At 44.5% G+C, this 72089-nt stretch overlaps 1 protein-coding gene across 1 annotated transcript; it reads right to left on the reverse strand.

Moving 5' to 3' along the window:
* Positions 1-18682: 18682 nt before the first annotated feature.
* On the reverse strand, positions 18683-53446 carry LOC137431856 (uncharacterized). Its single transcript, XM_068123618.2, has 7 exons — positions 51967-53446; positions 40989-41250; positions 36123-36303; positions 29404-30284; positions 27560-27705; positions 22339-22722; positions 18683-19881 (listed from the first exon to the last, which is right to left on the reverse strand). Exons 1-7 carry the CDS (start codon positions 53409-53411, stop codon positions 19200-19202), a joined length of 3981 nt encoding a protein of 1326 aa, XP_067979719.2. The 5' UTR covers positions 53412-53446; the 3' UTR covers positions 18683-19199.
* Positions 53447-72089: the final 18643 nt, after the last annotated feature.

Raw genomic sequence — 72089 nt, forward strand, 5'->3', positions numbered from 1 at the left:
TTAGACTCTAATGATGTCATCAAGACTGAGGAGCTTTTGGCTGAAGAATTACACAAACCTATAATCACCAAGTTTAAAAGAAGGAAGGTTTATTCCAAAGACACTGACCACATATGGTCTGCTGATTTAATCGAACTAAATAATGATAAGGGATACAGGTATGCTTTAACCGTTATTGATTTGAGGAGTAGATTTGCCTGGGTTGTTCCTTTGAAAAACGAGAGGTGATACTTTAATGTTAGCCTTTAAGCTAATATTTGATAGGGATAAAAGGAAACCAAAGAAGTTATGGACTGACGAGGGAACAGAGTTCTATAACAAAATATTTATGAGATTTCTAAAGGGGGAGGGTATTAAATTATACAGCACCTTTAATGAAGGAAAAGCAGTTGTTATTGAGCGTTTTAATCGTACTTTGAAAGAGAGACTATATAAAAAATTCACACAACTCGGTTCTCAAAAATGGGTGTATTTAATTCAGGATATCTATCTATAATTCCAGTAATCTCTGTGTGTCTGTGTGTCTGTGTGTTTGTGTGTTTGTGTGTTTGTCTGTGACCGCTGTTTCTCGACAACCATGGGTCCGATATACTTGAAACTTGCCAGGTATATTGCTGGGGACCCGAGGATGTGCCTTTTCAAGGTTTCATATTAATCGGACAAGTAGTTACCGAGCTATGGCGATTTCTTTCCCAAACTCCGCAAGCCGTTCGCTTTGGACCAAACCATTTCATGTAAATAGAGGGGGGGGATTGTCACCGTACTCGCAAGCCGTTCGCTTTGGACCAAACCATTTCATGTAAATAGAGGGGGGGGATTGTCACCGTACTCGCAAGCCGTTCGCTTTGGACCAAACCATTTCATGTAAATAGAGGGGGGGGATTGTCACCGTACTCGCAAGCCGTTCGCTTTGGCTTTGCGAATGGACCAAACCATTTCATGTAAATAGAGGGGGGGGGATATAATTTTAGATATATATATAGTACGGGCATGCCCTAGTTGTAGATAATTGCAATAATACAGTTCATTCATCAACAAAATCAAAACCATCGGAAACATTTACAAAATTAGAATATGAAAAGGAGATTAATTTGAGAAAGCCCAAGTTTAAAGTTGGTGATATTGTAAGAATATACAAATGGAAAAGTCATTTTGAGAAAGGTTATACACAAAAATGGACTCGTGAATTATTTAAAATCATTGATGTAATGGATACAGTCCCTTGGACCTACAAATTATATGATTTAAATGGAGAAGAAATCTTGGGTTCATTTTACTCGCAAGAATTACAAAAAACACAAGTAAGCAGCTAATACCCTTGAAAATAATAAATAAATAAAATGTAATGGGGATACGTTTTTAAATCTGTGAACCCTAAACACAGAATCCCACAACTTTTTAGTTGGGGCTTAACTTTTGTGTGTGTATAATGGGGATACGTTTTTAAATCTGTGAACCCCAAACACAGAATCCCACAACTTTTCAGTTGGGGCTTAACTTTTGTGTGTGTATAATGGGGATACGTTTTTAAATCTGTGAACCCCAAACACAGAATCCCTCAACTTTCCAGTTGGGGCTTAACTTTTGTGTGTGTGTGTATGTGTGAGTGAGTCATAATAATATACAAACCCTAACCCAACCCCATCCCTAACCCAACCCCATCCCTAACCCAACCCCATCCCTAACCCAACCCCATCCCTAACCCAACCCTAACCCAACCCCATCCCTAACCCAACCCATCCCTAACCCTCACATTCAAAATCCCAACCCTAACCCAATCCCATCCCTAACCCAACCCCAACCCTAACCCTCACATTCAAAATCCCAACCCTAACCCAACCCCATCCCTAACCCAACCCCATCCCTAACCCTCACATTCAAAATCCCACCCAAACCCTAACATAATCTTTCTTTTCTTCTTTTTTTTAAATACGTATTTTTTATTTTTTTTTCCTCTTCTGCCAATTCTGTCTTTCAAGGCTTTCAAGTTTGAAGAAGTAGAAATGGGAAGAAAGAATTTTCCAGCATTTTCTTCCTCGAACTTTCTTGATATTGCTTAAATCAAGCGTCATTAAACAAAGAACATTGTTCATTGCTTTAGAATCCAAAGAGTCTCCAAGATGGACCCCACAGGTAGAGTCTCCAAAATAAAACCAACTTTCCAAGTTCCCAAGGTATAACCACATTCCTGTTGAGCCTCCAAGATAGGTATCACATTCCGAGTCATCAAAACAAAACCCCCATTCCGAGTCTCCAAAAATATAACCATCTTTCCAAGTCCCCAAGGTAGAACCACAATTTTCAGAAATATTGGGGGTTTCCGTGATAAGTCTCACATAGTATAACTGCGGACCATCAGGGAAAACTTCCCTTTCCCAATTTTTTAGGGTTTCTATGATGTGTCTCACATAGTATAACTGCGGACCATCAGGGAGAACTCTCCTTGCCCAATTTTTTAGGGTTTCTATGATGTGTCTCACATAGTATAACTGCGGACCATCAGGGAGAATTCCCGTTTCCCAATTTTTTAGGGTTTCTATGATGTGTCTCACATAGTATAACTGCGGACCATCAGGGAGAACTCTCCTTGCCCAATTTTTTACGGTTTCTATGATGTGTCTCACATAGTATAACTGCGGACCATCAGGGAGAAATTCCCATTTCACAATTTTTTAGGGTTTCTATGATGTGTCTCACATAGTATAACTGCGGACCATCAGGGAGAACTCCCCTTTCCCAATTTTCAGAAATTTGTGGGTCTCCAATGTATGACTTGTATTCTGGCTCATCAAGGTAGAACTTGTTCAGTGGGTTTTGTTTTGATAACTCACAACAAGTATCATCATGGTAAAACTCTTTTTCAGGATTTTGTGGATCTCCAAGGTATAACTCTTTGGCTGGGTCATCAAGGTAGAACTCGTTCTGGGGGTCTTGGTTGTTCAAAATGTCTTCAAACAAAAAAATAACTTCATCCCAAGTTGTGTTAAAAGCAGAATTTTCATTTCGTATCTCAGATACAATTTCCTGTGAAAGAAAATAACAATGTATTAATTTAATACAATATTTTTATTTGTATAAATCAAGCTCTATGAATATTAAAATAAACTTTGTTAACTCTTACACGAGTCTCATCTAAAAAAAAAAAAAATAATAATAATAATAATAAAATAAATAAATAAATAAATAAACAAACTTACCTCCATTGATAAGAGGTTCTAGTCCAGTTCATCAATCTGAAGGTTGAGTTCTACACAGGTAGTAGGACTCCAAGGAATAGCAAAGTTATCCCATTCCATTTCGGCATTGTAGTCCATTCTCAAGTGAAGCAGAAAGCGTGTTTGAAAAAGCCTGTGTGGTCGGTGCCTTTTATAAGAAGGGCTGGGTGTGTGTCATTTCCTGTGGAAATTCCCTGGGCAAACCTGGGCGTGTCTTAACTGGAAATGATGTGATGGAAATTCCCTGAAAATGATGTAATGTATTACCTGGAAATGATACAATGCTGAAGAGTTTATAAAGTGGGTGGGAGTTAGCAAAAGTGGGCGGAGCTTATCAAAAAGTGGGCTGGGCTTAGTAAAAAGTGGGCGTGGTTTACCAAAAAGTGGGCGGGGCTTACCAAAAAGTGGACGGAGCTTAACAAAAGGTGGGCAGAGCCTACCAAAAAGTGTGTGGCACTGCAGGCGCTCATACAAGAACATTGAGGGAGGTTTTTTTTTTTGGTTGTGTCATTTTATCATTTTATCTCAGCTCAGTTAAAATATCTTAATAAAGAACCAAACTCAAACATCTTTTTTGTTAATATATTAGATGGTGAAGAGAGTGGCAAGAGAATTAAATTATTTCCCACGCATAAACAAATTGGAAATGAAATTGGAAGGAAATTGAAAAAAATAAAATTGGCTAAAGATGGTGGAAGAAGAAATGCGGGCAAGGGTTAACAAGGAGAGATGCAGAAAATAGGGCAAAATGGAGAAGATTGTCATGGGGACCGCAAGGCTAACCCCCGCTCTAGCAGGGAACATGGCCTTAAAATGCATGTTGTTGTTGTTGTTGCATAAACAAATATTTGTAGGATCAATGTTTGAGTGGTCTACTCGGGATCATTGATAGTAAGAGTACCATCAGACCAAGGGGGAATCATTGTTTGAGTGTCAAAAGGCTAAAAGGTTCGTAAAGAGGTGAGAAGCAAATTAACATGTAAGTGAATGGGTCGATGTTTGAGTGGGTCAAAGATAATCTGCCAAATGATATGTAAAAGAAGGATTTTCGGTCTATAAGGGAAAACAAATATTTGCAGTGTTTGAGTGGTCTAATGAACAACATTAAGGATAGGTACTATAGACAAAAGGTTCATAAAGATTAGGGTGGGAGAAATAGAGGTGTTAATGGGCAATGAGGTTAAGAGGAAAATTAACATGTAAGTCAATGGGAAAATGAGAGTGTCCCAGAAGCAACATATATACACTACTAACATGTCTTTCAATCCTGACAAATCTCACACTCTTACGATGTCTCTCCGAAAAGACCGACTGGACAACCCTCCCATCTACTTTCTGAATAATCCTCTCCAAGAAGTTCTGTCACTCAAGCTTTTGGGTCTCACTATCTGCCATGATCTTTCCTGGGAAAACCACATTTCAAATCTGGCCTCCAAAGCCAGTCGCCGACTGGGCATCCTCCGTCGTGCGAAGTCCTTCCTTGGCACACCTGAGCTCCTCACCACATACAAGGCTTTCATCCACAGCTCAATGGAATACTGCTCTCCCCTCTGGGCTGGTGCTCCTGCCTCACACCTAGCTCGTCTTCACGCTGTTTAAACCAAAGCATTCAGAATCATTGGAATCTCCCGCGATGAAGCTAACTCCAAGGGCCTCTCACTCACTCACCGCAGGCAGGTTGGTGGTCTTTCCGTCTTCTACCGACTCCTCTCTGGCCTTGCCCCCCCAGCTCTCTCTGGGCTCTGTCCCGCAAATATTCCTACAGGTCGCACAAGATCTGCCTGCAACCCTCTTATGGTCAAACTGCCAAAATCAAGAGTCTCTGCTCACCTTCACTCCTTCATTCCTCTTTTCTCCCGCCTCTGGAACAAACTCCCTCACTCTCTTCAATCCCACTCCACCCTCCAGGTCTTTAAAACAGCTGTTCACCACTATCTCTTATCTTCCCCCATCCAAAACCTTGATCTTTTCTACCCCCGCTAATTTCACCCCAATTCCACTTTTTTGAAATACCAACTTCTGTCCTGGAAGTCCTTGGTGTCCTTGTGTTTTATACTTCTCCCTCCCCCCCCGCCCCCCTTCCCATGCCTCCTCCCCCCAAGCGCTCTCCCTTCCACACATCTCCCTGCTCTCAAATGTTGTGTTTGTGTGCTTCCCCTTCTCTCCCCATCTTGTTTTCCGCTCCCTCTTTTTATATATTTTGTTTGTCTGGTTGATTTGTTTGTGAAGTAAATGTTAGCTCGTTCACGAGTCTCGACTCAGTATACAAAAAAAAAAAAAAAAAAAATACAAACTGATGGTCATGTAACTCACGTTTGTGAAGTAAATAAACAGATGTGACGAAAATTGGCTTGGAAGGGAAATGCCTGTGCACGTAATTAATTTGTCAGGATCCCGGGGGAATCCCCAAGAGATCTTTTCCCTTCTTTCAGAAGTTTTCCTTATTTTAGACGTACACGTTAAAGTTATATGAAATGTACACGTTCACTTTCATGCACTTATCATCATCTGAGTTGATGTCCATTTTAAAAACTAAAACGTGTTGAAAACTGAATTGAAGTCTTTTTAAAAAAAGAAAAGCTGTCCTTTTGTCGGCGTTTTTGAGATTTTTTGAGAATGCTGTTGAGATAACTTGAAATACACCAGAATACTGAGATAGTCGTTTCTTGACGAGGAAGTTCCAAGTAATACAACTTCAATCTCTGACTGTGGTGACAGGATATTGGTTCACGAGTTATCAAGTGACCACTATATTCGTCATGGGTGTGTGTCTGTCTGTGTGTGTGTCTGTCCGCAGCATAACTATCCGATGATATCATTCGATCTTGATGAAACTTGGGTGACAGGTTGATATCATGATCTAGTTGTGTCCTGCCTGGAGTGGGCATATTGCGCCTATTGTGGGCGGAGCCACACCCGAAAAAGATGTCTTTTTAGGGGGTAATCGAGTTCAAGCTACATCTTCTCCGAGGGGGTGGAATCTGACAGGTGTTTAGGTATTTGGTTAGGCCAATATCATGTGTCGAGCCCCACGGAGCTCGATTTTTCGTTTTCGCCCCAAGGTCAAGGTCACAAGGTCACGAAATTTACAAAAGTCGATTTTTGATGGTTTTATTACATTGTTCGCTTCCTGATAGGGTGAAATGTCGTACATGATCGTATATTATCACATACATCATGAATACAAGTTTTCCAACAAATTTCAGAATCTTCGACCTTTGACCTTTGAAGGTCACAAAGGTCAAATTTTCAAAGTTGTCGGAATCGAACCGAATTTTCGGTATTGTGTAGCTAACTAACCTCATAACTGATTATGGTCCCGATTTGATGCATCAATCGTCGATGATCGTGACGATCGACTTGATAGTCCGTCCTTTGTCATTAAATACCGCTCGCTCGTGAACCATCGTCGTCTCCTGACTTGTCATATATCCATCGTTACAGGGAGACCTGAGTTGCAGGGAGATCACGAATCACTTGTATGGTAAAATGTAAAGCAGTGGTCTGGCCTGGACTGACCTATGGGGAATGTTTGAGACTAGCGGCCAGATTAATGGATTGGAAATCAATCGCAGCCAATCACGGATGGACCTAGCAGCCAACACCTAACATGACCTGAGCATACAGGTTAATTAATTGTGATGAGGTTGGCTTTCAAGAGTTCGATATAAACAAATTAAATATTGGCATGTACGAGGGCATGCTGAAAAGTAATGCCTCCCATCATGTTTCTCCAAAACAGGTAAAGATAGTCGAATGAAACAAAGACAGATACTAACACCAATCTTTATTCGACGATGCTGCATATTTATTTCTCAACATAACATCCACTGTGATCCACACATTTCTGCCAATGTTGAAGTGGTTTCCTGATTTTGTCACGATAGAACTGTGCTTCCTCCTGACTCAACCAGCGGCCTTAACATCATCGTCGTAAGAAAAAGGTTCTTCACGAAGGTGTTCCTTAGGTTTGGGGAAGAGATGAAAATCTGACCGAGCCAAGATGGAGCTGGTGATCCTTTGTGCTGGTACTCCTTTGACTGTCTCACCCTCAGGATCGTAATGTACACCCAACTCTCATCTTCAGTCATCCCAACTCTCATCTCCAGTCATCTCATCTCCAGTCAGTCATCCCAACTCTCATCTGCAGTCAGTCATCCCAACTCTCATCTCCAGTCATCTCATCTCCAGTCATCTCATCCCAACTCTCCTCTGCAGTCAGTCATCCCAACTCTCATCTGCAGTCAGTCATCCCAACTCTCATCTCCAGTCATCTCATCTCCAGTCAGTCATCGCAACTCTCATCTGCAGTCAGTCATCCCAACTCTCATCTCCAGTCATCTCATCTCCAGTCAGTCATCGCAACTCTCATCTGCAGTCAGTCATCCCAACTCTCATCTCCAGTCATCTCATCTCCAGTCATCTCATCTCCTGTCAGTCATCCCAACTCTTATCTCATCTCCAGTCAGGCATTACAACTCTCACCTCATCTCCAGACATCTCATCTCCAGTCAGTCATTACAACTGTCACCTCATCTCCAGACATCTCATCTCTAGTCAGTCATTACAACTGTCACCTCATCTCCAGACATCTCATCAACAGTCAGTCATCCCAACTCTTATCTCATCTCCAGTCAGTCATTCCAACTCTCATTTCATCTTCAATCAGTCATCCCAACTCTCACCTCATCTTCAGACATCTCATCAACAGTCAATCATCCCAACTCATATCTCATCTCCAGTAAGTCATCCCAAGTCTCATCTCATCTCCAATCAGTCACCTCAAATCTCATTTGCAGTCATCTCCAGACATCTCATCACTAGTCAGTCATTCCAACTCTTATCTCATCTCCAGTAAGTCATCCCAAGTCTCATCTCATTTTCAGTAAGTCATCCCAAGTGTCATCTAATCTCGAATCAGTCACCCCAAATCTCATCTCCAGTCATGTCCAGACATCTCATCACCAGTCAGTCATTCCAACTCTTATCTCATCTTCAATCAGTCATCCCAACTCTCACCTCATCTTCAGACATCTCATCAACAGTCAATCATCCCAACTCATATCTCATCTCCAGTAAGTCATCCCAAGTCTCATCTCATCTCGAATCAGTCACCCCAAATCTCATCTCCAGTCATGTCCAGACATCTCATCACCAGTCAGTCATTCCAACTCTTATCTCATCTCCAGTAAGTCATCCCAAGTCTCATCTCATTTTCAGTAAGTCATTCCATGTGTCATCTCATCTCTAATCAGTCACCCCAAATCTCATCTCCAGTCATCTCCAGACATCTCATTACCAGTCAGTCATCCCCTCATCTCCAGTCATCTCCAGACATCTCATCACCAGTCAGTCATTCCAACTCTTATCTCATCTCCAGTAAGTCATCGCAAGTCTTATCTCATCTCCAATCAGTCACCCCAAATCTCATCTCCAGTCAGTCATCCCCTCATCTCATCTCCAATCAGTCACCCCAAATCTCATCTCCAGTCAGTCATCCCAAGTATCATCTCATCTCCAGTCAGTCATTCCAACTCTCATCTCCAGCACTTCATGCTTCACAGAATTGACGTCCTGCCCTCTACCATCTTGATTTTTGTTTCGTTCGAATATGTTTACCTAGAGGTTCACATACTCACCTCTAGGCCGTCTAGCCTGGGTTCGAATCCCGACCCAGCTATAAACTGTCATGCTGGTGTTTTTCACAGGCACGGTGAATCATCAATAGGTGTGCCGCCCTTCCTATGAATGTTAACCGGGACTTCCATCTATCAACATTAGTTGGTGGATGTTAAAGATCTCAGTGTCCTTCGAGACAGTCGGCGAGCTATCGCCGGCAACCTGAACAAATTCCAAATTGTTATAACCTTGGTCAAACGTCAGGCCTGGCCAGCCAGTTCATCAAACACTCGGGCCAAGCTTGCCGTGGCCAACCCCACAACAATGTTGGAATAATTTTGGCTATTAAGAAGAAAGACTTGACCAGCAGCTCCAAAACAGCAGGAGAGTGTTTTCTAAAATGCCGTTTAAGTGAAAGGCTTGTAATGCGTCATGTGACCAAGCTGTGTCCAGTGTATATTGTAGTATTCTAGCAGGGACCCATGGGATTCCGTGTACAGTATTGTGAAAATGTGAATACAAGTTCTCAACCGCTCACCGCCTCCCAACCTCAAATCATCAAGCCCCCCCCCCCCTCCAACCCTGCTCCCAACCTCAAATCATCAAGCCCCCCCCCCCCAACCCTGCTCCCAACCTCAAATCATCAAGCCCCCCCCCCAACCCTGCTCCCAACCTCAAATCATCAAGCCCCCCCCCAACCCTGCTCCCAACCTCAAATCATCAAGCCCCCCCCCCAACCCTGCTCCCAACCTCAAATCATCAAGCCCCCCCCCAACCCTGCTCCCAACCTCAAATCATCAAGCCCCCCCCCCAACCCTGCTCCCAACCTCAAATCATCAAGCCCCCCCCCAACCCTGCTCCCAACCTCAAATCATCAAGCCCCCCCCCCCAACCCTGCACCCAACCTCAAATCATCAAGCCCCCCCCCCCAACCCTGCTCCCAACCTCAAATCATCAAGCCCCCCCCCCAACCCTGCTCCCAACCTCAAATCATCAACCCCCCCCCCCAACCCTGCTCCCAACCTCAAATCATCAAGCCCCCCCCCCCAACCTCAAATCATCAAGCCCCCCCCCCTCAACCCTGCTCCCAACCCAAAATCATCAACCCCCCCCCCCTCAACCCTGCTCCCAACCTCAAATCATCAAGCCCCCCCCCCAACCCTGGTCTTAACCTCAAAACCTCAAGCCCCCCCCCCCCCCCCCTCATTCCAAGTCTTCAAATCCCTTCCAACCCAAAGTCCTCAACTCTCCTCTCCGCCACCACAATCCAATTATTTTTCCTTCCCCCCACCCTTCCTTCTTCAAGCACTCAACCCTCTCCTCCCTGGCCAATCCTCAATCCTCAAGCCCTCCTCCCCAATTCCAAGTCTTCAAACACCTCCCCACCCTGTCTTTACATGGCCTTCTAAGTCCCCACAACAAGCCCTTAACCCCCGCTCATGCCAATACCTCAAACCCCCTCTCTATGCCCCCCCTCCCCCAACTGTCTCCCCTTTTCTTTTTTAAGCCATCAACTTCCTCCAAACCCCAAGTTCTCAACACCTAAACACTGTGCCCTCTCTCCCCCTCCCCCTCCCCCTCCCGCAATTCTCTGCCCCCCCCCCCCAAATACCATTTCTCTGTCCTCCCCTCCTCCTTTCTTATTCATGTCCTCAACTCCACCCCTCCACCCTCGATCCCCCCCCCCCCCCCCACAACCACAATTCTGCAACTCCCCCTCCCAATCGCAATTCGATAACCCTCACCACCCCTCCCAACCCCAAAAAGGAGGTAGTAGCAGACAGAGACCACATACCTGTCTGCGATGGGACAATAATAGGCCGATGAATTCAAGTTCATCACAGGACATTCCAATGATCTTGAAGGCCTTGGTTTCCATGGTGTCAAACTGAGCAAGGTGTCATTGTTTTTGGTGTCTTTGTCATTATTAAATATATAAAATCGATTCAATTGTTTTCAACAATGGGGACAATGCTCACCAAATGAACACTGATGTTAACCTGCAGCATCTCATTACATATCAACAGGTATTTATAAATATCCATATATCCAATGTAAATTTTTGTTTGTCGTTTAGTGACTGATCATGATTCTAAACCTAATCTGAGTCCACTTCACTTCTGCATTCAGAACAACAGATGATAGAACTACTGTATTGGGTGTTCCAAAAGGACCTGGACAACTTTGGATGTTAATAATATGTATATTAAGTACCACAAATGATACAACGATACCCTTTGTGTAATATGATACAGAAACTAATAACGTTTTCTCTATTTTCAGGTCTGGTGGTTTAATGAAAAAGAAAATGGCGACTCCACAGGAGAAAACTCAGTGTGTCGAATGGATCATCGAGACGAGATCCAACAAGCAAGTTCAGCGTAATTTCCGTAAAAGGTGTGGAAGGAATCCGCCATCACGGAATAGTATCAGAGAGTGGTACAAGATGTTTAAGGAGACCGGCAGTTGTCAGAAACAGAAATGTACCGGTCCACCAAGCACAAGTGCAGCAGATGTAGAACGAGTTTGTGAATCATTTCAACAACATCCGAGAAAATCAATCCGACACACATCCAGGGAACTTGGACTACCAACCACCACTGTACACAGGATTTTGCATAACAGACTGAAGTTTTATATCTATAAGGTGCAGATTCTGTAGGAACTCAAACCAAATGACGGACCCCAACACAAGGTGTTTGCCTCGGAAATGCTCAGTGGCATAGAGGATGACGAAGATTACCTGAAAAAGGTCATGTTCACAGACGAAGCTTGCTTTCATGTATCGGGGAAGGTAAACTGGCACAATGGACTCTCAAAGGATCTGGGGCTCTCAAAGCCCCCATGTGGTCATCGAACACATACATGACAGTCCAAAGGTCAATATGTGGTGTGGCTTGGCCTTCTCCATGACTGACTGGTGGGTCCATTTTTCTTTGCGGAAGATAGTGACCTCAACAATTTATATTAACATGTTGGAAGGATTAATCTTCCCATAGATTGAAGATCTTCAACCTAATATCACTTTTAAACAGGATGGCGCTGCCCCTCATTGGGCCTTAGTTGTTTGAGCCGTCCTGAATGAAAATCTTCCAGGTCACTGGATTGGTTCAGACGGATCAAGCTCCTGGACCCCACGATCACCAGAAATAACCCCCCTTGTTTTTTTGTGGGGGTTTATCAAAGATGTCTGCAACACGATGGTGGCAAACCTGCAGGATCTTTGTTCTCGGACCGCAGCTGCATGTGCACTGATAGACGTAAACATGATGAGCAGGACATGGCAAGAACTCGTGTACCGCCATGATGTCCTGCGCATGACAAACGGAGCTCACATTGAAGTATATTGTTATGGCTGGCGGGTAGTGATATGTAGAACAGAATAGAGCTGAGTAGGTAACATGCTTCGAGGTGTCGCGGTATGGAAAACTACCTGTAATAAGTTCATGTGTAGGCGTTTTGTCGGGTAAGGAGTATACTTGTGAATCTACCAGGAGGTTCGAGTGATAAGTAGTGTCGGGATTAAGGAGTAGCGCCCCTGTGAGTCCTCACCTGGTTAGCCAAATCTTTGTCCCTTTTGGCACTGCACACCACTTAGACATTTAGTTAGGACCTTTAGTACAACACTAAATAATGCCCTCCCCCCTGACATGATTTAGGAAGAAACCAGGCCAGGACACCGCCGCATGGCCACCGCCATTTACACCTCCGACAGGCCTATCCACCTTGGGTGCCACGCCCAGGAGGGCTGTGCTCGTTTGGCGCGAATGGACCCGGGAGGCGCGAAGCGGGTCGACAAAGGGCGGAATTTACGAGGCTCTGATTGGTTGGCAGCGCACCAAGGCTGACGTCACCGCCTGAGGCTAGAAAAAGAGCGCGCGGAACTCAGCGCGCAGATCCATATTAACGAGCGCCGAACGCCATTTCGGGCAGTTCAGAAGAGTGAGTGACTCGGCGAGCAGTTCGTTTGAGAGTAGGACGGGCAGTTGGTTCGAAGGACTTGGACGAGTGAGCGGTCGAGTCGAGTTGAGCAGTTGAGTTGAGTTGAGGGGGCAGTTCGTTTGAGAGTTGAGTGTGCAGAGTTGAGTGCGCAGAGTTGAGTGCGCAGAGTTGAGTGCGCAGAGTTGAGTGCGCAGAGTTGAGTGCGCAGAGTTGAGTAGCACAGTTGAGTGGAGCGTTCGCTGGAATGCACGCAGTTTGTTCAGAGCAGTTGCTTCTGGCAGTGGTTCGAGAGACACAGAAAAGTGACTCGCTATTGCAGCTCTTTTTCGTCTTGCGCAGTCCGTGTTGGGCTGAGGTGTAGCCTGAGTGGAGATCGCTGTCCTGCTGTGGGACCTCGTGGTGCTTGCAGCGGTGCTGGTGCTTGGAGTGGTGCTCGGTGCTTTGGAGCTTGGTGCACGGACCTCGTGGGAGCGGCGAGAGGCTTGGAGCGGGGCTGAGCGGGGCCGTGTTACACTGGAAGACGACGAGACCAGATAAGACCGAGCTCCGCGTTCACAATAACATAACAAACGTTTTTCTTTCGGTGATTCTTATCCCTCGTTTGTATTTGTGAAGTCGGTGTGTGTGGGATCCCAAAGTAGGAATTGGGTTTATTGTCGCGTTTTCCTGTCCTTGCTTTTCCTTGAATGAATCCTTGGATTATTTTGCATCCCCTGTTAAACCTGTGCCCGCTTGAGTTGATTGCCCCTTACAGGACCGGAGCTACGCCGGCGCGCTGCAGTTAAGTGCTTTCGCCGCAGCCTCCATTTTCCTTCTCCCTCCTGCGCGGCCATAGTAAAATCCGTGTTTGGGTAGTCGCCTCCAATAAACCGTTTAGGCCATCCGCAACTTTGGTGTTAACCGGAGTTGCGCGACAATATTGATAAATCTGCACAAAACCTTGAGTTTCTGCATCATATAAACCAACGGGTATCATTGTATCATTTGTGGTTCTAAATATATTAACAACCAAAGTTGTCCAGGTCTTTCCGTAACACCCTGTATAATGGATAGCTCCTCAGTAGTGAAGCCGTTGTTGATGAAAAGTACCAACAGCACCAACGTCAGCACAGTTGTCATAAGAAGAAACAACAATACACACTAAATGCAGGTACAGCACCTCATTGCACAACTACTTGCTTAGATGTGAACAAAGTTGTTGCATGTGATTACATTGTGCCATTTTCAGAGCACATGTGAAGGATTGCATGCACATGCATGTTTTCAGCACATGTGAAGGATTACATGCACATGCATGTTTTCAGCACATGTGAAGGATTGCACGCACATGCATGTTTTCAGCAAATGTGAAGGATTGCACACACATGCATGTTTTCAGCACATGTGGAGGATTACATGCGCATACATGTTTTCAGCACATGTGAAGGATTGCACCACATGCATGTTATCAGCACATGTGAAGGATTGCATGCACATGCATGTTTTCAGCACATGTGAAGGATTACATGCACATACATGTTTTCAGCACATGTGAAGGATTACATGCACATACATGTTTTCAGCACATGTGAAGGATTACATGCACATGCATGTTTTCAGCACATGTGAAAGATTGCATGCACACGCATGTGTTCAGCACATGTGAAGGATTGCATGCACATGCATGTTTTCAGCACATGTGAAGGATTACATGCACATGCCTATTTTCAGCACATGTGAAAGATTGCACGCACATGCATGTGTTCAGCACATGTGAAGGATTGCATGCACATACATGTTTTCAGCACATGTGAAGGATTGCATGCACGTGCATGTGTTCAGCACATGTGAAGGATTGCATGCACATGCATGTTTTCAGCACATGTGAAGGATTACATGCACATACATGTTTTCATTACATGTAAAGGATTGCACGCACATGCATGTGTTCAGCACATGTGAAGGATTGCATGCACATACATGTTTTCAGCACATGTGAAGGATTGCACAAACATGCGTGTGTTCAGCACATGTGAAGGATTGCATGCACATACATGTTTTCAGCACATGTGAAGGATTGCACACACGTGTGTGTTCAGCACATGTGAAGGATTGCACGCACATGCATGTATTCAGGACGTCTGAAGGATTGCACGCACATGCATGTGTTCTGCACATGTGAAGGATTGCACGCACATGCATGTTTTCAGCACATGTGAAGGATTGCACGCACATGCATGTATTCAGGACGTCTGAAGGATTGCACGCACATGCATGTTTTCAGCACATTAGAAAGATTGTATGCACATACCTGTTTTCAGCACATATGAATTATTTTAAGTTATTTTAGAACAAGTTATTTTATTTTAACACATACAAAATAACAAGCACAGTTATTTTGTTTGTGCAACTGATTGTTCCATTGTGGACCAAGTTTTGTGGCAGGGACAAAATGAAAACAAACAGAGAAACTTTTGACTATAAAAAGAGAACATTTTAATACTGAAAAAATTGCTTTGGGAATTGAAATAAATGTTTTATATAAGCACACTTTATGCATAATTACAATGTTCAACTTCATCGACAATTTATAGGTGGACTTCGGGCCTCGTCGTGTGCTTTGTCGTCTTAAAATCAAAAAAGGAAAAGTTTTCGATGAAAACTTCCATGGAGTGCATTCGTAACTTTATCACAATCGCATGCCTGGGCCAACAACACCAATATGGGCATTCGATGCCTGGGCCAACAACACCAATATGGGCATTCGATGCCTGGGCCAACAACACCAATATGGGCATTCGATGCCTGGGCCAACAACACCAATATGGGCATTCGATGCCTGGGCCAACAACACCAATATGGGCATTCGATGCCTGGGCCAACAACACCAATATGGGCATTCGATGCCTGGGCCAACAACACCAATATGGGCATTCGATGATTACCTTTGTGGAAACCCTCAAGATGTCTGGTTTACGTAACATTTTTAAGGAACACAATTTACATCAAAATGATGATGTCTTGGCTAAAGCCAGGATTCCTGAACAAACATGTTACGACATGGGTAATTATATAATGCTCGTCATGCCATGTAAGAATTTCCTGCAAAATAAATGCAAAATATACATTCGCAGATTGAAAAGATAAATTGTTTAGTCTTAGACATTTAAAATGATAAATGTGAGAATAAATACAAATGGAATAGTGTACATATCATGGATTACCTTTTGGTGAAAGCCAAAAAGAAACCAAGTCATGTATGTTGAAGGGGCCATGTTGTTATTACGTGCCCAAACATGGAACGTCAGATGCCTCCCTTTTACCCCTGTTACTCCTACTTCCGGTCAACAACTATTGGGGGTGAATAGTCGTGGTGGTTGTACCCCCCCCCCACCCCCACCCCCTCCCAATGCAAGTCGGGGGCCAAATCTTCCCCATTCTTCCCTGCTGCCTGGATTTGTCAGGGTAGCGCGGTCTTGGTCAGAGGGCTGATCGGTCCCCATGGACCGGCCCTTTCCCTCTTGTTTCTGTTTCCCTCTCGTCCTCTCTCCCTCTCTTCCTCTCCTCTTCCTCTTTCTCTCCTCTTCCTCTCTCCTCTTCCTCTCTCTCTCTCCTCTTCCTCTCCTCTTCCTCTCTCCTCTTCCTCTCTCTCTCCTCTTCCTCTCCTCTTCCTCTTTCTCTCCTCTTCCTCTCTCCTCTCTCTCTCCTCTTCCTCTCTCCTCTTCCTCACTTCCTCTCTCTCCTCTCTTCCTCTCTCTCCCCTCTTCCTTCTCCTCCTCTCCCATTCTCCTCTCTCTCCTCTTCTCTCTTCCTCTCTCTCTTCTCTCTTCCTCTTCCTCTCTCCTCTCTCTCTCCTCTCTCCTCTCTCCCTCTCCCCCTCTTCCTCTCTTCCTCTCTCTCCCCTCTTCCTCTCTCTCCCCTCTTCTCTCTCTCCCCTCTTCCTCTCTCTCCCCTCTTCCTCTCTTCCTCTCTCTCCCCTCATCCTCTCTTCCCTCACATCACCCCTCTTCCTCTCTCTCCCCTCTTCCTCTCTTCCTCTCTCTCCCCTCTTCCTCTCTCTCTCCCTCTTCCTCTCTCTCCCTTCTTCCTCTCTTCCTCTCTCTCTCCCTCTCTCTCTCCCTCTCCTCTTCCTCTCTCCTCTCACTCTCTCCCTCCTCTTACCTCTCTCCCCCCTCTTCCTCTCTCTCTGTCCTCTTCCTCTCTCTCCCCTTCCTCTCTCTCTCTCCTCTCCTCTCTCTCCCCCTCTTCCTCTCTCTCCCCTCTTCCTCTCTCTCCCCTCTTCCTCTCTTCCTCTCTCTCCCCTCTTCCTCTCTCTCCCCTCTTCCTCTCTCTCCCCTCTTCCTCTCTTCCTCTCTCTCCCCTCTTCCTCTCTTCCTCTCTTCCTCTCTTCCTCTCTCTCCCCTCTTCCTCTCTTCCTCTCTCTCTCCTCTTCCTCTCTCCTCTTCCTCTCTCTCCCCTCTTCCTTTCTTCCTCTCTCTCCCCTCTTCCTCTCTTCCTCTCTCTCTCCCTCTCCTCTTCCTCTCTCCTCTTCCTCTCTCTCTCTCTCCTCTTCCTCTCTCTCCCCTCTTCCTCTCTTCCTCTCTCTCCCCTCTTCCTCTCTCTCCCCTCTTCCTCTCTCTCCCCTCTTCCTCTCTTCCTCTCTCTCCCCTCTTCCTCTCTTCCTCTCTCTCCCCTCTTCCTCTCTCTCCCCTCTTCCTCTCTTCCTCTCTCTCCCCTCTTCCTCTCTCTCCCCTCTTCCTCTCTCTCCCTTCTTCCTCTCTTCCTCTCTCTCTCCCTCTCTCTCTCCCTCTCCTCTTCCTCTCTCCTCTCTCTCTCTCCCTCCTCTTCCTCTCTCCCCCCTCTTCCTCTCTCTCTGTCCTCTTCCTCTCTCTCCCCTCTTCCTCTCTCTCTCTCCTCTTCCTCTCTCTCCCCTCTTCCTCTCTCTCCCCTCTTCCTCTCTCTCCCCTCTTCCTCTCTTCCTCTCTCTCCCCTCTTCCTCTCTCTCCCCTCTTCCTCTCTCTCCCCTCTTCCTCTCTTCCTCTCTCTCCCCTCTTCCTCTCTTCCTCTCTCTCCCCTCTTCCTCTCTTCCTCTCTCTCCCCTCTTCCTCTCTTCCTCTCTCTCCCCTCTTCCTCTCTTCCTCTCTCTCTCCTCTTCCTCTCTCCTCTTCCTCTCTCTCTCCTCTTCCTCTCTTCCTCTCTCTCCCCTCTTCCTCTCTCTCCCCTCTTCCTCTCTCTCCCCTGTTCCTCTCTCTCCCCTCTTCCTCTCTCTCCCCTCTTCCTCTCTTCCTCGCTCTCCCCTCTTCCTCTCTTCCTCTCTCTCCCCTCTTCCTCTCTTCCTCTCTCTCCCCTCTTCCTCTCTTCCTCTCTCTCTCCCCTCTTCCTCTCTTCCTCTCTCTCCTCTCTTCCTCTCTCTCTCCTCTTCCTCTCTCTCCCCTCTCTCCCCTCTTCCTCTCTTCCTCTCTCTCCCCTCTTCCTCTCTTCCTGTCTCTCCCCTCTTCCTCTCTTCCTCTCTGTCCCCTCTTCCTCTCTCTCCCCTCTTCCTCTGTCTCTCCCTCTCCTCTTCCTCTCTCCTCTTCCTCTCTCTCTCTCTCTCTCCTCTTCCTCTCTCTCCCCTCTTCCTCTTCCTCTCTCTCTCCTCTTCCTCTCTCTCTCCTCTTCCTCTCTCTCTCTCCTCTTCCTCTCTCTCTCTCTTCCTCTCTTCCTCTCTCTCTCTCCTCTTCCTCCCTCTTCTCCTCTTCCTCTCTCTCTCCTCTTCCTCTCTCTCTTCCTCTCTCCTCTTCCTCTCTCTCTCCTCTTCCTCTCTCTCTTCCTCTCTCTCTCCTCTTCCTCTCTCTCTTCCTCTCTCCTCTTCCTCTCTCTCTCCTCTTCCTCTCTCTCTTCCTCTCTCCTCTTCCTCTCTCCTCTTCCTCTCTCTCTCCTCTTCCTCTCTCTCTTCCTCTCTCTCTCTTCCTCTCTCTCTCTCTTCCTCTCTCTCATCTTCCTCTCTCTAAATCTGTCGTGGCCCTGACTTCGTGAAAGTGGGGGTACACTATCCTGGATGTGGGGGATCTCTGAGTCGCTCCTGCAAGATCGATCAGCTGTGTACCTGCCGCGGGCTTGTTCAAGAGAACTATCTGGAGCGATACAACAACACCACCAACTTCCGGCCAACCTTCTTTTCCATCTCTCCGCACCCCGTTACCCTTCTTTCTCCCGTCTTTCTCCCTTCTTTCTTCCTCCTTCCTCTTTCATTTTGAATGTTCTCATTTTATCCCATCCCCTCAACCTACCGGGGGTAAACAGACGGCCCCAAAAGCTATGATGATTTGTGAAAGGTGACATGAATGGATGGGAAAAGGAAGAAATGGATGAAAATATGGACAGCATAGTCCAAATAACTCATTTTGCTTTGTATTATAAATAAAACAACTTGATGTATTTTCAGATAGTTATTGTGGAGCAGAAACGCACTCAAAATTCCTGCTCTCAAACATGGTTTCCCGCAATCATGACGTTGGCAAAGGCGTTCCGCCTTCGCCGCCATTCTCCTAATGAGCAGGTGTAGTGGCGGAGGGCATTCAGCCAACGCTGGGTCATCTCTGTGGTCCCAGTGGAAGGGATTTGTCTTAGGAGCAGCGTCTCATGGCTTGGCATGTCTTGCAGTTCAAAGTAACCCGTGTCTGCAGTGGGCAGACTCTCGGGGTTTTCAACCACCACGCAAGTTCTCAACATTATGGGATCACGAAGCGGCACGTAGCGGCCACCCCCTCGCTCTTTCACAAGTACGACTGCGGCGTTCCTTGCTACCGGGCCTGGGGGTTCCAAAGCCAAAGGTCGTGTGGACTCTGCCAGGTGTTTCGTCGAATCGTCGTGATGCGACTCGGAGTATACCCTATTGACTTCTGAAGAGTCGGCCGACCCTGATATCCCAGTTTCCTGGTCAGAAGCTATACCTTCCCTGTGCTTCCGGCTCGTAGATCCCGGGCTGGATCTGCTCGAGCTAATGAACCCAAGTTGTTTTGTGCTCGGTATGTCACCTTCAGAATGCTGGGCTGGTAGCACAAGTAGGAGAGTATGTACAGTCTGGAACTTGAGTGCTCGTAGACCACGTTTGACCCACTGACTATCACCAGGCTGGGCACATTGCAGCCTTCCCTCCAGTACAAATCTGCAGGTGTGACAGACACACAATGTCAATTCCATGCACATGTCCGTCCAATCATGTGACGCCATTTGTACACAATGAACAACATAGAAAGAAGGTTGCAGAGTGGGAGAGGAAGATGTTCTCGACCTCTGGCAAATTCACCAACTTTGCTGAATGGTGAATTTTGTTTTTTCAGAGACGAGGACACCCGCTCACTACGGGAGCGGAAAAAAGGGACATTCCTCTTTGGGGTATATAGATTACAGTCTATCTATGGGCGGGTCTCAAGAACATTGGGTGTGTGTTCATTTACCAAGTTTCTTGTGAAGAGATCGCCAAGTGGTTTAAGCATTCGAGCAAGCACTCCATTCAAAACCATTAAAGAACGGCTGGCTTGGCAAGCGCTAGCCAGCTGCTTGGTAAAGGAGCACAACCCGAGCTTCTCCCTTTCAGTTTCGTATCAAACAGCAAGAGCAAGTTTCAAAAGTTCGCTATGAAAAATGCCATGATAGCAGCAGAAAGGGCCATGTTATTAACCCAACATTTGAGGGTTATATAGAGTACAGTAGATCTTCGCTCAGTTCTGTAAGTAAACCTTACTTCACGGAGGTCGAGATTCCTCCAAATTTCTTCATTTAGTGTTATAAACAGCATTAGCGACTGTTTAAAAAGCTAATCATACGTGTTTGTGGTTTATAATATTTTTACTTCCTGTAGAAGCCGTTGCTCCCACGGAAACGCCATTATAACTATACGCTATTTATACACGTTATCACGGCAGGAAAAAGGCCTAAGGGGGAAGTGGGACATTATTAGTATGAATATTGTTTTGTAATAACATTAACAATATGCGATTAGCATTAATTTTGTTATGAAAAGCGGCTTTGGAAAAACGCCATGATAAAACTAATTAAACATTTATATACACCTCAACACACAACCCATTGACGGCAATGGCGGGGAAACTCGCTCGGGGGGAGAAAACCCCCTTGGGGGAGGGAGGCAAATGAATGCGCTACAACCTTCATTGCGTAACCCTTCGTCACCCTGTCAGGTTTGGTTGAGATTGGATAAGTAAGGACGGAATGTATTGGCGTCAAAAATTCATCAGGACAGACAGACAGACGCAAAAGGCGTATTTTAGTAGTAGTACCCCGACTGCAAAGCCGCAATGAGCCGGCGAAGCCAAAGCCTCTTGCCACTATTTTACCCATCACTATGGCATCAGTAGGTTAGGTAGTTGGTAGTAGGTAGGTGTAGTAGGTACCGAACCTAGTTCAAAATGACACCATTTGCATTCTGGATGAGATTAAAATTTATAAAATTTCCTTCTCTGATTAATTTGGTGAATTCTGTCTCAACTTCGGATATTTCCGTGAAAAACTATCCCCTATGGCCGCGAGATTTCTAAAAAATAATTCTTCGTCAATTTTAGAATATTTGACGCCGTTTTCAGCGTCCGACACGCGTAATAAGCTTTTTAAAAATATTTTTTCAAATGCTTGAATCTCATTGGTTCCGGTGTTTGGTGACGATTTTCGTTGAAGATAACCAGGGCCTGTGGGCCTGGGGAACGAGGTTGGTCTTAAAGTATTTTAATTACAAATTAGAGGTGCATAAGATTGTGAATCAAACAAAGACGGGTGAAACAAACTCCTATTGAACTTTTTCGCAATTTTTTTATGCATACTTCCGCATCCGCAAGATGGCGGCCTCCATGGAGTGATTTGGTGCGTCAAAGCTTGGAATTCTCAAAGGATCCAGCAAAATCTGGTTTTTCAACATAATACGTACGCGTTCATTCACAACACCGGCTTCGCCGGCTATGAACGACACAAGGTGAAACATTCAACAATAATCACACCTAGTTATTCATGCTTTTGGAAATACAAGTTTAGTTTCCTTTAAAGTAACACAGCCATGATTTTGCTACAATATGTGATGAGGCCTTTAGCCAAATGTTACACTCGTGATGGGGGACTGGGGAGGAATGAGGGGGGCGGGGGGGTCATGAACCAGGTTCACAAAGCAATATGTATTTGTCCATTGTCTATTTTTGATGCACGCACACAAACACACACACACACACACACACACACACACACACACACACACACACACACACACACACACACACACACAGACACAGACACACACATACACACAGACACACACACAGACACACACGCAGACACAGACACACACACAGGCAGACACACACACGCAGACACACACACACACACACACACACACACACACACACACACACACACACACACACACACACACACAGACACACACAAACACACACAGACACACACACACACACACACACACACACAGACACAAACACACACAAACACACACACACACACACACACACACACAGCTTTTATCTATTGATTAATAGATGCTCCATGAACCTCAGTCAACAAGTACAAATTTAATTCCAATATAAATTGTAAAGCGACACGACACCTTGTCTCGTCTAGGCCCCATCCCGTAGAAGCTGCAGCCATCTCTCTGAGTTCCAGTGTTTCCAGGTCTCGTGGTGGAGTTGCCTGTGGGTGCGTGAAACCACGCAGGGTTCCATCACGACGGAACGGACGCCAGTGCGGACTGCTCAGTGCACCAGCGTCATTGCGCCGAGCCCTACGATCCATCTGCTCCAAATGCGCCTGCACCAGGATCTTAGCACGCAGTAGGGCAGCCCGTTCACCGGGGCGGGTACCGGTGGCACCTGCCAGTCGGCTCAACAACAGCGGGTACTTGGTAACACGTTGTAGGGGTGACATTAGGAACGAACGAAGGTGCATCCGTCTGAGAGCCGGATTCTCCTTTTGAGATACATCCAGGAAGATCCTGCAGAAATTGATATTTCCACATTATCCTGTTATTTCACAATACTGAATACAGTTTGAAACACACTTGTAATTCAGGATACCTGTGTTCTTCCAGTAACACCACCTTGATTAACCCCCCACATTCTCATGGTTACACGCAGGTGGTGCACGATCATTCCATATCATCCCCCATCCTGATCTGCAATCACTTTGGCCTTATTAACCCCAACTAATCCAACACTACATTAATCTTTATTCATTTCCTGGCATGTTTGGTCCATATGTGGCATCTGGCACAACATTGTCTTCTTCACCCTCGATAACCTCACTCGTGAATCAAATAATCATACGTCCGTCCGTCCGTCCGTAATAGGTTTTCGTTACCGCGATAACTTGAGAACGGCTAAAGGGATCTTAGTCAAGCTTGGTGCAGGTAAGTATAATGAGGTAAAGATTAACTGATTAGACTTTGAGGTTACGAGGTCAAAGGTCAGAGGTTATCTTAGGTAAAAAAAATAAAAATACTGTTACCGTGATTGGCGTGATAAATTGTATTTTTTTGGTTTTCTTTTAATACTGAATCGAGGCTCGTGAAAGAGCTGACATTTACTTCACAAACAAATCACCCAGACAAACAAAATATATAAAAAGAGGGAGCGGAAGACAAGAGAATGGGAAGCACGCAAACACTTGAGAGCACACAACATTTAAGAGCAGGGAGATGTGTGGGAGGGAGAGGGCTTGGGGGGAGGAGGCGTGGCAATGGGGGGGGGGGGGGTGGGAGAAGTATAAAACACAAGGACACCAAGGACTTCCAGGACAGAAGTTGGTATTTCAAAAAAGAGGATTTGGGGTGAAATTAGCGGGGGTAGAAAAGATCAAGGTTTTGGATGGGGGAAGATAAGAGATGGTGGTGAACAGCTGTTTTAAAGACCTGGAGGGTGGAGTGGGATTGAAGAGAGTGAGGGAGTTTGTTCCAGAGGCGGGAGAAAAGGGGAGTGAAGGTGAGCAGAGAGTCTTGATTTTAGCAGTTTAACCATAAGAGGGTTGCAGGCAGATCTTGTGCGACCTGGAGGAATATTTGCGGGACAGAGCCCAGAGAGAGCTGGGGGGGGCAAGGCCAGAGAGGAGTCGGTAGAAGACGGAAAGACCACCAACCTGCCTGCGGTGAGTGAGTGAGAGGCCCTTGGAGTTAGCTTCGTCACGGGAGATTCCAATGATTTTGAATGCTTTGGTTTCAACAGCGTGAAGACGAGCTAGGTGTGAGGCAGGAGCACCAGCCCAGAGGGGAGAACAGTATTCCATTTAGCTGCGGATGAAAGCCTTGTACGTGGTGAGGAGCTCAGGTGTGCCAAGGAAGGACTTCGAACGACGGAGGATGCCCAGTCGGCGACTGGCTTTGGAGGCCAGATTTGAAATGTGGTTTTCCCAGGAAAGATCATGGCAGATAGTGAGACCCAAAAGCTTGAGTGACAGAACTTCTTGGAGAGGATTATTCAGAAAGTGGATGGGAGGGTTGTCCAGTCGGTCTTTTCGGAGAGACATCGTAAGAGTGTGAGATTTGTCAGGATTGAAAGACATGTTCCACTTGTTTGCCCAATCTGTGATTTTGTCCAGGTCTGTAGAGAGTGAGGAGGCTGCAGACTGCCGATCTGAGGGATGAAGAATGGAGCGACAGAGAGTGGAGTCATCAGCAAAGAGATAGAGAGGATTTTCAAGAGAGTCAGAGAGATCATTGATGAAGACCAGAAAAAGCACAGGGCCCAGAACACTGCCTTGGGGATCTCCAGCCTGAACAGGAAGAGGAGATGAGAGAAACCCATTCAGGGCCACACGTTGACTACGACTAGAGAGGAAGTCCGCCAGCCATGCGTGGAGATTTCCATGGATATCAAAGGAGGAGAGTTTGGTGAGCAGAGCGGGGTGCCAGACCGTATCGAAGGCACGTGATATGTAAAGGGAGACAGCTCTAATTTCCTGTTTGGCATTGAGGACCTCCATCCAGTGTTGAGACAGCAGAAGCAGCATGTCCAGAGTAGAGTGACCAGGTCTGAAACCAAATTGATGATCAGAGATCAAGCCATTGGAGAAGAGGAAAGATTTCATATCTGAAGCAATGATGGATTCCATGACTTTGCTGATAATTGAGAGAAGGCTGATTGGTCTGTAGTTGCTGGGATCTGTTTTTGCACCTTTTTAGTGCAAAGCGGTGATGTTGGCAGATTTCCAAGCAGATGGCAGATGACCTTGAGCAAAAGAGAGGGTGAAGAGAACAGAGAGAGGGAGTGAAAGAGCGGAAGAACAAGATTTTAGGACCCGTGGGCTGATGCCGTCAGGTCCAGTTGCAGAATCATAGTCGAGGGTTGACAGAAACTTGTACACCTTGTCAGGAGGAAAGGACACAGAGTCCAGGAGCAGCTATTATAAACTTGTGAACCAATGATGGGATTCTGATCAAATTTGGTACAGGTATGTACAATGATGTAAACATTGAGTGATTAGATTTTGGGGTCAAGAGGTCAAAGGTCAACTCTGTAATAGGTCTATAACTTGAGAACGGCTGAAGTGATCTAATTCAAACTTTGTACAGGTTTGTATAATGATGTAAAGATTAAGTGATTACATTTCGAGGTCAAAGGTGAAATCTGTAATAGGTTTATAACTTTAGAATGGCTGAAGTGATCTAATTCAAACTTGGTACATGTATGTGTGATATTGTAAAGATTAAGTGATTACATTTTGAGGTCAAAGATCAAAGGTCAAATCTGTAATAGGTCTATAAGTTGAGAATGGCTGAAGGGACCTAACTCAAACTTGGTACAGGTTTTTATAATGTTGTAAAGATTAAGTGATTCGATTTTGGGGTCATAGGTCAAACGTCAAAGGTCAAAGTCTGTAATAGGTCTATAACTTGAGAACGGCTGAAGTGATATAATTCAAACTTGGTACAGGTGAAGGGGATTTCATTAAATCCCTATCCTTGGGGGGAGGGGTGGGGCAGCAGTGTTCCAGGTTGAAAAACCCTGTGACCAAATTCCATGGTGTCTGGTTGTCGGACTTTGAAAAACTGTTGGCACAAATATCCCATGATTGGCCTTGGCGAAGCATTCTTTCCGAGTGAGACTTATCCTGCCTTGTCAACTTTGTACAATTTCTCTTTGAGGCGGCAGTCTGTCCTTGAGTTCCTTTGTCCTAGAGGAAAGTATATTAAGTCGACTACTGGTTGTGGCTGGCTGAGATGTTGGGCCCGGCTGTGTGAAGACTATGATGTCACTGTGATGTGGTACTGGCCTACACGCCACGCTAACGTCTACCATGCATGTGTTCCTATCTATAATAAACCTCTTGAACCCTGTTCGAGTTTAACAAGGTGCTTATTCTTGGGAAAGGGATTCAAACCCATGATACAGGTATGTATAATATTGAAAAGATCGAGTGATTAGATTTTGGGGTCAAAGGTCAAATCTGTAATAGGTCTATAACTTGAGAACGGCTGAAGTGATGTAATTCAAACTTGGTACAGGTATGCATAATATTGTAAAGATTAAGTGATTCGATTTTGGGATCAAAGGTCTAAACTGTAATAGGTCTATAATTTGTGGACGGCTGAAGTGATCTAACTCCAACTTGGTACAGGTATGTATAATATTGTAAAGAATAAGTGATTACATTTTGGGGTCAAAGGTTAAAGGTCAAAGTCTGTAATCATTTTATAACTTGAGAACGGCTGAAGTGATCTAATTCAAACTTGGTACAGATATGAATAATGATGTACATATTAACTGATTAGGTTTGGGGGTCCTGACCTCAAAGGTCACAGGTCATGTCAGGAAAACCTGTGAGAACTGGTGAAAACTTGGTACAGATATGTGAAGCCTGGTGTTGGCTTAGCGGTTCGGGTGCCAGTTTGGGATCCAAGGATCCTGGGCTCAAATCCTGGTCAATCGGTGAATTAACGCCAGGGGGGTTGACTCAGCCTGTCATCCTTCTGAGGTGGGCAAATTGAGTACCTGTTCACTGGTAATTCCCTGTGGGTCGGAAAAGGCGACTAACAGGGTTAGCGGCAGGAAGGGCATCCGGCCTTAAAACATTGCTTCAAAAAGGGGACCACGGTGCTCAAAAAAGGCCAACCCCTGCTCTGCGGGGAAAATGGTCTCTAAAGGCAGTTCTTTTCTTTGTTTTGTTTTTTCGTACTGATATGTATAATGATGTAAACATGAACTGATTAAATTTTGAGGTCAATATGTCAAAAGGTCAGAGGTCATGTCAAGTAAAAATGTGCTAACTTGGGCTCAGCTGAATTGATTTAAATGAAACTTGATACAAGTATTACAATGATGCAATAATGTGGGTGGAAGCATACCAGTCGACGTTGTAACGTCGAAGAGTGCCGTTCTAGTTTAACTATATGTTATATATCGCTTTTTCCCCGATCTCTCAATGGTGAAGATTCATTTGCAAAATTGAACAATTCTCACATCAGAATCCATATTCAGATTTTCACCAAAATCGAATCGATTCGGTCTTGTTACACCCTCAATCTATCCCTGAAATTGCGTCTGAATCCGTCCATAACTTTATGAGATATCCTGCTATATACCGTTTTTGGCCCCATTACTCAATGGTGAATAATCACTTTTAAAATTCTAGTAGCCGGATCCGGATCTTCACCAAAATGTAATAATTTTGGCCCTGCCACATACCCAACCTCTCCGCAAAATTTTGTCCAAAATCCATCCACAACTTTTTGAGATATCCTGTTCACTAACAAACAAACAGACAAACAAAAAGACAGGGGTGAAAACATAACCTCCATCCACCTTCGGTGGCGGAGGTAATATAATTCATCTCCCTACCTTAGAAGTTCCTTCTCCCGTTCGAGAGCTGCAAGAGCCTGTCCTGCGGCTACCTGCCGCATGCAATATGTGCGAAAGGCTGCTAGCATAGGCAGACATTCCAAAAATATTTCCCCGACTCGGACACTTCGGTAATCCACATCGTCCTGTGATTAAACAAAAAAAGCAAAACTTTTATTGATAAAAACATTTGCAAGCTAAACATTATTTAAGCGGCTGAAGCACAGAAGACTACTACAATTATTCCAGCAGTTGGGTACCTGTTCACCAAGGACTTGGACAATCCAATCAAGTTTTCATGATTGAGTCAGCTGTTCAGAAGTTAGTCATTTAAGGCTTTTAACGCTTCTCAAAATGTTGTTAACCCTAACGTTGCTTTTCTAATAATATATTTAAACTCTTTTGGTGGAAAAAACACGTTTATTGAAGTTTACATTCACAGCTACAGATGGATGTAAAATAAAGGCTGTCCATGTCCATGTCCATTAATTTCCTTTCCCAAATATGTCCATGGGCTGTGCCCATGTAAGGTAGGTTGATGGACATTTCATCTTTTGTCCTTCAGCTCCTTCTCAAACTTCGGTGCTTTATTAAAAGGAGGATGGCCTCAGTTATCACTGATTACCCCGCATGCACGAAGAGAAAAGCGAGGTTAAGCAATTGCTTCACTTTCTTTGTCTGTCTGTCCACCAACGTCAGTTTATGATCGAGGAACAACTTCAATTCGATTGAACAACTTACATTTTGAACACGAATTGGAAACACACCTGCAGTTTGCCGTACTGTACTTTGTCAAAAGGCCTGAATTTTGGCCCTGAATTTGGCAAATTGTGCGGAATCTCCTCCCGATCGCGCATGCGCACGGAGGAGTAAGGTAATTTTATTAGTCTGTCTGTCTGTCTGTCTGTCTGGCAGGCAGACAAAATTTAAAATAATTCCAAGCAGTAAACGTACTGTTTTTAAAGACGTCATAAAGGATAGAGACAACAGACACGAAGAACTAATGTAACGTGTTAAGTAAGGTGGTGTAAAAGATGTTGCAGCAATGGCGGTAAACTTCTGAATTTTTTTTTCGACAACCTTTAAATTTTTTCTTCGATTTCAAATGAATTAAAAACTTGAATGCTGTAGAACACATCAAATTATTGGCACTTTCCAAACCCTTCCGTTTAGCAGTACTTGGACAAAATATTACGGCATTTTACATCATCTCGACCAATCAAATTTTCAGTTAGCTTCATAACACTGATTTTGGTAGGAAACACCTACTTTTTTTTTTTTTTTGGATACATAAACGAGGCTCGTGAAAGAGCTAACATTTATCACACAAACAAATCAAACAGACAAACAAACAAAGTATATCAAAAGGGGAGCGGTAGACAAGATGGGGAGAGAAGGGGAAGCACATAAACACAACATTTGAGAGCAGGGACATCGGGAGATGTGTGGGAGGGAGAGGGCTTTGGGGGGAGGCGGCGTGGAGGCGGGTGGGGTGGGAGAAGTATAAAACACAAGGACACCAAGGACTTCCAGGAAAGAAGTTGGTATTTCAAAAAAGTGGATTTGGGGTGAAATTAGCGGGGGTAGAAAAGATCAAGGTTTTGGATGGGGGAATGGAGGGAGGAGTGGGATTGAAGAGGGTGAGGGAGTTTGTTCCAAAGGTGGGAGAAAAGAGGAATCAAGGAGTGAAGGTGAGCAGAGAGTCTTGATTTTGGCAGCTTAACCATAATTTAACCTCGTTAACATAGTTTAACCAGTTTAACCTTGCCTACCTCAAAACCTCTTATGAGGGAACGAGAGTACCATCTACCGAGCCGAAGTACCGACGAAGCAGGAAGTCTTACCTGGTGGCTAGCTCGAGCGAGGGCGGCTTCTAATCTTGCGGTGAAAGTCGTGTTTACTTCGAGGAGTTCCTCCAGGTTGCTGAACACAGTTGCTGATTGCTCGGGTGACAGTAGGCCAGCTGTCTGGATCGGGCTCTGGAATTCATCACGGATGATTCTCAAATCCTCCCCATAGCTCATCTCTGTGTTCACAAACTCCAGTACAGCTTCACGGCGTTCCCGGCGCACCTTTTGACACCTGTCACAAATGTATGGTTGCATCTGTCTCTTCTTGAGCTTCCCGTCTTGCGGCAAATCAGAATCCTTCGAATCCTGAACATAATCTGAATTATTTTCATCATTGCTGGATATTTCTGGAGGCAGCTCTCCACAATCACAGCAAACAAGGCAGCCTTCAATTACCACTGATGATCGCAGCTCTGATGCCCAAACCTTAGACCAACCCTGAACAGCATTAGATAAGTCGTCTCCGTTCGCTTCTTCCTTATCCTCATTTTCATCTTCCTTGTGTTGCTTATTTTCATCCCCAATGTTTTCAACAAAACAAGACTTCTCGCCCCCCGACTCACAAGATGCCACCTCTTCATCCTGGAGAGATGGGTGGGCATGATATTTTGTTCTCCAACCTTGCCCAACTTCACCACCAATTCCACTGTCTGCTCGTTCCACTTCACCGCTGCGCTGTGGTGTTGTTTTAGGTGACAGTAGAGGGACCAAGGCTTCACAACTCGTGCCTTCTGCCTCTTCCTGAAGATTAACAACTCCACTGTCTACACTGACATTGCTTATGGTGCTGTCACGGCTCCGAGTTGGATGAGAGCTACTGGCCATTGCCTCCTCACGTCCTGAGGGTCTCCTCCGGCCAAGAGAGTCACCACTTCCTGGAGACACATACATGTACTTGAATAGAAAAGTTGAAACAACAACAATGTACAAGTACGTTAATGTGTGTTTCCTAAAAACATTTTTTTAAACACCAAGGAGAACTGAAAAACATAGTGATAGTGTAGCGACGGATTTCAGGAGTGAAGAGGGTTTAATAGAAGGAGAATGGATGAACTGAGGGAGGAGATTTGTGTGCGGATGAGCTTGACGGGGAGATTGGTGAAATTCCGACTGAGATGGGCTGGATACTTGGTGTGGATGGGGGAAGAGAAAATGGCAAAGAGAGCGGATAGTTTGAGGGAACAAGGTAGGAGGAAGGTTTGAGATGGGAGGATGGTGTGAAGAGGGATGTCAGAAAGGTGGGGGTCGTTGGAGAGTGGAGAGTTTGCTGACGACAGAGGAGAGTGGAGGAATATCGTGGTCAAGGCAGGGCAGGAGCTTGGTGCCATCGGACCTCACCACTTATAAAGGGAAAGGAAAACAACAACTCATTTGTGAAACTGTCCTCGGGAGGCAGTTCAATCGCGCTCTTCACTCGAGGACTTCAAGCTCGTAGTGCCCATTCACACCAATGGTCTTTTCTACCCTCAGTAACCCCACCCAAACCAACCTTCTTACTTGTTACCTCTGCCACCAAAGGTGGATGGAGGTTATGTTTTCACCCCTGTCTGTCTGTCTGTTTGTTACTTGCCGGAAAAGATTCCGGCAAGTATGTTGGTTGGTTGGTTTGTCTGTCTGGCTGTTTGTGTGCAGCACTACGTCTACATCGTTGCGCATAGCATCGCCATACTTTACACACATATTTGTCTTGCCCTGGAATAGACTGTGTCCAATTTTTAACTCTCTTGGCCCAAGGCCTCCATTATGACGTCATAATTTGACAAGTACAAAACTTCATCCAATCAAGATGAAATTTATTGAGCGCCATGTCGACATAAACTGGTGGAGAAAAAAAAAATGATGATGTCATCGGTCACGTGGTTCAACCGCCATCTTGGAAAAACCGAAAAAATTTGCACCTCCACTTGTCCGAAAGTGATGAATAGAAAAAATTGAGACATGGCTCATTGTAAAGAACTCTCCATGGGGAATAAAATATGTTAATGATGATGTCATAGGTGCCTCCATCATGACGTCATAATTTGACAAGTACAAAACTTCATCCGATCAAGATGAAATTTATTGAGCATAATCTAGGAATAACTTAGTTTAGAAAACAAATAATGACGTCATCGGTCACGTGGTTCGGCCGCCATATTTTTAATTCCGGCAAGTCCTCGGTCTCTGATTTTTCTAGTCTGTTTGTCTGTCTGTTTGTGCGCAGTACTACGTCTGCATCGTTGCACATAGAATCGTCATATTTTACACACATATTTGTCTTGCCCTAGAATAGACTGTGCCCAATTTTTAACTCTCTAGGCCCAAGGCCTCCATTATGACGTCATAATTCGATAATTCGACAAGTACAAAACTTCATCCAATCAAGATGCAATTTCTTGAGTGCCATGTCGGCATAAACTGGTGGAGAAAAAAAATTAATGCTGACGTCATCGGTCACGTGGTTCGGCCGCCATCTTGGAAAAACCGAAAAACTTTGCACCTCTATATCTCCGAAAGTGCATAATAGAAAAAATCGAGACATGGCTCGTTGTAAAGAACTCTCCATGGGGAATAAAATATGTTAATGATGATGTCATAGGTGCCTCCATTATGACGTCATAATTCGACAAGTACAAAACTTCGTCCGATCAAGATGAAATTTCTTGAGTATAATCTAGTTGCCTTGGAATAGACTGTGCCCAATTTTAACTCTCTAGGCCCAAGGCCTCCATTATAATGACATAATTCGACAAGTACAAAACTTCATCCAATCAAGATACAATTTCTTGAGCATAATCTAGGAATAAATTAGTTTAGAAAACAAATAAGGATGACGTCATCGGTCACGTGGTTCGGCCGCCATATTTTTAATTCCGGCAAGTCCTCGGTCTCTGATTTTTCTAGTCTGTTTGTCTGGCTGTTTGTGTACAGTACTACGTCTACATCGTTGCACATAGAATCGTCATACTTTACACACATATTTGTCTTGCCCTGGAATAGACTGTGCCCATTTTTAACTCTCTAGGCCCAAGGCCTCCATTATGACGTCATAATTCGATAATTCGACAAGTACAAAACTTCATCCAATCAAGATGCAATTTCTTGAGTGCCATGTCGGCATAAACTGGTGGAGGAAAAAAATAAATTATGACGTCATCGGTCACGTGGTTCGGCCGCCATCTTGGAAAAACCTAAAAACTTTGCACCTCCATATCTCTGAAAGTGCATAATAGAAAAAATCGAGACATGTCTCGTTGTAAAGAACTCTCCATGGGGAATAAAATATGTTAATGATGATGTCATAAGTGCCTCCATTATGACGTCATAATTCGACAAGTACAAAACTTCGTCCGATCAAGATGAAATTTCTTGAGTATAATCTAGGAATAAATTAGTTTAGAAAACAAATAAGGATGATGTCATCTGTCACGTGGTTCGGCCGCCGTATTTTTAATTCTGGCAAGTCCTCGATCTCTGACCGATTTCTAGTCTGTTTGTCCGTTTGTGAACAAAATATCTCAAAACGTTGTGCACGGATTCGGACGAAATTTGGCAGACATGTAGCGTATGTGACAAAGACGAAATGATTAGATTTTGGTGAAGATCCAGATTCGGATCCGGCTACTATAATTTTTTAAGTGATTCTTCACCATTGGGAGATCGGGCCAAAAACGATACATAGCAGGATATCTCAAAAAGATATGGATGGATTGGACGAAACTTGTTGGACAGGTTGTGTGTGTGATAAGGAAGAATCGTTTCAATTTTGGTGAAGATCCCGATCCGGATCCGGCTCGGAGATTTTTTTTTAGTGATTCTTCACCATTGAGTGATATGGCCAAAATCGAGGGGTAGATCAGGGTATGAAAGACTGGACCTATGGTGATTCCTGTGATTGATTTTGATTAAATGTGATTCTGTATTGTGATTTTTTGGTCTACTCTGAGATACAAAACGTAAACTGTTCACCAGGCGGAGGTATGCTCTCTACTGAGTGACGTTCTAGTGGGATACTGTGCCCCACCCCGTCCACCCCATCCTCTTTTCCCATTTGATCATTCACTTACATGTGTTGACCATATATTGCCCTATCACCTCACTCTTCCATGGACCGACATCTCATATTAATAAAAAAAATACACACTCTACCATCTCGATTCACATGTTGTCCTTTCCAATTGTTGACTTGCGATTATTATATGCCTTCCTATAATATCAACCCTCATCAATTATTCTCATGAATATGCATCATCACTTCTTGGAACCTGTTGTCATCACTGTGTGCCTCGAGTACAGCTCTGCATACAATTTTATTTTACCAATGTACAGTGACTTCAGAAAGTATTCACACCCCTTGACGTTTTCACAGTTTATTGTGTTGCAGCCTGAATTTAAAACGGATTAAATTGAGATTTTTTTGTCACTAATCTTCACGCAGTACCCCATAATGTCAAAGTGCAATTGTTTTTTTTTATAGAAATATTTACCCAATAATTAAAAATTAAATACAGAAATATTTAATTTACATAAGTATTCAACCCCGTGCCAATACTTCGTCGAAGCGCCACTGGCAGCAATTACAGCTTTGAGTCTTCTTGGGAATTTCTGCATTCAGCTTTGCTCATCTGGTTTGAGGCGTTTCTCCCATTCTTCCTTGCAGATAGAAAGTTGTGTTTCTTCCTACATCATGTGCAATCAATTGAATTGGCCAAAGATGGACTCCACTCAAGTTGTAGAGACATCGCACGGATGATCAAAGGAAATTAGATGCACCAGAACTCAATTTGGAGTGTCTATAGTAAAGGGGGTGAGTATTTATTGACTCAAGACATTGCAGCTTTTCATTTTTAATTACTTTGTCGCAAATTTATGCAAACAAATTTCCACATTGACATTTTGGGGTATTACATGTAGATCAGTGACAAAAATAATCTCAATTAAACCCATTTTAAATTCAGGCTTTAACACAACAAAATATTAAAAAAGTCAAGGGGTTCTTTCTGAAGGCATTGTATAAACAGCCGTGGCCAAAAATATTGGCACCCTTGCACTTTCTTCAAATAACTCACAATTTTCTCTAAAAATAAGTTGAAATTGACAAAAGTATTTGGTCTCCACAATTCTTTATTTCACTGTTAATAATACAGAACCTTTATTTTTGATTCAGAACTTAATATATCCTTTTAAATCAGAAAATAAAAAGAAATGTCATTGACAAAATTATTGACACCCCAGGCTTGATATTTGGTAGCACAGACTTTGGACAAAATAACTGCAGTCAAGCGCTTCCTCTAGCCATGAATGAGCTTCATACACGTCTCTACTGGCAGTTTGGCCCACTCTTCTTGTGCAAACTGCTCCAGTTCTCCCAGATTTGTAGGGTGCCTTCTCCCAACTGCTGTTTTCAGATCTCCCCACAGGGGTTCAATGGGACTTAGATCTGGACTCATTGCTGACCACTTCAGAACAGTCCAGCGTTTTGTCTTGAACCATTCCTGGGTGCTTTTTGAAGTGTGTTTGGGGTCATTTTCCTGTTGCAAGACCCATGACCTTCGACGGAGACCCAGCTTTATGACACTGGGTTGAACATTGCGCTTCAAAATGCCTTTGTAATCTCCCGATTCCATGATGCCATGCACACATTCAAGGCACCCAGTGCCAGGGGCAGCACAGCAGCCAAAACATCACTGAACTTCCTCCATGTTTGAATGTAGGGAAGATGTTCTTTTCTTTGAAGGCTTCATTTTGTTTTCTGTAAACATAGAGATGATGTGCTTTACCAAAAAAGCTAAAATTTCATGTCATCTGCCCACAGGGCATTCTCCCAGAAGGATTTTGGCTTGTTCAGGTGTGGTTTGGAAAACTCCAGTCGAGCTTTCTTATGTCTCTCTCTCAACAGTGGGGTCCTCCATAAAACGCCCCCCCCCCCTTTCATTGAGTTGGCGATGGTTGGTGAGAGTTGAAACTGTCGTACCTTGTGTCTGAAGGTCAGCTTGAATCTGTTTGGCGGGTTGATTGAGGTGCTCTCTCCACCATTTGAACAATCCTTCGCTGCAATCTTTGATTAAGTTTTCTCTTGCGGCCACGTCCAGGGAGGTTGGCTATAGTGCCATGGGCCTTAAACTTCCTGATAACATTGCGTGCGGTGAACACAGGAACATCAATGTCTCTGGAGATGTACATGTAGCCTTGAGATTGTCCATGCTTGGCTACAATCTTGTGTCTGACCTCCTCAGACAATTCTCTGGTTTTCATTCCTTTCTTCATGCTCATAGCGGTGACACACAGTGACTCAAAACAGCAGAATAACTCCTTTTCTCCATTGAAACTGGTTGAATGAGTGATTTTTATATTGCAGGCACCTGTAACTCACCATAGGTGAGTTCAATTCCAAAGTAAAGGAGAATCACCTGCTTGAAATCTAATTATTTCCAACAACTTCCAAAAGCTGCCAATAATATTGTCCAGGACATTTTAGGATTTGTGTGTGGAATAAGCTAAGATTTAGTAATTTTTCCCGTTTTTTTGTTTTGTTGCATTACAAACCAAAGAAATACATTTGTGGATACCAAAAGATTTGTTAATTTCAACAATTTTCTGGAAGAGTTGAAGGGTGCTATTATTTTTGGCCACGACTGTATGTTTTACTTGTATGTATTTGCCATAAATAAGATATGTAAAAACAAGGAACAGCCGCTCTTAAATAGTCTTGTGATACAATGTTGATGATTTACCTCTGCTTCGATGACCACCATGAGTATGCCTCCTAATCCGTGAGCCCTTCATCGGCTGTGACCTACTACTGGTGCTGCTCATTGATGTAGGGTCACTGGGTTGCGCACGGAGACGTCGTCCCTTTATGTAGCCACTTGGTCCCGGCAGGCTTGACATCGAATGGATTCCGGAAACAGAAGCCTGTGTGATGCAAACAATTTTTACTCCGTAATACTGCATCAAGTGAACATTGCATATTTATTAAGCATTTTGGAGATAAAATTATTAGGATGTGAAAACTGGCCTCTGCAAGAGAAAGAGTCGACACTCTTCTCGGTGTGGTTGAAATGTTGCTCAATGAAAAGGGCAAATGTGAGGATGAAGGCAAAGTCTGCACAAATTACTTCAAATATCACTACTTCAATGTAGAACAACGTTTTGGGTTAAAGTTATCAAAAATAGTAAGAAGTGAGTGTGGATCTTCTTCTTTTATATGCAGCAAATGTCTGCGGGGTACTGTCATGGCTGAGGGTGTGGCTGTGCCGCTGATGCAGTGCCCCCTGTGGGTTAGCACAGGAATTCGTAATTTCTTCAGGGTGCTGGTGATAGCTTGCCTGCTCTTCTTGAAAAACACCACGGGATGTTTAAACCCCATTACCTTTTGCGCCATATTTTCGTCGAATTTTTTTTTCTCTTGCTGAGCTTTCATGACTTTATCTCTTCAACTCTTGCGCACATTTTGATACTAATTTTACTAGTACCCGACTGCAAAGCCGCAATGAGCTGGCGAAGCTAAAGCCTCTTGCCACTATTTTACCCATCACTATGGCATCAGTAGGTTCAGTAGTTGGTAGTAGGTTCAAAATGACACCATTTGCATTCTGGATGAGATTAAAATTTATAAAATTTCCTTCTTGATTAATTCGGTGAATTCCGTCTCAATTTCGGATATTTCCGGCCGCGAGATTTCTAAAAAATAATTCTTCGTCAATTTTAGAATATTTGACGCCGTTTTCAGCCTCCGAAACGCGGTACCGTAATAAGCTTTTTTGAAATATTTTTTCAAATGCTCGAATCTCATTGGTTCCGGTGTTTGGTGACGATTTTCGTTGAAGATAACCAGGGCCCGTGCGGGCCTGGGGAACAAGGTTGGTCTTAAAGTATTTTAATTACAAATTATAGGTGCATAGGATTGTGAATCAAAAAAAGACGGGTGAAACAAACTCCTATTGAACTTTTTCGCAATTTTTTATGTATACTTCCGCATCCGGAAGATGGCAGCCTCCATGGAGTGATTACTTTTTGAAATATTTTTTCAAATGCTCGAATCTCATTGGTTCCGGTGTTTGGTGACGATTTTCGTTGAAGATAACCAGGGCCCATGCGGGCCCGGGGAATGAGGTTGGTCTTAAAGTATTTTAATTACAAATTAGAGGTGCATAAGATTGTGTATCAAACAAAGACGGGTGAAACAAACTCCTATTGAACTTTTTCGCAATTTTTTATTCATACTTCCGCATAAGCAAGATGGCGGCCTCCATGGAGCGATTTGGTGCGTCAAAGCTTCGAAATTCTCAAAGGATCCAGAAAAATCTGGCTTTTTAACATACTAGTACCCGACTGCAAAGCCGCAATGAGCCGGCGAAGCCAAAGCCCCTTGCCACTATTTTACCCATCACTATGGCATCAGTAGGTTAGGTAGATGATAGTAGGTGTAGGGAGGTGTAGTCGGTACCGTACCTAGCTCAAAACGACACGATTTGCATTCTGGATGAGATTAAAATTTATAAAATTTATTTCTTGATTAATTCGGTGAATTCCGTCTCAACTTCGAATATTTCCGGCCGTGAAAAACTATCCCCTATGGCCGCGAGATTTCTAAAAAATAATTCTTCGTCAATTTTAGAATATTTGACGCCGTTTTCAGCCTCCGAAACGCGGCAATAAGCTTTTTTGAAATATTTTTTCAAATGCTCGAATCTCATTGGTTCCGGTGTTTGGTGAAGATTTTCGTTGAAGATAACCAGGGCCCGTGTGGACCCGGGGAACGAGGTTGATCTTAAAGTATTTTAATTACAAATGAGAGGTGCATAAGATTGTGAATCGAATAAAGACGGGTGAAACAAACTCCTATTGAACTTTTTCGCAATTTTTAATTCATACTTTCGCATCCGCAAGATGGCGGCATCCATGGAGCAATTTGGTGCGTCAAAGCTTCGAAATTCTCTAAGGATCCAGAAAAATCTGGCTTTTCAACATAAAAGTATTTTAATTACAAATTAGAGGTGCATTAGATTGTGAATCAAAAAAAGACGGGTGAAACAAGCTCCTATTGTATTGAAGTTTTTCGCAATTTTTTATGCAGACTTCCGCATCCGCAAGATGGCGGCCTCCATGGAGCAATTTGGTGCGTCAAAGCTTCGAAATTCTCAAAGGATCCAGAAAATCTGGCTTTTCAACATAAAAGTATTTTAATTACAAATTAGAGGTTCATAAGATTGTGAATCAAAAAAAGACGGGTGAAACAAACTCCTATTGAACTTTTTCGCAATTGTTTATGCATACGTTACTTCCGCATCCGCAAGATGGCGGCCTCCATGGTGTGATTTGGTGCGTCAAAGCGTCGAAATTCTCAAAGGATCCAGCAACATCTGGCTTTTCATAAGATTGTGAATCAAAAAAAGACAGGTGAAACAACTCCTATTGAACTTTTTCGCAATTGTTTATGCATATGGTAATTCCGCATCCGCAAGATGGCGGCCTCCATGGTGTGATTTGGTGCGTCAAAAGCGTCGAAATTCTCAAAGGATCCAGCAACATCTGGCTTTTCAACATAATACGTACGCGTTCATTCACAACACCGGCTTCGCCGGCTATAAAAATCGATTTGCCTCTCTGTGCATCCAAATTGTTTTATTAGCATACCCTATTGTTTTTGTACGGATTTATTTTTCTTCCACCAGACATTTCCACTGTTTATTCACTTCGAAAATCGTTTTCTCTCCAACCTGCAACTGCTTCAGCAATTGGCACAACACGATCATCGTAGGAGCGCCGACCCACGGATACATTTTTAATGGTGACTGTGATGTCATAGGTCACGTGGTATTGCAGCCATGATGGATAAAAGGAAAAACTTTGGACACCTCTGAAACCGCTGTACGAAAAAAATTTAAACTTGGCACAGGTCAGGGTGTCTACAAGGGAAACTAGAACAGCACTCGCTAGAGCGCATAACTCCGCCAGGCTGAACAGTTTGTTTTGTATCCCACTGATAGGCCGGATCTGGATTTGGACCTGAACCAAAATCTAATTGGCTTGTTCTTGTCACCTAACCAACTCTTCCACCTGGTTTAGTCATAACTCGTCCACCTAGTTTAGTCATAACTCGTCCATAACTTTTTGAGATATCCTGCTATGTATCGGTTTTATCCCTATCACTCAATGGTGAAGAATCACTTAAAAAATTAAATAATTGTCGTATCCGAATCCATATTCAGATCTTCACAAAAATCTAATCGAATCGTCCTTGTCAGACACCGAACTAGTCCACCAAGTTTCGTCCAAATCCATCCACAACTTTTTGAGATATCCTGCTATGTATCGTTTTGGCCCCATCTCTCAATGGTGAAGAATCACTAAAAAAAATTAAATAATTCTCATATCCGGATCGGAATCTTTCCCAAAATCGAATCAATTCTTCCTGGCCACACGCACGCGCATCCAACACACACACACACCCCTCACTTATAATGGAGACATGTCATCTAATATGATTTGTAATTCCAGTTTCCACCGGTGGCACTATATGATACACATTTACATAAACAATTGGGGTACTACCACCGACCATAAACTACCGGAACGGTGATTGTTTTTAAACCACATAAAACATTCCTGTGCACTGCATCCTCAGCTCTCACCTCATCCAATTACTCCAGGTGGCTAAGATAATCAAATAAATTGACCCCCATGATCTTCCAGCCAAAGAAAGCCGCACAAAGTAACGAAGAAAAGCTACACAAGGTAAGCCTCTTGTTGTTTCAAATCCCACCTGGGTTCAGCTACAATCTACACCTGTTCTTTTCCTGTTCTCTACTTGCTTGTTGTTTCCAACTGTTTCTCCACTATCTCACTGTCCATTCATACACTCCAGGATATTGGTCTTTCATGACCTTCAATCTTGGAATTTTTACAAAAAGGAAAAGAGAATCATTGGCATCGCCATCATACTATAATTCACCAAATGTCCATCTGTCTGTCTGTCCGTCTGTTCCCAGGTACCGCAAAAACGGCTGAACCGATCGCAACGACATTTTGGGTGGGTAATCCTGGGACCCCCTGGAGTAAAATAGGCGATATTGTTTTTACAATTTTTTCCCCAATTTTCCAATTTTTCCAATTTCTCCAATTTTCCCAAACACGATGGAATTATCATTTACCGATATGAACAGTGATGTGGCTTTTATTGAAATTCTACAAATACTGTTTAGATTTTGATGATTTGCGTGTGATATGATTTAACGGATGTTTATATGAATCGTTTAAAATAAAAAAGCCTTCAATTTCTGATATACTGTATTACCTTTTCTTTTGGTCCTCCCAATTGAAGCCCCGCCCGTAGGGAGGGTACCGTTGCTGGTATCCATAATGGTAAGGATTTTGTAATATTGCTAGCACGAGTGTTTGTGCGTGCGGTGAGCCTCTGCATTGTCAAATGCTCTTTGTTGTTGTGTCATATGTTGTTGTGTAACGTGGCAACACAAACCAGGAACTGGGAAAACACTGGTGCATGCTGCTTCATGAAAATCCACTGGGTATTTTGTGCAAGTTACATCATGTCCAAGCGATTTTACTGCAATAAACAAGAAGGTGTGTGAACTCACACTCTGCGCCACAGGTAACTTTCTGCCGTGCCATGGAGCAGTGCAACCAAGAGTAGTCACCCTTTCTGTTATCCTGGGTCCCACTGATCCGTTGTAAAACCGAGGGATTGCAGCAGCAAGCAATCCTTCTGGCTCCGCTGTGCTTCCTGGTGTGGAGAAGGATTCATCGTCTTGCTTTTCCGCCTCCTTCACCGGACACTCTTCGGGGTCTTCGGGGGCACCAGAGATTTGTTTTGATGTTGCTGCGGATTCTCCCATGTAGCTGGAATGCAATTTGGAACAAGGGACATTGGTGTGAAAAATGAAGTAGCATGTGCAGAGTATGCAAAAAGGTTCTGTTGTTTTGAAAGTTATCATAAAATGAGTAGAAAATTAGATGAAAGTACTTATTTTTTTATTATTTTTTTGTATACAAGATCGAGGCTCGTATAAGAGCTAACATTCATGACAAAAAAAACGACAAAAAAAAACGGACACATAAGACATAATAAAGGGGGCGGGAGACAAGATGGGGAGAGAGGGGGAAGCACACAAGTACAACTTTGAAAATGTGTAGAACTTTGAAGATTTGTATATATATATTTGAAAATGTGTTGAACATGAGTGGAAAGTTATCATAAAAAAGTACTTTGTAGCATTGTAGCACACTAATGTTCATACACCATTGATACGAGTGTACTTTAGCTGGTACTTTTGCCCAATCATGAATCAGGTTGTCATCTAAGCCTTAGGAAATAAGACGACATTAGTTAGTGGACATTATAGATCCCACAGTGTCCTTCGTGAAGAGTCGGCCTCCTATAATCGCCTCCATGAACAAATTCCAAATCCAGAGTGGTGACCGGTCCAGGATTCCATGTAACCCGAGGCAATACACATCTTCCGCAGAGCTCTGTATAGAGCATGGTACACCATGGTGATGCAGCTAAAGCCTCATTGTGTATTGTGCTTCTTACAACAAAATGTCCTTTGTCAAATGGTCGCTACCCCAATCAAATGCAGCATCTGCAGGCACAAAGACACTGACAAAGAAGACTAGGTGCTCAACACGAAGGTTGTAACAGTCATCACACAATGGGTCAATCACCGAGGCTACCTGCTTTCAAAGCATAACAAACAACAGGTAAACCATAACAGCTGAGGATTCCTTAAGGCCACCTTTAATTCTGGCCATCATCACTTGGAAAAGACACAACAATTTGGAAAACCATGAGGGATTGTGGGAATTCATGCATAATTTAAGAATATCTCAGTACATGTTTTGATAATTGGAGTAAGTTTTATGGTTCTTCAATTATTTAAGGAAAGGCATGAGTCACGCTCACATACTAATAGCCTTAGATCATGATCATGTACCATGTCCCATAGAGGATTTCTTGACTACCGAAGTAGTTTCTTGGCTTGGGTTTCAATCCTGGATGGGTCGACACTCCGCTGCAGGAACTCAGGGCAGGGATTTGGAATTGATTCAGGGTACCGGCGATAGCTCGCCGACTCTTCGCGAAGAGGGCACCATGGAATCTTTAAGTCCACTAACTATAGTGCTAGCGGATGGGACGGGATGGCTAAGAAGGTTCAATGAAGCTTCACATGAGTAATTTAATTAAATCCAATTCAAACTATAAGGTATTCATACAATACTTACCCTGCGTAGTCGACTTCGCGCGAGTCAACTCTTCTGTTTTTAAGGGGTTGTTTTTTTTTGATCCAACATGGCTGCCAGATCATGTGACTGATGACATCATAAATTTACATTCTCCAATATAATTGTTGCTGTAGATCACGCTCAATAAATTTCAAACTGATCGGACCAAGCGTTGTACTTGTCAAATTATGACGTCATAATGAAGGCACCAATGATGTCATCATTAACAACACTGATTACCCTTGTAGAGTTCTTTACAACGAGGCACGTTTCAAATTTTTCCATGGAGCGGTGTTGGAGATATAGAGGTGCAAAGTTTTTCGGTTTTTTCCCCAAGATGGTGCCCGTATCACGTGACCTATGACGTTATAATTATCACCAAAAATTATATACGAGTAGACACATATTATCGTGAAAATTTCGTGTCAATCATGCTAACAGTTGCTGGGGAAATCATTTAAATAATTTAAACAAGATGGCACCTTTACCACGTGACCTATGACGTCATAATTATAACTAAAAATTATGCACGAGTAGACGCATATTATGGTGAAAATTTCACGTCAATTACACCAATGGTTTGTTGCCAAGAAAATGAAAAATGAATTTAAAAAAGATGGCGGCATACAATGTGACCTATGACGTCATAATTATCACTAAAATTAATGTACATGAGTACACGCATACTATGGTGAAAATGTAGTGTCACTCACACCAACAGTTGCCAAGAAAATTAATTTTAAAAATGCAGACACATATGACGTACGCAACCGATGGCTTAACCGAGCTTTTGCTTCGGAGCGCAGGGTAATAATCTGTTGCAGTTGTCCAACGTTGCTTCTTCCATGTTATAAAGGAATGTTCTCATGTGTGACCATAAGCCTATTTTTAAAGTCATGTTAAAAAGTAGTACAGAGGTGTGTTGCGTTACAAATCAGCCAGCACTTGCCAGGCCAGTCTATCCTTCACGGTTTCCAGAAGTTTCCTTAACCTCTTCTGGTGAAACTGCCAAAATGAAAACTCTCTGCTCACCTTCATTCCTTCATTCCGCTTTTCTCCCGCCTCTGGAACAAACTCCCTCACTCTCTTCAATCCCACTGTTCCCTCCAGGTCTTTAAAACAGCTGTTCACCTCCATCTCTTGTCTTTCCCCATCCAAAACCTTGATCTTTTCTACCCCCGTTAATTCACCCCAGATCCACTTTTTTTGAAATCACAACTTCTTTGTTTCCTGGAAGTCCTAGCAGTGTCCATGTGTTTTATACCTCTCCCACCCTTCTACTCCCCCCCCCCCTTCCCATACCTCCTCCCCCCCCAAGTCCTCTCCCTCCCACAGATCTCCCGATGTCCCTGTTCTCTGTTGTAGTACATGTGTGCTTCCCTCTCTCTCCCCCATCTTGTCCCCTGCTCCCTTTATTGTATGTTTTGTGTGTCCGTTTTCTTTTTTTGTGTGATTGATGTTAGCTCTTACATGAGCCTCGATTTTGTATGCAAAAAAAGGGGAAAAAATTTGAGTGCTCGCTCGAGTGCTTTGTGAGCTCTCTACAGGAAGCTTGCTAACGGAACACACCCCTGGATTCAAGTTCTTGGTTCATTGTGCAATAGACAGCAGTAGCTACCAACGGCGCAGCTGCTCGCAGAGTAACTCAAAAACGTCATGCAGGTGGCACAAAGCAGCCCCATGAATACTTCATGCCACCCAGGAGGCGAAGTTATCTCATTGTCTTTGCCCGTATTCATCACAATAAGGTCCTGCCCTGAGGTCCAGCTTTCTCCAGCCAGGTGGCTTCCACTTCCCAAGCTGGAGCAGTTGGGATTTAAAATCCTGCTGGCAAGGCAGTGCAAAGGCAATGGTTTTGGTAACACAAAAAAGAACAAAAAAGGTAAGCACATGGGATCTTGTGATTCCTGCCTAAGAGTATTAAAAAACATGTTAAACAAATAGAAATGGCGAAAAACTAAATAACCCAGTATTTTTAAGCAAACACAGGATTTTAGGAATGATAAAATGCAGGTTGTTCATTTCCTGATCTTTCCATTTATGCTTAAACATCTCGTTGCGTTCGCAACTGGTGGTGGATTTTCATCCTTGTTACTCGGCAAAAAAACACCAACATTTTGCAATCCGGTTTGTAAGTGTGTGTGTTTGTTTGTCTGTCCGCTCACTTATATTTGCCTACAGGACACAATTTTAAACCGATCTTCACGAAACTTTATCAAACGGTAGAGTTCGTAGTCCGACAAAATCCTATATATTTTTGGGATCAAAAGGTCAAACGGTCAACATAGACCAAAGGTCAACCACTTTTTCCAAATTCCTAAAATCCTCAATTTTCATCCGATTGACTTGAAATTTGAATAGGATATACATATCGGCAAACTGAATTAAACCACCAACTATTTTTGAGATCAGCATCGGCCAAAAGGTCAACATAGGCCAAAGGTCAACAACCATTTCAAATTTCTAAAATCCTCAATTTTCATCCGATTGACTTGAAATTTGAATAGGATATACATATCGGCAAACTGAATTCAACCACCAACTATTTTTGAGATCAGCATCGGCCAAAAGGTCAACATAGGCCAAAGGTCAATAACCATTTCGAATTTCTAAAATATTAAATTTTCATCCGATTGACTTGAAATTTGAATAGGATTTACATATCGGCGAACTGAATTCAACCACCAACTATTTTTGAGATCAACATAGGCCAACAGGTCAAAATAGGCCAAAGGTCAACCACTTTTTTATAAATTTCTAAAATCCTTAATTTTCATCTGATTCACTTGAAATTTGAAGGGATTTACATATCAGCAAACTGAATTGAACCACCAACTATTTTTGAGATCACCGTAGGCCAAAAGAGCAACATAGGCCAAAAGTCAATAACAATTTCAAATTTCTAAAAGCCTCAATTTTCATACAATTCACTTGAAATTTGAATGGGATATACACATCAGTTAACTGAATTCAACCAACAACTATTTTTGTGGTTAAAAGGATGCTCTACTGAGTGCCATTCCACTTTGTTCTGTTTTGCCAAGTGTCGCTCTATGAGTGATTTTTCATCTGTCTGTCCGTCAGTTTGTTTGTGAGCAGAATATCGTAAAACGTTGTGGATGGATTCGGATGAAATTTGGTGGAGAGGTTGGGTGTGCGACAAGGCCAAAATGATTCGATTTTGGTGATCATGATCAGATCTCGTGAGATCTTGGAGACGACGGCCGGGATTTTCAAAGCTGCACACGTTCTCCACGTTTTCAAAGTTAAGTCATTGTTCACAATTGTATTTTGTCGAAACTGTATTTATCTTTCAGTGTGTGAACCTATAGTGTGTCCCTTTTTGAAGTTTCTCGGTGTTGACCTTTCATAAATTAATCGTTTCTGTTTGCCGCACATGTTGCAGCCTTGCAGCCTCAGGCGTCCCCTGTCCCCCGTCGAAGTTTGTTTCTTCCTTCACTGTTTTTGCTAGGTTTTTAGATTTCCCTTTCTCCCCCAAACTTCCCCGTACATCTACTCTTTATCTCACGTTTTAACCCCCCCCCCTCCACCCCCACAAAAAACCCAAAAAAACAAAAAAAAAAAACATTTATTTCCCATTCTCCACGTGTGAAGTTGTCCCATCAAGTGCTTCTGCCCAGGTGCGCTGTCTCGCCCCGCCCCCATTATCTCCTTGCCTTCCACCTTTTCCCCTGTTCACATGACTCGTGGTTGTCCCTCTCGGCTCCCTCTCCCCGTTGGTATTTTTTTGAATATTAGATTGCTCTTCTTCACGGTTCTGTTTAAATATGTTTAAACTTTCCCCTGCAGTGTTTTATTCAGTGGTTTATTACAACACGCTGTTTTTCTACCTATTTAAAAGGCTTTTTTCAATTTCCTCTCCAACTCATTCCATTTCAAAAAAATATTCAATCTCTTATAATTCTAAATCACTACATGCTCTAAATTCACATTCATTCCACCCCTCCTCTATCATTCTTAAACGGATCGCTAACTTGAAAATCACAATAAACCCAAATTGTTACAAATGTTCGTCTTTCATTAATCATCCACTTTCTAAACTCGCCCCTTGCCCCTGCCCTCCAAATCTCCCCCCTTGCCCCTCCCCTCCAAATCTCCCCCCTTGCCCCTCCCCTCCAAATCTCCCCCCTTGCCCCTCCCCTCCTAAACTCCCCCCTTGCCCCTCCCCTCCAAATCTGCCCCCTTGCCCCTCCCCTCCAAATCTCCCCCCTTGCCCCTCCCCTCCAAATCTCCCCCCTTGCCCCTCCCATTCAACCCCCCCCCAACCCCTCCCCTTCAAATCTCCCCCCCAACCATCCCTCCCAAATTCTCACCCCTCCCACCTCCTCCTCAAAGCTGCCTCCTCCCCACTTCGTCTCCCTTCTATCTCATGCCTCCACCTCCCCCAACCTTCTACTTTCCTCTGACCCCCCTCAAAGAACGCCTCACTGTTCCTCATCCCATCACCATCAAACCTTTCGTCCTCCTCATCCTTCCCTCTCTTGTAACTCTTCTGTAATCTCTGACACACTATCAACTGCTCTCCCGACATCCCCCTCTCATCCTTCCTCTGACCCTACCCCTCCCCTGTCCTGCACCCGATGCTCCCCCTCTCTGCTCATTAACGGTATGGACCTCAAACATCCGGGGCCTTCGCTCAAACCTGATTGATCTCTCCATACAGGTTGCTTCTGACAATCCAGACTTGATCTGCTTAACAGAAACCTTCCTCCTTCAATATGTCTCTGATTCCTTAATATCTCTTCCTGGTTATTCCCTCCTCCGTTATGATAGACCTGAGCCTCGTCCTGGTGGTGGGGTGGCTATTTTTATCAAAAACTCTCTTCCTCACTCGCCTTGCACTGCCCTCTCTCCACCTCACCCCCAGGAGTACATCTGGCTATGGCTTCCTCTCCGCTCCCACCTTTTGTTCATATATGTTCTGTACCGTCCTCCAAACAGTGATGACTCCAGTGGTGTAGTCTACGTGATATGCAGGTATACGCCGTATACCCACTCGGAAAGGTCCAGGATTTCCGTATACCCACTTAAAAATGCACGAGGATACGTAACAACATAGGTTCGTGACAGAACTTTCACACTTTCATTCATAAAATGCGCTATATAAATAACTTTCATTCATAAAATGCACTATATGAATAAAATTTGATTTGATTTGATAAAATTCACCCCGTCTGTGTTAAGAAGCACTGACTAATGGCATTGGGGCTTCAGTGACCTGTGACCCGGATCTGACGGCACCTACTGTTTGCATTGGTGAGTGTGGTGGTGCTTATGGGGTGTCGCTTCAGGACGGGTGTCGCTCCGGGGCGCGTCGCTCTGGGACGGGTGACTATGAGGCTGGAATGGAAAAATCACAGTATACCCACTACAAAAAACTAGACTACACCACTGGATGACTCCCTTTACATTTCGTGTCTGACAACATGGACCAACTTCTATCAACTCATCCAAACTCTCTCTTCCTCATATGTGGCGACTTCAACTGTCATCATGCCAGCTGGCTGGGTGTGGGTTCCTCTCTCACCTGACACTGACACAATCTGTCAATTTCCAGACCCGGATCTCAGTCAATGGAGTATCTTCTCTTCGAGACTTGGTTATGAAAAACTTCCCTGCAAATGTCTGCTGCTCTTCTTCTGCTCCAATCGGTTCTTCTGATCATGTGCTTGTTAAAGTGGACATCTCTCTGGCCATTCTCAGAGAGCCTCCTCAGCGCCAACGAGTCTGGCATTTCACTCAGGCCAACTGGCACGGTCTGCAAGCAGCCATCAATCATCTGGACTGGTCTTCCATCTCCACTGCCTCTGACATAAATTCTTCCTGGGAATTCTTCCAAAGCAAACTGCTCTCTCTCATGCACAGATTTATCCCATCTCATCTTCAGTTGTCGTACCCTTCCTCCCGTCCATGGTACACTGGATCTTGTGGTGAGGCAGTTGCCCTGAAACAACTTGCCTTTGCCTCTTGGAAGGCAAATCCAAATGAAGGCAATCTCAGTTCCTTCCACCAAGCTCGGAACAAGTGTGTGTCTACCCTCAGGAGTGCCAGGAAGCACTATCTCTCCACACTCAAGATTGAACTCTCAAACCTGTCTCCTTCCTCCAAATCCTGGTGGCGTCTGGTCAAATCCGTTTCTGGTGTTTGTTCCCCCTCCATCCCCTCCCTTACCTCAAATGGCTACACAGTTGACACCGCACATGACAAAGCCGAATGCCTCAACTCTGTGTTTGCCTCAAAATCTTGTGTCCCAAACCCATCTCTCTCTGTTCCCACCTTTCCCAGTCGAACCCAACTGCTCCTGGACTTTGTGTCCTTCTCTCCTGACAAGGTGGAGAAGTTTTTGTCAAACCTCGACTCTGATTCTGCAACTGGACCAGACGGCATCAACCCACGGGTCCTAACATCCCGCTCTGTCGCTCTATCTCACCCTCTCTCTGTTCTTTTCACCCTTTCTTTTGCTCAAGGTCATCTGCCAGCATCTTGGAAATCAGCAAACATTACCGCTTCACACAAAAAGGTGCAAAAACAGATCCTTGCAACTACAGACCAATCAGCCTGCTCCCAATTATCAGCAAAGTCACGGAATCCATCATTGCTTCGGATATCAAATCCTTCCTCTTCTCCAATGGCTTGATCTCTGATCATCAATTTGGATTCAGACCAGGTCATTCTACTCTGGACATTTTGCTTCTGCTGTCTCAACAATGGATGGAGGTCCTCAATGCCAAACAGGAAATCAGAGCTGTCTCCCTTGACATATCACGTGCCTTCGATACGGTCTGGCACACAGCTCTGCTCACCAAACTCTCCTCCTATGGTATCCATGGAAATCTCCACTCATGGCTTGCGGACTTCCTCTCTGGTCGTAGGCAACATGTGGCCCTGAATGGATTTCTCTCATCTCCCCTTCCTGTTCTGGCTGGAGTTCCCCAAGGTAGTGTTCTGGGCCCTGTGCTATTTCTGATCTTCATCAATGATCTCTCCGACTCTCTGGAAAATCCTCTCTATCTCTTTGCTGATGACTCCACTATCTGCCGATCCATTCCTCATCCCTCAGATCGGCAGTCTGCAGCCTCCTCACTCTCTGCAGACCTGTACAAAATCACAGACTGGTCAAACAAGTGGAACATGTCTTTCAATCCTGACAAATCCCACACTCTTACTATGTCTCTCCGAAAAGACCGACTGGAAAACCCTCCCATATACTTTCTCAACAATCCTCTCCAAGAAGTTCTGTCGCTCAAGCTTTTGGGTCTCACTATCTGCCATGATCTTTCTTGGGAAAACCACATTTCCAAGCTGGCCTCCAAAGCCAGTCGCCGACTGGGCATCCTCCGTCGTGCGAAGTCCTTCCTTGGCACACCTGAGCTCCTCACTATATACAAGGCTTTCATCTGCAGCTCAATGGAATACTGTTCCCCCCTCTGGGCCGGTGCTCCTGCCTCACTCCTAGCTCGGCTTCACACTGTTGAAACCAAAGCTTTCAGGATCATTGGTATCTCCCGCGATGAAGCTGATTCTGAGGGCCTTTCACTCACTCACCGCAGGCAGGTTGGTGGTCTTTCTGTCTTCTACCGACTACTCTCCGGTCTTGCTCCCCCACCTCTCTCTGTGCTCTGTCCCCCAAATATTTCTACAGATCGCACAGGATCTGCCAGCAACCCCCTTATGGTTAAACTGCCAAAATCAAGACTCTCTGCTCACCTTCACTCTTTCATTCCTCTTTTCTCCCACCTCTGGAACAAACTCCCTCACTCTCTTCAATCCCCTCCTCCCTCCAGGTCTTTAAAACAGCTGTTCACCACCATCTCTTATCTTCTCCCATCCAAAACCTTGATCTTTTCTACCCCCGATAATTTTCACCTCAGATACACTTTCTTTTTTGAAATTCCAACTTCTTTCCTGGAAGTCCTTGCAGCGTTGATATATTTGAAACCTCTACCACCTCCCCCCAAGCCCTCCCCCTCCCATATTTCTCTCGGTGTCCCTGCTCTCAAATGTTGTGTTTGTGTCCTTCCCCCTCTCTCCCCATCTTGTGTTCCGCTCCCCTTATTTTGTGTTTTATGTGTCGGTTGACTTTTTGTGTGATTAATGTTAGCTCTTTCACGAGCCTCGATCTCGTATCCAAAACAAAACAAAAATACAAAAAAAAAAAAAACTGGATCCAGGTACGAGAATTTGAAAGTGATTCTTCACCATTGGGAGATGGGGCTAAATCCGATATATGGCATGATATCTCAAAAGGTGATATGGACGGATTTGGATGAAACATGGTGGACAAGATATATGTGTGACAAGGAAGAATTCATTCAATTTCGGTGAAGATCTGAATCTGAATCCGGATCTGAGAATTATTTAATTCTAAAAGTTAATCTTCACCATTGAGAGATGGGACCAAAAACGGCATATAGCACAATATCTCAAAAAGTTATGGACGGATTATGACAAAACCTGATGGATGAGTTCGATATGTGACAAGAACAAACTTGTCATTAGATTTCGGTTCAGGTCCGGATCCAGATCCTGTCTACCTGTGGGCTACAAATTGTAAACTGTTCAGCCTCGCGGAGGTATGTGCTCTACTGAGTGTCGTTCTAGTTACTTCTGCCACCAAAGGTGGATGGAGGTTATGTTTTCAGCCCTGTCTGTCTATCTGTCTGTCTGTCTGTCTGTTTGTGAACAAGATATCTCAAAAAGTTGTGGATTGATTCGGACGAAATTTGGCATTGATGTAGCGTATGTGACAAGGACAAAATGATTAGATTTTGGTGAAGATCCGCATTCGGATCCAGTTAGTAGAATTTATTTTTAATGATTCTTCACCATTGGGGGATTGGGCCAAAAACGATACATAGCAGGATATCTCAAAAAGTTGTGGTCGGATCTGGACGAAACTTGGTGGAGAGGTTGGGTGTGTGACACAGACTAACCCATTCGAATTTGGTGAAGATTTGGAAATGGATTCGGATATGAGAATTATTTAATTTTTGAAGTGATTCTTCACCATTGGGAGATGGGGCCAAAAACTATATGTAACATGAAACTTAAAAAAGTTGTGGACGACTTATGACAAAACTAGGTATATGAGTTGAATATGTGACAAGACCAAGATGATTAGATTTTGGTTCATGTCCGAATCCAGATCCGGACTATCATTGGGATACAAAACGTAAACTGTTCACCAGGCGGAGGTTTGCGCTCTACCGAGTGTCGTTCTCGTTTAAAACGGCAGAAGTGTTGATATATCTGAGGAAGAATGATTTCAGCTGATAGATCACAAAAAAGTAGTTCCATTGAGGTTCAACTTACTTTTTACGAAGAAGGTTCAGCGCCGATCCCAGAAGCTCCACCTTCGCTTTGTGCAAACACGTAGCATACGTGCTGAGAGTGTGTCCACTGCCCAGTGCACAGCACATCGACAGCTGGTCCCCATTGCTCGGTGCCTCCAATCGTTCTTGTTCAGACCATGGATGTACAGACATCTCTGTCGGACAGAATGTCTTCTGAAACTGCTTCGTGTACTTTGGTGGGTTAGCCGTCGATTGTGCTAAAGTGGTAACCTGGGTAGTCACCAAGTCTTGTGGAGTCACCAGGAACTGCTTGACGTGAGCTACTGGTGAAGGACCTTGATGAATGGAACCTCCAGTTCCGGTGTATTCCTTTGTGAAGTCGTCTTGCGGAAGTTTATCAGTCGAATGTGCGGATCTCAGAGAGTGACTATGAATCTCAACTGGGCTAGAAAGCACGTTTGAACCGACAACTTGTTCTCTGTAACCCAACACATCTTTGGTCTCCCCCACACCCCCTTGAGATGTTCTCCTGCCAATTGAACAACTACTAATTTGACATGCTAATACTCTTTCCAGCTCCAAAGAGAAACTAGTCTTTGGTAATTTACAAATCTCTCTGCCACCGTGCGCACTGCCCAAACATGTAACATCTCCACTGCTTGCAACAAATGCATGATGAGGCCTGGAGTGATTTGATTTTGGCCACCTCTGCCACTGCTTTGGTGGCCCTGTAAACAACTCGGGTGTGTAAATGGACAAAGGCTTCCGCGGCTGACATGGCCTCCCGCTCCAAGTCTGGTGGTTTCCATTCACCCACACATCTGGGCTCAGGGAGGGCCTGGAGTGCAAGAATACTGGTGGCTGAGAGTAAGACTGTGGAACAAACAAGTTTGTGAAAGTGCGAGTGCTCGTAAGCTCAGGATTGCTTTTCCATCGAAGCAGTTGGAGTGGGTGTGGTGCCCCCAACTCACTTTCTGTCTCTGATGCGAGGCAGGAAAAATGCTTCCCTGGGATTGCAGTCGAAAGACTTTGGGTCTCGTGTGCTAGTACGGGAGAAAAACTCCCCAAGCTGATGGGTCCAGCTTCTACAGCGGCGTGGCCAATTGGCGAGGCCTTCGATGATTGAACTGGTCGCAGGGAACAAGTAAAAGTGTCTCTTCTGAATCCTGAAGATGCCGTCGGTGGGCAGATGGGACCGCTGGGCCGAGCAAACCGGCCTCCATTCCGCCGTAGACGTTCCTTTATAAGACACTGCATGTTCTCCATGCAAACGGCTTCCCTTTCCCATGGCCACAAACTCACCATCTCACCACGCCTGGAATATGGCAAGGATTTACCGGAAGCGCTCGGCTCAAGAAGGTCTTTGTGGAAACGACCGTTGACCGAGTTGTCCCTGAGCCTGGCCTGCGGTGCCATGCTGCCATCTCGAGCACGTCCCATACCATCTGAGAAGACAGTTGGCATGGTGATGAGGCAAATTGTGGACGGTGGTTCATCAAGCCAAGACAGGTTACAAATTCAAGAACTTGCCGATCAATTCTGTTTTTGCAATGCTGAGATGGAGGACCCTGTAATGAAAGCACCGATCGTTATTTGTGATCCTCAAGGGAGGCAATAAACGTTTTCTTGATCACGACAAATAAATGTTTTACTGTTGTCATTAATTTTACTCATTAAATAATAAAAATGTGACATTTTAGAGAAGGAGCATCTACAACAGCATCAGCAACATACATAGTCAGGTTCACTATGTTAACAAATATAATTTTGTTCAAAAATTTGGGAGATTAGCAAACCTGTACATTTTTGGAATCATCAGAGCATGGAGAATCCGAAAATCAAGTTTGGCATTTGCACAGACACAGATTTGAACAGATATTTGAACAGAACAGACATTTGAACTTTTGGATTTTCAAAATGGCCGCCATAAAATACATATTTTGCGCTATCTCGGCTTCTAGTCAACCTGGAAACTTAATTAAATATACTAATCATATGTTTTCTGGGTCAAGGAATCCAATAAAGGCCTCAAAATAGTGCTCAGGATTATTGAAAAGCAATAAACAAAGGTAATTGAAAACCATTGTCTTTATATTTGTGATATAACTGTATTACATAATACATGATATTGCAAGTCCTTTGAAGTTATAGGTTGTTATAGGAAGTTATAGGTAGTATCAGATTGAACTATAAGTCCTATACACAGGATCTACGAGGTCTATACCGTTCAGGAATATGCTTTTACAGATCTTCATCACTGTCCTGAGTGTCATTTTCGCAAAGGTGTCTACGCAAATGGCAACGTTAATTTTTGGATTTCTCATGCTCTGAATATTCCAAAAATGTATAGTTTTGCTAATCTCCAAAAATTTTGAACGAAAAAACATCGTGAACCTGACTAATTATTAAATATCAATTTTTCCAGGATAAAAGCATCAGGGGTCAAATCAATTATAGTTCATTGTTATTCCAGTAATCAAAATGGATGTTCCTTTATGATGGTCAATATGTATTTTACAAACCATTTTTATTGTAAAAAATATATTTAAACTAGCCTTGGTGTTGTGATGGATCGAGTATCCGCTCTGAGTGTGGACCGAGTCATAGTAAAGACTTAAAATGGTACGTGCTGCTTCTTGCTTGATGGTCAGCATATAAAAAGGACAGAGCATGGACAAACAACTATAAAATGGTCACAAGAAAGAGAAATCAAACTGCAGACCCTCACCAGGATGGGTTTGTGTGGTGTTTATTAGGTGCTGTGTGGTTTATTGACGTAGATTTATGTTCAATCCAATATGGCTGCCGAACCACGTGACCGATGACATCATCAATTTAATTCCCCCATACAATTTTTGTCTAGATCATGCTGAGGAAATTTCAAAATGATCGGATCAAGCGTTCTACTTGTCTAAGTATGACGTCATACTGAAGGCAGTGATGACATCATAATGAATATACAGTATGTCGTTCCCCATGGGCAGTACTTGACAATGAACCACGTTTCAATTTTTTTCCATGGAGCGGTTTCGGAGATTTAGAAGTGCAAAGTATTTCGGTTTTTCCAAGATGGCGCCCGTACCACGTGACTTATGACGTCATAATTATCATTACAAAATTCTAACGGAGGAGGAGCTCCTGTGGTAAAATTACTTGGCAATCAGACCACCGGTTGCAGAGAAAAGCATACTCACGTTCTGTGTGGACAAACAGACAAAAACACAAACAAACAAACAAACAAACGGACCCAAGTGCAATACCCTCTCCTCTGGCGAGGGTAATAATAGTGCAGGCTTTGATGGGCCTAATGACCTCCTCCAGTGTTGAAGTTCCTTATAACATCCACGCAATGTAATATGCATATATAATACATTTTAGGAGTTGCCGAAGGCGAGAATAAGAGGCCATTTCGTTGGGTACAAAGCTTGTTTATTGTACAGAAATCTCCAGCAACTGCTCGTGAACGGAAGTCGTAACGGCTTATATAAAACCAAAAACCCTCCGGAGGGCGGGGCTCCAACAGCCGCGCGTGCGTCACGACCACACAACCAAAAGTCCCACAGGGCCGTGCACGTGAATTATTACCAAATAAGGACATGCAAATAAGGTAAAGGTAACCGCCACATACGAAGAAGGTAACCGCTACATGCGCCCCCCCCCCCCCCCCAGAATACACTCTCACGGGCTTGTACGTAGTTCTCAGGCGCGCTCGGCGGTTGCCGAGAAGGCGCGAGCTGTGCTCGGCCTCGATACGCGTGAAAAAACGCCGCCGTGGGGTGGAGTCGACCGAGGGGCTGGTCAAGGCCTCGGGGGAGGCTGCCGAGGTACCTCGCGGGCCTCCCGAGGATGTAGAGTAGGGGTCGTAGTTGCGCGAGTGGCGAGCAGCGGCAGCAGTTGTAGTTGCAGCAGTAGGAGTTGCGGGAGTGGCGAGCAGCAGTGCGCGCGAAGGTAACGAGGCTCCAGTGCGCGCGAAGGTAACGAGGCTCCAGTGCGGGCGAAGGTAACGAGGCTCCAGTGCGTGAAGGTTACGAGCAGCAGTGCTCAGCCTGTGTGCGCGAAGGTTACGAGCAGCAGTACTCGGCCTGTGTGCGCGGAGGTTACGAGCAGCAGTGCTCGGCCTGTGTGCGCGGAGGTTACGAGCAGCAGTGCCCGGCCTGTGTGCGCGAAGGTTACGAGCAGCAGTACTCGGCCTGTGTGCGCGGAGGGTACGAGCAGCAGTGCGCGCGAAGGCGACGAAGTAGCCGTGCCGCCAACGCCTCGTAACGGCGTTCCTTCGGAGGGTCCCGGAGCAGGCTCGCCCCTCTAGTCGTAGGGGAGGAACCGAGCGCGGTGCACGAACCACATGGCCGCTCGTCGTTTCTAAAACTCCGGCAGTTCGAGTTTAGGTCTTGTGGAAGAAATTGCGGTCGAAATACTGCCGTGTTCATTTGCAGCCCCCGAATACGTTCGGGGGCAGCCGAGGTCACCAGTTTAGGAGTTGCCGAAGTCGAGAAGAAGAGGCCATTTCGTTGGGTACAAAGCTTGTTTATTGTACAGAAATCTCCAGCAACTGCTCGCGAACGGAAGTCGTAATGGCTTATATAAAACCAAAAACCCTCTTCGGAGGGCGTGGCTCCAACAGCCGCGCGTGCGTCACGACCACACAACCAAAAGTCCCACAGGGCCGTGCACGTGGATTATTACCAAATAAGGACATGCAAATAAGGTAAAGGTAACCGCCACATATGAAGATGGTAACCGCTACAACATCGTGGTTATGGAGCTCAGATAGATTCCAATTGCACTGGGCCATCTGGCTGGCAGCTAAGGCCTAAAGTTAAAGGACTGAAGGCTGAGGCCTGTAACTACTGAGGCCTGTAACAAGGGTCTCGTGTGCTAGTACGGGAGTAAACCTCTCCAAGCTGATAGGTCCAGCTTCTACAGCAGCGTGGCCTATCGGCTCCAACCTTTCGATATTTGATGATCCTTTTAAGAGTCGCTTTGGTCATTTTACACTGAAGGGAAAATTTATAGGGAGGACATGGCAATTGTGAATATGACAGTTCCGAGTACATCTATGGCTTCTCATCTCACTAAAATGATGGGGATGGAGGGAGGAGAGGGTATGATATTTCATGTTAGAATTGTGGGCGGAATCAGGCAAGCTGTCCAACCAGATCTCGCGAGATCTTGTCGGGGCGGTCACGGTTTTTCGAAGCTGTTCCACGATCTTCACTCACGCTCGAAGTTAAGTAATTGTCACATTTGTATTTTTGTCGAAACTGTATTTATCTTACGTGTGTGTACCTTTTGCGTGTCCCTCGGCAGATTATATTATCGGTGTTAATCTTTCATACCTGTAAAAAATAGTCGAGTATTTCGCGCCACGCGGCCTAGTTGTTGAAGCTTCCGACCTTGAGGCCTGGTTCTCTCCGGGCATCCAAAGCGGTTATTTTTTCATTTGTGTGTTTGTCAAATTTCAACTCGTTATTTTATAGTCCATGCATTATTGTTTGTTTATAGTTAGTTTTGGTTTGAATTTTCTGTAACTCGTAATTAATTAATCGTGTTCTGCTCCTCGTGTGCGGCCTTGTACCCCCATCGGTGCTTGTTTACTTAAGTCCCCTACATCGTGTTTTGCTTGGCTCTTAGTTTTTTCCCTTCTACCCCGAACATAATACTCTTTGTCTAACGTTTTAAATACATTTATTTAAAATACCCCCACCCCCCAAAAAAAAACAAAACAAAAAAAAAAAACATTTATTTTCCTTTCTCCACGTGTGCTTTGTCTCATCCTGTACTTTCTGTTCAGGTGTGCTGTTCGCCCCGCCCCCATTATCTCCTTGCCATCCACCTTTTGCCCTGTCCACGTGACTCGTGGTGGTCCCTCTCGGCTCTCCCCCCTTTGGTACTTTGTGCATATAAGATTGTTTACGGTTCTGTTTTAATATTATTTAAATATGTATAATCTTTCCCCTTCAGTGTTTTATTCAATGGTATATTACAACACGCTGTTTTTCTTCCTATTTAAAAGGCTTTTTTCAAATTCCTCTCCATCTCATTCCACGTCAAAAAAAAGAAATTCAATCTCTTATACGTCTCCCTCACTACATGGTCTAAATTCACATTCATTCCACCCCTCCTCCATCGTTCTGAATCGGATTGCTAACTTGAAAATCACAACAAACCCAATTTGTTATCAATGTTCGTCTTTCATTAATCATCCACTTTCGAAACTCCCTTATAGCCCCTCCCCTCCAAACCCCCCCCCCTTGCACCTACACTCTGAAACTCCCCCCTTGCCCCTACACTCCTAAACTCCCCCCTTGCCCCTCCCCTCCAAATCCCCCCTTGCCCCTACACTCCTAAACTCCCCACTCCACTCCTAAACTCCCCCATTGTCCCTCCCCTCCTAAACTCCCCCCTCACTCCTCCCCTTCAAAACTCTCCCCCAACCCCTCCCATTCAAATCTCCCCCCATACCATTCCTCTCCAATTCTCCCTCCTCCCCCCTCCTCCTCAAAGCTGCCTCCTCCCCACTTTGTCTCCCTTCTATCTCATACCTCCACCCCCCCCCAACCCTCTACTTTCCTCTGCCCCCCCCCCCCTCAAAGAACCCCTCACTGTGCCTCATCCCTTCACCATCAAACCTTTCATCCTCCTCATCCTTCCCTTTCTTGGAACTCTTCTGTAATCTCTGACACACTATCAACTGCTCTCCCTACCTCCCCCTCTCATCCTTCATCTTACCCTACTCCTCCCCTCCCCTGTCCTGTACTTGATGCTCCCCCTCTCTCTTCATTAACGGTATGGACCTCAAACATCCGGGGCCTTCGCTCAAACCTGACTGATCTCTCCATGCAGGTTGCTTCTGACAATCCAGACTTGATCTGCTTAACAGAGACTTTCCTCCTTCAAGATGTCTCTGATTCCTTAATATCTCTTCCTGGTTACTCCCTCCTCTGGTATGATAGACCTGAGCCTCGTCCTGTTGGTGGGGTGGCTATCTTTATCAAAAACTCTCTTCCTCACTCTCCTTGCACTGCCCTCTCTCCTCCTCACCCCCAGGAGTACCTCTGGCTACGGCTTCCTCTCCGCTCCCACCTTTTGTTCAGATGTGTTCTGCACCGTCCTCCAAACAGTGATGACTCCATTTACATTTCACTGTCTGACAACATGGACCAACTTCTATCCACTCATCCCAACTCTCTCTTCCTCATATGTGGTGACTTCAACTGTCATCATGCCAGCTGGTTGGGTGTGGGTTCCTCTCTCACCAGTCATGGCACCTCAGCAAAGGACTTCTGTGACTCACTGGGATTGACACAATCTGTCAATTTCCCGACCCGGATCTCAGCCAATGGAGTATCTTCTCTTCTAGACTTGGTTATGACAAACTTCCCTGCTAATGTCTGCTGCTCTTCTTCTGCTCCAATCGGTTCTTCTGATCATGTGCTTGTCAAAGTGGACATCTCTCTGGCCATTCTCAGAGAGCCTCCTCAGCGTCGACGAGTCTGGCATTTCACTCAGGCCGACTGGGACGGTCTTCAAGCAGCCATCAATCATCTGGATTGGTCTCCCATCTCCACTGCCTCTGACATCAATTCTTCCTGGGAATTCTTCCAAAGCAAACTGATCTCTCTCATGCACAGATTTATCCCATCTCGCCTTCAGTTGTCTTACCCTTCCTCCCATCCATGGTACACTGAATCTTGTGGTGAGGCAGTTGCCCTGAAACAACGTGCCTTTGCCTCTTGGAAGGCAAATCCAACTGAAGGCAATCTCAGTTCCTTCCACCAAGCTCGGACCAAGTGTGTGTCTACCCTCAGGAGTGCCAGGAAGCACTATCTCTCCACACTCAAGAATGAACTCTCAAACCTGTCTCTTTCCTCCAAATCCTGGTGGCATCTGGTCAAATCCGTTTCTGGTGTTTGTTCCCCCTCCATCCCCTCCCTTACCTTAAATGGCCACACAGATGACATCGCATGTGACAAAGCCAAATGCCTCAACTCTGTGTTTGCCTCAAAATCTTTAGTCCCAAACCCATCTCTCTCTGTTCCCATCTTTCCCAGTCGAACCCAACTGCTCCTGGACTTTGTGTCCTTCTCTCCTGACAAGGTGGAGAAGTTTTTGTCAAACCTCGACTCTGATTCTGCAACTGGACCAGACGGCATCAGCCCACGGGACCTAAAATCCCGCTCTGCCGCTCTATCTCACCCTCTCTCTGTTCTTTTCACCCTCTGTTTTGCTCAATGTCATCTGCCAGCATCCTGGAAATCAGCAAACATTACCACTTTACACAAAAAAAGGTGCAACAACAGATCCTTGCAACTACAGACCAATCAGCCTGCTCCCAATTATCAGCAAAGTCATGGAATCCATCATTGCCTCGGATATCAAATCTTTCCTCTTCTCCAATGGCTTGATCTCTGATCATCAATTTGGTTTCAGACCAGGTCACTCTACTCTGGACATGCTGCTTCTGCTGTCTCAACAATGAATGGAGGTTCTCAATGCCAAACAGGAAATCAGAGCTGTCTCCCTTGACATATCACGTGCCTTCGATATGGTCTGGCACCCCGCTCTGCTCACCAAACTCTCCTCCTATGGTATCCATGGAAATCTCCATGCATGGCCTGCGGACTTCCTCTCTGGTCGTAGTCAACGTGTGGCCCTGAATGGATTTCTCTCATCTCCCCTTCCTGTTCAGGCTGGAGTTCCCCAAGGCAGTGTTCTGGGCCCTGTGCTTTTTCTGGTCTTTATCAATGATCTCTCCGACTCTCTGGAAAATCCTCTCTATCTCTTTGCTGATGACTCCACTCTCTGCCGCTCCATTCCTCTTCCCTCAGATCGGCAGTCTGCAGCCTCCTCACTCTCTGAAGACTTGGACAAAATCACAGACTGGTCAAACAAGTGGAACATGTCTTTCAATCCTGACAAATCTCACACTCTTACTATGTCTCTCCGAAAAGATCGACTGGACAACCCTCCCATCTACTTTCTCAAGAATCCTCTCCAAGAAGTTTTGTCACTCAAGCTTTTGGGTCTCACTATCTGCCATGATCTTTCTTGAGAAAACCACATTTCCAAGCTGGCCTCCAAAGCCAGTCGCCGACTGGGCATCCTCCATTGTGCAAAGTCCTTCCTCAGCACACCTGAGCTCGTCACCACATACAAGGCTTTCATCCGCAGCTCAATGGAATACTGTTCTCCCCTATGGGCCGGTGCTCCTGCCTCACACCTAGCTCGGCTTCACGCTGTTGAAACCAAAGCTTTCAGAATTATTGGAATCTCCCGCGATGAAGCTATCTCTGAGGGCCTTTCACTCACTCACCGCAGGCAGGTAGGTGGTCTTTCTGTCTTCTTCCGACTCCTCTCCGGCCTTGAACCCCCAGCTCTCTCTGTGCTCTGTCCCCCAAATATTCCTACAGGTCGCACAAGATCTGCCAGCAACCCTCTGATGGTTAAACTGCCGAAATCTCGGCTGTCTGCTCACCTTCACTCTTTCATTGGGCATCTTATCCTCTGTGGTAGCGGGGCATCTTATCGGGGCATGACATGACATGGTAGCGGGGCATGACAAAACTGGGCATCTTATCCTCTGTGGTAGCGGCGGAGCGGGAATATTGCAACGGAGCAGGCGATGAAGCGACGGGCAGGACGATGAGGAGACAGCAAGCAGACAAAAAGGTGAGGAGGAGACGAACAGGACCATCAACAGGCAATGAGGGAGGATGAGATCAGCAGCAGAGCCAAATTAGGCAGGATGACCTCCTTGAAGCTCTCCTCATTCCTAGCAACACCAATCTCTTTTTTGACAGCTCCTCCCTTGTCTCAGTTGAAAAGCAACCGCTCCTCCAGGAATTAGACTCCATCTCATTACAGGGGATGATCATAGCCCCCCTATCCGTAGCCCCCCCCCCCCCCCCACCTCCCACCCCCAGCCTTTTCTTGCCTGGTGGAATCCCACTGCTTTCTGCTTTGTTGTTCTGGGCTGGTGCGAACTCTTTTCTACAAAGATGTCACCCAGAACACCTGGTGGATGTTTACATGAGGTTTAACACACGTTTCCCTAACTTTAATCCCTCTCTATCTTTATCACAAGCACGACCCAAGAAGTGAAGAAATATGGAGTCATCATTCACATCATCATCATCATCATCTGTACCATGCCATGGCCATATGCAGAGTGTTGGTGCTGCCGAAGCAGTTACTGCAATCCCAGTCGGGTCGCCGCTCCTGCTCAGGACTTCAGGACAGGGATTTGTAATTTGTTCATGGTGCCGGAGATAGCTCGCTTACTCTTCGCGAAGGACATTGTAGGATCTTTAATATCCATCAAGGAATGCCGGCGGAAGGGACACCCAGTTTAAAGTCCATCCGAGAGACAACTCACACAATGATGAATTATCCTGCCTATGAAACACCTGGATGACAGTTTATAGCTGGGTCGGGATTCCAACCCAGGATAGACAGCTTATAGGTGTTCGTACATCTAGGTCATCCCGCCAACTCAAATATCCAACAGCAATCCTTAAATACACCATTTGAGACCCCATATATATATTTTCACATGTTTAAAAACCCATTGGATTCTCCGATTGGATATTCTCTTTTTGTTGGTTACCTTTCAGTAACCTAAATGTGTCCTGGCCTTATTCAATTGTAGAAAAGCTAACCATCATTTATTCCTACGGATGCAGAAAGTCCAAGATATTAAAGTCATTTCCTTACCACCATCAGAAACCTCCTTGAGGAACCATTTTGTTTTTCTCAGAAACCCCCCAAAAAAACAAAAAAGAAAAAAAAGAAAAAGACCAAAAGTCACCCCCACTATCCACCTGATGTTCAGCAAATGATGGTGCAAAGGTGCATGTTTTCTTCTTTCTGGGAGTGAGGCTCAGTGAAGAGCTTGGTCGAACTGACAATGGGACAAACATAAAGGGAATGAATGAACAGGAAGAGAGGAGAGGGAGGAGGGGACAAAACATAAAAACTAGGAAGTAATATGGTTGGGTTAAGAAAGGCTAATTGGGGTAATTGAGATCATGGGTCAGAATTGGAGATGACAACAGATGGCGATGCACTGCTGGCTTGAAGCCCTTGAGGGATAATTAAAACAGCCTCTGGAAGGTGGCTACACAGATGGGAAAAGTGAGAAATAAAATACAAAAGTAAAAAAATAGAATGAAGGTTTACCGCCGTTGATGCAGCGTCTTTTACACCACCCTATCCCAAACGTTACGTTAGTTATTCACGCCTGTTGTTTTTCTCCTTTATGAAGTCCTTAAAAACAGTGACTTTCCTGTTTGGAATGATATTACATTTTGTTTAACTGCCAGGTAGGCAGACAGTAAAAAATGTACGTCACACCTGTCTGCACACGTGTGATTGGGTCCAATCCAGAGCCAAAGTACTGCTAAACCACAGGTTCGTTTGAGATTAATGTTCCGATTAATGTTCAAACATCCAATTCAAATCAAGTTGTTCTTCGGTTATAAACTGACGTTTGTGGACAGACAGACAGACAAAGTGACCCAATTGCTTACCTCGGTTTTCGCTTCGCACGTGCGGGGTAATACGAGTGATGGGTAGCGAAGTGTTGCATCCCTTGCCCCAACTACTGGCATGCAATCTTGCCGGATAATTGATTCGTTGCCACATTCGGTGCTCCGGACTTACCATGTGTTCCGAGCAAAGTGGAATCCTCTCATAATGTCTGAGTCACAGTTGCTCTAAGATCCTATCCCGTCCCCAACCTTCAACTACCCGGCGTTCCTGGTCTATAACCCGTGAGATGTAGTCGTTATCATTCCCTTTCCAGCAACAATTGCAAAACCTTATATTTAAGATGTGAAAAGCACTTTTTTGTCTATCTACCCTGGCAACTTATAATTGTGCTCCACAGACCACAGTCCCACCAAAGACCCGTCATTTTAACCCAAATTGGGAATGTTACAATAAGCATCCTCTGCCAAAACGTGGTGGTGACCAAAATGGAGAATTATTGGGCGACAAATGATCTTATTCACCTTTTTTCACAAGCTACAGATGAGCAGTGTCCATTTTGCAGACAGACTGAAACTTTGTTCCACGCTTCTGTTGAATTTTAACGTTATCCCTGTCTTTGTTTTATGGAAAATGCTAGCTACAGTACCCGCCCTACGGGCGGGGCTTCAATTGGGAAGCCCAAATGAAAAGGTAAAATATCAGAAATTGAAGGCTTTTTTATTTTAAACGATTCATATAAACACCCGTTGAATCAAATCACACGCAAATCATCAAAATCTAAACAGTACATGGCTAAACAGTACATGGACGATCACGTACCATGTACGTCTTGCGTCTCGCTCGCTCTCATGTTGTCTCGATAATGATCCTTCCGCAGGTTCACCTACGGAAACCTTGTTCCGACTTTTACTTCCTCTAGACAGTCACGTTCGCTCATATTTTCGGTGCACCGGCACGAGCCGAGAACGGCCCGTGCAGGGGCTGATCCGAGGATCTCATCAAACCGTCCGATCGGTAGTAGCGACGGGCGGTGTGCACAAAGGGCAGGGACTTAATCAACGCGAGCTGATGACTCGCGCTTACTGGGAATTCCTCGTTCGTGGGACACTGTCTCAAGCCCCAGTCCCCATCACGATGGGGCTCAGCGGTTTACCTGAGCATGATGGCGAAGGGCAAGGTACACGCTGGCCCATCCAGTGTAGCGCGCGTGCGGCTCCGGACATCGAAGGGCATTAAACTCTCTTGTTTCTCTGACTCTCTTGAAAATCCTCTCTATCTCTTTGCTGACGACTCTACTCGCTGTCGCTCCATTCTTCATCCCTCAGATCGGCAGTCTGCAGCCTCCTCACTCTCTGCAGACCTTGACAAAATCACAGACTGGGCAAACAAGTGGAACATGTCTTTCAATCCTGACAAATCTCACACTCTTACGATGTCTCTCCGAAAAGACCGTCTGGACAACCCTCCCATCCACTTTCTGAATAATCCTCTCCAAGAAGTTCTGTCACTCAAGCTTTTGGGTCTCACTATCTGCCATGATCTTTCCTGGAAAAACCACATTTCAAATCTGGCCTCCAAAGCCAGTCGCCGACTGGGCATCCTCCGTTGTGCGAAGTCCTTCCTTGGCACACCTGAGCTCCTCATCACATACAAGGCTTTCATCCGCAGCTCAATGGAATACTGCTCTCCCCTCTGGGCTGGTGCTCCTGCCTCACACCTAGCTCGCCTTCGCGCTGTTGAAACCAAAGCATTCAGAATCATTGGAATCTCCCGCGATGAAGCTAACTCCAAGGGCCTCTCACTCACTCACCGCAGGCAGGTTGGTGGTCTTTCCGTCTTCTACCGACTCCTCTCTGGCCTTGCCCCCCCAGCTCTCTCTGGGCTCTGTCCCCCAAATATTCCTACAGGTCGCACAAGATCTGCCTGCAACCCTCTTTTGGTTAAACTGCCAAAATCAAGACTCTCTGCTCACCTTCACTCCTTCATTCCTCTTTTCTCCTGCCTCTGGAACAAACTCCCTCACTCTCTTCAATCCCACTCCACCCTCCAAGTCTTTAAAACAGCTGTTCACCACCATCTCTTATCTTGCCCCATCCAAAACCTTGATCTTTTCTACCCCCGCTAATTTCACCCCAATTCCCCTTTTTGAAATACCAACTTCTGTCCTGGAAGTCCTTGGTGTCCTTGTGCTTTATACTTCTCCCTCCCCCCCCCCCCCTTCCCATGCCTCCTCCCCCCGGGCCCTCTCCCTTCCACACATCTTCCTGCTCTCGGATGTTGTGTTTGTGTGCTTCCCCTTCTCTCCCCATCTTGTCTTCCGCTCCCTCTTTTGTGTGTTTTATTTGTCTGGTTGATTTGTTTGTGAAGTAAATGTTAGCTCTTTCACGAGCCTCGATTCAGAATACAAAAAAAACAAAAAAAACAAAAAAAAAAAAAACATTAAACGTTCATTAAACATTAAACGTTCATTAAAGGATTACTAAACGAAAAACATTACGAAACTACGTTCACACCGTCACGACAAACACTACAGTGAACACATACATCGTCACAACATCGTCACATTGAGAACATCGTCACAATGAACGTTATGTGAACGCGAATGTTATGCGGGAGTCCAAACCTGAGAATGCTGGAGACCAAAGCTGAAATTGGGAAAACTAAATAGCCTATTTTACTCCTGAAGATCCCAGGATTACCCACCCAAAATATCTTCGCGACCGGTTCAGCAGTTTTTGCGGAACCTTCGAACCGACAGACGGACATTTGGTGAATTATAGTAAGATGTTGTTAGGATGCCTTTCCTTTGTTCTAAGTTTCTCAACCTTCATTTATGGTCCTAGTGACCCTCGTAACCTCCAAAACGCCAAGTTTGGAAAATGTTTTGTCCCAGCGAAGAACCCGTCCTGACGGACATGTGATTCGCCCACTTTAATGATTTGACTTGTAATATCGGCTCCCACCAGGATGTGCTATACGATACACATTTACATAGAGTGAATTGGGGTGCTCCCCCACCCTGATCCCGCAGGACTATGAATAATTTTATTTTATCCCCTAAAACCCCACTGTGCATGCTGCAAGTACAATCACCAGTTTGCAACTCATTCAGTCCAGCGGTCCAGGAATGTATAGAAGTCAAACAAGCAAACCCAGAAACAAACAAACAAACAAGATGGCGTGTATAGCGCAATACTTGCGAAATCCAAATGAAAAGTAGTTGCCATGGAAATAGCAATTTGGCAATTTTGAACATTTGACCTATTAAGTGTACTAGTGGGGTCACTCGTGGGAATCCCACCGGCATGGAGGTGTATCTTGCGATCGGTGCAGTCGTTTTTGCGGTACCTGGGAAAATAACGTTACGCGGGAGTCCAAACCTGAAAATGCTGGAGACCAAAGCTGAAATTTGGAAAAACAATATAGCCGATTTTACTCCAGGGGGTCCCAGGATTACCCAACCAAAATTTCGTTGTGATCGGTTCAGCCGTTTTTGCGGTACCTGGGAACGGACGGACGGACAGACAGACGGACGGACATTTGGTAAATTATAGTAAGATAAATGATTGATTGTTATGGACAACAAATGTGGCTGATACATTTTCTATTTGCGGTCTAATGTGTGTTTGACATGTTACAGATGGCCTTGAAGTTGACCTTTGACTAATTTTAACCAATTTTACGCACACACGTACAAATAAGTAGCCCCGAGTGGGCTGACGGTCATCTCTTGAGGTTGTAGTTCAGACCACTGCTGATGTTGGGAGACCCCTCTGAGAGCCCCCCTGAACCCCTGGGACACCCCTCATACGAAATCGAAATAACTAAGACCGGCGATACTGCGGACCATCGAGTAGAAGGGCTGTATCGGGTTTCAGAGCAATCCGTTGGTAAATGAAGGATAAGTAGGGATCCGAAGTGACCGGGTGCCCCCATGATCCAAAATATAAAAATGGAAGCTCGAGCGATTGTGCAGGAAACTGTCTTGAATCCATGTGTCAAGTTTCAGAACAATCAGCCAGTGATAAGGGAGGAATAGCAAAAATAGCAAGAAGTTAACAGATGGATGGACAGATGGACATCACGACCCATTTTGTAAGTCAATCTCTTGGAGAATCGAGACGACATGACCTAATAAGCTGTATGCAAGGAAATCCCAATTCAATATCTTGAAAACATTTTGCCATATGGCAATAATAAAATCCCAAAACGTCCCATCCATATATAATGAGCCGAACCTTAAAATGTGTGTGTATGTTTCATTACAACCATTGGTTGGACAGCTGGCCTGACTGCACGCACTATTGGAATCTGACTCCACCCACTATTGGAATCTGACTCCACCCACTATTGGAATCGGACTCCACCCACTATTGGAATCTGACTCCACCCACTATTGGAATCTGACTCCACCCATGATTGGAATCTGACTCCACCCACTATTGGAATCTGACTCCACCCACTATTGGAATCTGACTCCACCCACTGTTGGAATCTGACTCCACCCACTATTGGAATCTGACTCCACCCACTATTGGAATCTGAATCCACCCACTATTGGAATCTGACTCCACCCACTATTGGAATCTGACTCCACCCACTATTGGATCCTGACTCCACCCACTATTGGAATCTGACTCCACCCACTATTGGAATCTGACTCCACCCACTATTGGAATCTGACTCCACCACTATTGGAATCTGACTCCACCCACTATTGGAATCTGATTCCACGCACTATTGGACTCTGACTCCACCCACTATTGGAATCTGACTCCACCCACTATAGGAATCTGACTCCACCCACTATTGGAATCTGACTCCACCCACTATAGGAATCTGACTCCACCCACTATTGGAATCTGACTCCACCCACTATTGGAATCTGACTCCACCCACTATTGGAATCTGACTCCACCCACTATTGGAATCTGACTCCACCCACTATTGGAATCTGACTCCACCCACTATTGGAATCTGACTCCACCCACTATTGGACTCTGACTCCACCCACTATTGGAATCTGACTCCACCCACTATAGGAATCTGACTCCACCCACTATTGGAATCTGACTCCACCCACTATTGGAATCTGACTCCACCCATGAAAAAATAAATCATACGTCAGCCATTTTCCTTCTCCGTTAGACCAAAGACATATTCAGAAGTGTTATATTCACAATCGCCATGCCTTCCCGACAAGTTTTCTTTTCAGTGTGAAAAAGACCAAAAGCAACATAAAAGCATCGTTACCCCTAAGTTTCATTTACGCAATGTTTTAACTCCATTTTGTATGTTTTTATCATTACCATTTTCAGTTGTGTAAAAGATTATAATTGTCTCTTTCCTATTTTAATTTTGCAAATTTCTGCTGATATAATTAATTTACTCACAGAATGCTCCCCTGAACCTGTCATTATATCATTTCCCATGTTTGACCAAAATGTTTCTTTAAAATATCCAGTTCAGTTATATTTAAATGTACTGGAAAAGAGCGAGGAACGAGACTGAAAATTCATGGCATTTAACTTCGTTAGGAGCATGAATAAGACTTTGGAAGTGTTGTGCCAAAGTAAGAATACATTGCTCCGCGGTACTCACCATTCGCCTCTTTATGTTCCATCAGCATCCCCCTCCTGTCCTCACCATTCCCTTGTGGCACGTGCCAGCAGGAGCCAAATCCCTCGGAAAAGCCATCATGCTTCACCAGCGATTAAAACCTCGTCATGGTGCCCCCGCCATCTGTCTGTGGACAACAAGAGCACTTTGATCAACTCGAGTCACGAATGTCAAAAAAAACAAATAACACGTGTACACGCAGATACAGACGGATGCACACACACACACACACACACACACACACACACACACACACACACACACACACACACACACACACACACACACACACACACACACACACACACACACACACACACACACACACACACACACACCTGGCTCGTGCTAAATTACAAAAGGCTGTGACACAACCCCCTCCCCAATTCCCCAGCCCCCTGTGTTCTTCCCCCGAATCTATGAGCATGACGGAGCTCCATCGAGCTTGATAAACAAGACTCATCACAGTGAGCCAGACGCACTGCGCTCCATTCCTCGGCCATAACTGTCCCCTATTGGATTCATATATCTTGGAAATTTATAAATCCTATTACGGAGACATCAAATTATTGTGAAGATCACAGTCGATTAAAATGTGAAAAGTTTTAACAACACATATAGTGAGTGCAAAATAAATAAATAATAATAATAATAATAATAACAACAATAATAATAATACAATTGGCAAGCTTTTAATGCTTACAGGTAAATATTCAATAATGTATGTGAAGTACACACTTTCATTTGAATCAAATGAAGACCTACACCTGTGATGGGAGGGAACCTGCATTTCAGGAGGACCCCACACCTCCCCACAATCACTCTGAACCACAAATGAGCAACTCAATAAAAACTCGACCTGAGGACTATTTGAAGGGTCATGCAGCTGTGACGTCATCAGAGCACAGGAGCACATCCTCATTAACGATGAGCACACTCTGGGAAATGAGTTACTATTGGAAGGAAATGAAAATTGGTTCCGAGGCCAGACGTTTGTCATTCTCCCAGAATTGATAGTTTTATGCTTCCAGCGCTTGAGAATTCATTTCCCATATAAAGAATGGAACTTACAATTATCAAATCTCTGATGGACTATATTTAAAAACAAAGCTATGAACTAAGATTTCATTTGAGGTCTTATACACACATGAACAAATAGTGGTAACACCAACCATAGTGTACAATATAACAATCACAAACACACAAACACACACACGCACATGAACAAATAGTGGTAACACCAACCATAGTGTACAATATAACAATCACAAACACACAAACAATCACACACACACATGAACAAATAGTGGTAACACCAACCATAGTGTACAATTATAACAACCACAAACACACAAACAAACACACACACATGAACAAATAGTGGTAACACCAACCATCGTGCACAATTATAACAACCACAAACACAAACACACACACACACACACACACACACACACACACACACACACACACACACACACACACACACACACACACACACACACACACACACGCACACACACACACATGAACAAATAGTGGTAACACCAACCATAGTGTACAATTATAACAATCACAAACACACAAACAAACACACACACATGAACAAATAGTGGTAACACCAACCATAGTGTACAATTATAACAACCACAAACACACAAAAAACACACACACATGAACAAATAGTGGTAACACCAACCATAGTGTACAATTATAACAACCACAAACACACAAACAAACACACACACATGAACAAATAGTGGTAACACCAACCATAGTGTACAATTATAACAATCACAAACACAAACACACACACACACACACACACACACACACACACACACACACACACACACACACACACACACATGAACAAACAGTGGTAACACCAACCATAGTGTACAATTATAACAATCACAAACACACACACACACACACACACACACACACACACACACACACACACACACACACACACACACCCATGAACAAACAGTGGCAACACCAACCATAGTGTACAATTATAACAACCACAAACACACAAACAAACACACACACATGAACAAATAGTGGTAACACCAACCATCGTGCACAATTATAACAACCACAAACACACACACACACACACACACACACACACACACACACACACACACACACACGAACAAACAGTGGTAACACCAACCATAGCGCACAATTATAACAATCCCAAACACACAAACAAACACATACACACACATGAACAAATAGTGGTAACACCAACGATAGTGTACAATTATAACAATCACACACACACACACACACACACACACGAACAAACAGTGGTAACACCAACCATAGCGCACAATGATAACAATTACAAACACACAAACAAACACACACACACACACACACACACACACACACACACACACACCCATGAACAAACAGTGGCAACACCAACCATAGTGTACAATTATAACAATCACAAACACACACACACACACACACGCACACACACACACACACACACACACACACACACACACATGAACAAACAGTGGTAACACCAACCATAGCGCACAATTATAACAATCCCAAACACACAAACAAACACATACACACACATGAACAAATAGTGGTAACACCAACGATAGTGTACAATTATAACAATTACACACACACATACACACACACACACACACACACACACACACACACACACACACACACACACACACGAACAAACAGTGGTAACACCAACCATAGTGCACAATTATAGGGTCTCGGGAGGGTCTTGAAGTCATTCACGAACCGGCTGTCTATGTCTGACGTTCAACTGATGGTGGCACAATAATGTGGAATTTATTGGTTCCATGGTTTCGTATTCACCGTTTCCGCATTGGGGCTTACCACCCAAGCATGGAATGGTTACCTCACTATATATATATACAGGGTGAGTCAAAAGTAGCGCCCGATTTCTGTTTTTTCGGCTGTCAGATTCTTTCTGGGATGTCATGTTGTTAATAATTGTCTTGCAGATTATTAATTTTC

The sequence above is a fragment of the Myxine glutinosa genome, chromosome 7 (assembly GCF_964187855.1).
Source record: "Myxine glutinosa chromosome 7, kmMyxGlut1.1, whole genome shotgun sequence".
Lineage (NCBI taxonomy): Eukaryota > Metazoa > Chordata > Myxini > Myxiniformes > Myxinidae > Myxine > Myxine glutinosa.

What these genes read in the sequence shown, in the direction of transcription:
- LOC137431856 (XM_068123618.2), bottom strand. Translation starts at nt 53,411, where the DNA reads ATGCCAACTGTCTTCTCAGATGGTATGGGACGTGCTCGAGATGGCAGC. An exon ending in CTGAACCTTCTTCGTAAAAA is followed by an intron (nt 41,251 to 51,966) that starts GTAAGTTGAACC and finishes ATTGCATTCCAG; the next exon opens with CTACATGGGAGAATCCGCAG. An exon ending in AGTTACCTGTGGCGCAGAGT is followed by an intron (nt 36,304 to 40,988) that starts GTGAGTTCACAC and finishes TGCATCACACAG; the next exon opens with GCTTCTGTTTCCGGAATCCA.